This window comes from Budorcas taxicolor, chromosome 13 (assembly GCF_023091745.1).
Source record: "Budorcas taxicolor isolate Tak-1 chromosome 13, Takin1.1, whole genome shotgun sequence".
In the NCBI taxonomy this organism is placed as follows: domain Eukaryota; kingdom Metazoa; phylum Chordata; class Mammalia; order Artiodactyla; family Bovidae; genus Budorcas; species Budorcas taxicolor.
The window spans coordinates 10758525-10830613 of record NC_068922.1 but is presented as its reverse complement, the minus strand read 5'-3'; the positions used below and the strand labels follow the sequence as shown (position 1 = coordinate 10830613).

The 72089-nt window shown below is 42.7% G+C and overlaps 2 protein-coding genes across 2 annotated transcripts; both read right to left on the bottom strand.

Moving 5' to 3' along the window:
• Positions 1–30170: 30170 nt before the first annotated feature.
• On the bottom strand, positions 30171–32697 carry OTOR (otoraplin). The gene is made up of 4 exons (XM_052651315.1): positions 32583–32697; positions 32077–32216; positions 31048–31158; positions 30171–30194 (listed from the first exon to the last, which is right to left on the bottom strand). Exons 1-4 carry the CDS (start codon positions 32695–32697, stop codon positions 30171–30173), a joined length of 390 nt encoding a protein of 129 aa, XP_052507275.1.
• Positions 32698–43866: 11169 nt separating this feature from the next.
• On the bottom strand, positions 43867–57651 carry SNRPB2 (small nuclear ribonucleoprotein polypeptide B2). Its single transcript, XM_052651052.1, has 7 exons — positions 57599–57651; positions 54343–54432; positions 53797–53969; positions 47128–47268; positions 46461–46511; positions 44745–44833; positions 43867–44270 (listed from the first exon to the last, which is right to left on the bottom strand). The coding sequence occupies exons 2-7, from the start codon at positions 54404–54406 to the stop codon at positions 44111–44113; spliced, it is 678 nt and encodes a 225-aa protein (XP_052507012.1). The 5' UTR covers positions 54407–54432; positions 57599–57651; the 3' UTR covers positions 43867–44110.
• Between the last annotated feature and the right edge of the window lie 14438 nt (positions 57652–72089).

Below are 72089 nucleotides of genomic sequence, written 5' to 3'. Positions count from 1 at the left end.
TCAGAGTAATCAGATAAGTTAAAAGCGTGACTTTGGCACATTATTAATTCAATGCCTTAGTTGGGGGTAGGGCTCATCTCCATTTTTTTTTTTTCTTTTGTACAGGAGAATACATAGAGTTGTTTTATTTTTCTCATCTATTGTTCAAACTCAGTCAAAGCAACTCTTACACAAAAGAGCAAACAAACAATTTTTAAAACCTATGACTGAAGAAAGAAAACTCACAGCATCTCAAAATTCAGTTTTCTCCTTTGGAGATAAACATTTAAAACTTTTTTTTTCTTTTTTGCTCAGGGTTTATACTACCTACTGTCTTCCCTGGTGGCTCAAATTTTGATCCCTGGGTTAAGACCCCCTGGAGAAGGGAACAGCTAGCCACTCTGGTATTCTTTCTGGCCTGGAGATTCCAGGGACAGAGAAGCCTGGCAGGCTACAGTCCAAGTGTTCACAAACAGTTGGACATGACTGAGCAACTTTCACACACACACACACAACCTATGAGACAAAATCACACACATCAAAACTTTCTACATTTTAGTAAACAACATAACGGAAAGGTCTGTCTCAAAAGAAACATCTGAGAGTGCTGATTAAAGCATATGTGGGAGCACATGTATTTGTTATTAAAAAGATCCTGAAGCAGCCATGCTGGAAATCTAAGTGCCCAGCGACTGCGGAAAGCAGAGAAGATCACACATATTCAACGACAACGAAGAGATTAGAGGGAACACGTGTTTATGTCCCATCTCACAGTGAGTGCTTTCTTCCCATTCTATAGAAATACAACTTATATTTAACCCAACAGAGTTAAAGGGGGAAAAAAAAGACGCAAAACCCTAGCTGATTATTCTTCTTAAGTAACTTCCTTGGTGCTTATTCTGGCTTAGAAGACCACGCAGTACATGGCTAAATGAGTTTCCCAGTCCATATGAAGACTGACGGAGAACAATTAGATATTAGAATTGACTGAAGGACAAAAGCCATGAAAACAGTTTCCTGAATTCCTGTTATTGAGATAATAATCGATTTCTACACAATTACCTCTTTGGATGACCCCGCTTTATGCGTTAGTGGAAAATCAAAATGGACCACATCATCAAGAAAGAGAAAAACCAAAACAAGAGTAAATGAGCCTGCATCTCTTTTGGAAGTTGAATTTTCTCTTTTTCCAGAGCCAGCAACTCTACTTGTAACATGTCTATTTCATTCTTAGACCTCTGCATACCCTTCTCTAATTCTTCATTTACATACACTTCAGATGCGCTGTGACTATTAGGTGGAGAAGAATTCCCATTTTCTAATTCGGGTTCCATGCTTTTATTGTCACTAGCGCTGCAATTATCTGCATGCAGTGGCTTCTGGAACCAGTCCTGTATTGCTTTATTTTTCAGATCAGTATTTTAACCAGTGCAGGACCACCGTGAATTTTTATTTGAATTATGTGTTTCATCTTACCAGAGCGGACAAGCCACAGACTAGAATGACATGCCTGTCCCATGGCTAATTTCCGATTAGTGGGATCTTGCCTCACATTTTGTGACACTTGCATATCAATCTCTTGGTCTTTCACTTCAAATGTAACTACCAGCTCCCCTACTTTTTAATTTTCTGTATCATTACAAAAACTCTCAATTTTCATAAACACATGTTCAATGTCTAGTTGATAATTTGCAAAGTCTACTTTATTTTCAGGGAAACAGAGCTTGAAGATGACCAACAAGTCTATCCAAGGGACCCAGAGTTTATAGACCACAGAAAAACATTTTTGAGAACTGGGTTCTTTATGTTCAGGAAATGCTTGAAATACTAGAGAGACAGATACTCCAAATGCACATTCTTCCTCACAATCTGGAATATGATTTGTGAGATTAGGAGGCAGTTCCTTTTGGTTTGCTCCTTCTCTAGGGCTATCATGCAGTGGGTCTTCCTCAGGACAAACGGTAATTTGGTATTCCTCACAAATTTCACCGAACGTCTGCTGTAACTCATTTGTGATGGGTTTTAACTTACCTTTCCACTCTAATTTGCCTTGTTCGATACACATTTTCTCATACAGTACTACACCAGAAATTGAAATTTACAGTTTTACATACCTGTGCATGGTTATTCTCGTCTCCATCAGGTTTTCTTGTTCTTCCTCTGATATCATTTCCAAATCTAGTTCATTTGACAAATCTGCACGTTTAGTTGAAGTTACTTAGAATGCTTAGAAAAAAGACATAATCTTCATTTAAAACATAGATCTAAAGCATTGTATCAAATGACAGATTAAGTCAATCTTGATCTTCAGCTGAATATTTACTTTTTTAAGAACTACTTACAATGACCTAAAAGCTTCAACAAACCATTCAGGAAATACCAGATGTCACCAGGTTACAGGCACACAAACAGCTCAAAGATTCAGTCACAGATTGATCCAAACATTAGTGAACAGAACAATCAGAAACCAAACAAAATTTCAAAATGCAGGACAGACATATAAAGTCACAATACATTCTCTTCTCTACTTCATAACAGGACCTTTTTAACAACACGTCAAGCTTCAGCAGCAACATTATTCGTGGTTTACAAAATTCCTCTTACTTTTTAGCTTTTATCAGTTCCTTCATCTGAAATGCTTCCTTCTACTGTTCCAACAAATTACTTTTCATCTTTTAAGGCTCAACCTGCTTTGTGAAGTTGTCTTTGATTACTTCTATCTTTCCCCTGATAAAGAGGTATGCCTTTCCTTGTAGCTACCTTAGTACTTTAAAGATTTTTCTAGTATATCTTTCTAGATTTTCCTAGTGATAGATATAGATCTGAACTGTAAATTATTTCTTTACATGTCTATCCTGTTGGCTCCTAGACTCAGAGGATGTGCTCTTAAAAGTCACCTCAGTATACATAGTGTTTTTTTTTAAATTTACTTTTTCACTGAAGCATCTGCTTTACAGAATTTTGTTGTTTTCTGTCAAACCTCAACATGAATCAGCCATAGGTGTACATATATCCCCCCTTTTGAACCTCCTTCTCATCTCCCTCCCCATCCCACCCCTCTAGGTTGATACAAAGCCCCAGTGTCTCTTATTCAATAATTATTTCTCGGGTTTCTGCTCAGGACTAGACACTGGAGTTTAATGAAAAATGTAGAAAAGGTGTCAGGGATGGCTTTTCTAGACATAATGCCTGAGTTATACAGTTCAAGGGAACAGAGGGCAGGAGAGGGAGAGCATTTCAGGCTGTAGCAAGATGGGGAAAGAAGCACACACACCGCAGGGTAGATATCTGTCCAAAGTGGAGGGATGGGACTAACGAAGATCACGGCATCTGGTCCCATCACTTCATGGCAAAGAGATGGGGAAACAGTGAGAACAGAGACAGACTTTATTTTCTTGGGCTCCAAAATCAGTGCAGATGGTGACTGCAGTCATGAAATTAAAGGACGCCTACTCCTTGGAAGAAAAGATATGACAAACTTAGCGTTTTAAAAAGCAGAGACGTGACTTTGCTGACAAAGGTCCGTCTAGTCAAAGCAAAGGCTTTTCCAGTAGTCAGGTATGGATGTGAGAGTTGGACCAAAAAGAAGACTGAGCACCGAAGAACTGATGCTTTTCAACTGTGCTGTTTGAAAAGGCTCATGACAGTCCCTTGTACTGCAAGGAGATCCAACCAGTCAATCCTAAACAAAATCAGTTCTGAACATTCATTGGAAAGACTGGTGCTGGCACTGAAGCTCCAGTACTTTGCCCACCAGATTCGAAGAGCTGACTCATTAGAAAAGACCCTGATGCTGGGAAATATTGAAGTCGGGAGCAGAAGGGAATGACAGAGGATGAGATGGTTGGATGGCATCACCGATTCCATGAGCGTGAGTTGAGCAAGCGCTGAGAGATGGTGAAGGACAGGGAAGCCTGGTGTGCTGCGGTCCATGGGGCTGTGTAGAATCAGACATGACTGAGCGACTGAACAACAACAGGGGCAAGTGACGAGGGCGTCAGCAGCAGTTCAGAATTCTAGAGCAAAGGACTGAAAGGGCTAGAGATAGAGGGTCAGGCAAAGTCAGATTATGAGAGTATCAGTGGCGCTTCAAGAGGTCTAGACATTAATGTGACTCAGAGTGCCTCATGGTCATGTGTACTTTTGAGACTGGTGACTCAAAACACCACGGCAGGGAGGAATCTGAAGGGCATACGAATAACTGGAGGAAGACAAATCTGAAGGCATTAATAGTGGGAATAAAAAGGTGACACAAGCCTGAACTGAGGGAGTGTTTACAGAAATATTTAGGATATAAAACTTTCAGGGTACAGTATAGAATAAATCTTTAAGAAACCAATAAGTGTACAAATCCAGGGACCCTGAAGGAGCAGGTACTGCTTGTTATTTTATAAAACGTATTGACTGAGAAGAAAATGATCACCATGAACTGACTGAAGTGGCTTCTATCTATTTTGTAGTTTTCCTGTCTCACATCGTCCAGTGTTGAAGGGACTCGTGTAGGTGTTTTATTTGAATTTGTTTTTCCTGGACCTACCAGGCTCATGGAGAAACAAGAGCAAACGGTTCAGTTGTATAGGTTAAAAGGAAAAAAAAGACAAACACGTTGAGTTTAGAGCTTGTAGTCACTATTCTAGCAGATAACTGAGAATCCTCTGTAAATGCAAAGGTGAGGATAGAAAAGAAAAAAGTACAGGAGTGAAAAAAGAAACAGTGGATGATTTCTTACCATAGCCCTGACTGTATGACTGATTAAAGGTGCTTAATCAATTAGTATTTATGGACAACACCTCATTAGACCTTGTTACTCAATAGATTGGGCATCCTAGTAGAATCATAATTGACTTTCTATATAGTGCTTTTAAATAATACATCTTCCTGGACTTCCTTGGTGGTCTGGTCCAATGGTTAAGACTCTGTGTGGTTAAGACTCTCCGATGCAGGGTGCATGGGTTCAGTCCCTGGTCAGGGAACTAAGATTCCCACATCCCATGGGGCAACTAAGCCGAAGTGCCACAACTACTAAGCCTGCATTCTCTGGAGCCCTCAAGCCGCAATGAAGGATCTTCTGTGCCACAACAAAGATGAATAAATATTAAAAAAAAAAAAAAAAGAGGCTTTCCCTGTGGTTTAAAGGTTTTCTCCAAATGGAGGTATTGCTTGGTTAATAGGCGCAAGATAGAAACAACCAGAAGGGAATCTCAGGCTCCTGAGACATCTGCTATTATCGTCAGGTATACCCACCTACCCTGCCTGGTAAGCTTAAATGAGCCATCCCTGCTGCCTTCTGTGGCCAACCCGTTAACTGTTTACTAGATACCTGCCCCTAGTTAGGGACACCTTCCCAGCAGTTCTTTCCTTTTGTCTTTTGTATCCCATCTGTTGGATCCACCCCTCAGTCACAGTTGTTCAGTTGCTCAGCTATTGCTGACTATTTGCCCAACCCCAATGGACTACAGCATGCCAGGCTTCCCTGTCCTTTACCATCTCCCAGGGTTTGCTCAAACTCATGTCCATCAAGTTGGTTATGCCATCCAACCATCTCGTCCTCTGTCATCCCCTTTTCCTGCCTTCAGTCTTTCCCAGCATCAGGGTCTTTTCTAATGAGTCAGCTTTTCATGTCAGGTGGCCAAAGTATTGGAGCTTCAGCATCAGTCCTTCCAATGAATATTCTGAACTGAGTTCCTTTCGGATTGACTGGTTTGATCTCTTTGTGGTCCAAGGGACTCTTAAGAGTCTTCTCCAACATCACAGTTCAAAAGCATCGGTTCTTTGGTTCTCAGCTTTATTTACAGACTTGGTGACTAGCTCACTTTGTGAGAATGAGTCATTATTTGGGAAGAGCAGAGTACGGCCCTTGGTTTGTGGAGGTGGTGATCTCTGGACATTCCTTTCTGGCTAATGCATAATGGACCCATTTGTATGTGTGGTTTTCTTTCTGCCTAGGTTTACAGGTGAAGCATAGGGCTTCTTGTTTGAGGACTGTTAACAAGATGACAGCCCCCAAATGGAATTGCTTATGTCAACTAAAAAATTATTTGCAACCTAAAAGTTGAGAGTTATGTTTTAATTGGCTTGAAATTTTTAGGACTTCAAGCCTGGAAGGCGGCATCTCAAGTAACCCCCAGAGACCTGCTCTGAGGAGACGAGGGGGGAATTAGGACACATAGGAGTTTTGCAACAAAGAGCAGGTAGTGTTGCTGAAAGTGGGGGTCTGGCTGCTCACTGCTCAAAAGCCAATGAAGAGGCAGGTTTGGTGGAAAGAAAAGGTTGCTTTATTTTGGATGCTGGCAAGCAGGAGTAAGGGGGACAGGAGGGTGGACTCCTGTCCAAAGGCCAACTCACCCCCCGCCAGCCCCCGCCCACTAACAGTGGCAAGAGGTTTAATACACGAAGGGACAGGGTTACATGCAGAAGTGGCACAGTCAGCTCTGACAGTCAGCTTGAAATCATCGGTGGTCTGATCAGTGTCGTCTTGATTGTTTTATGTACAATTAGTCTTTGGTTCCAGGGTTAGTTTGCTCCCATTTCCTTGAGGCCAGTTCTTGGGATTGCGGAAGCTTCGGTCATGGCTACAGCCTGGTCATCCACTTGGTGGAGGTTTCTGTATCTATAAGGCAGCTCACACGATATGGCTCAGAATATTATCTGTAGCCTTTTGTTAGGGGACCCACTGACTGAAACCACCTCCCATGGCCAGGCACCGTAATGACCACTTGCACGAGTTATCTTAAACAAGAGGTCCTGGTAAGGAATGCAAAACTAACAAGCTACCACCAACCGGAACAGTTTGGGAAAAGCCAAAAGGAGAGAGGAGACTTAAGTCCATACATCCTACCAACACCCCAGAATCCTTATCGCTGAAATCCATCCTAGCTGAGTGACACATGCACCACCAGGAAGGATGCTGAGTCAGAGTGATCGGCCAGAGACAACCCAGAAACTAACCCCGCTACGGTAAAACCTCAGACTACAAGCCACACGCAGAGCAGTTCTCCTGGGTTCCCTTGCCCTGCTGTTCTCCACCCGTGCACCCCTTCTCAATAGAGTCTCTTGCTTTGTCAGCCTGTGTGTCCCTTCAGACAGTTCATTTCTGAGTATTAGACAGGAGCCCACTTTTTTTGTGGGGGGTCTGGAAGGAGTCACTGTTTTCCTGTAACAGTTGGAAGAGAAAGCCTGTCCATCTCTGTCTGACTGCTTCTTCCTTGACGTCTGTCTGCTTCCTCTTGCCATGTTGCTCCAGTTCCTTTTTCCTGCTCAGATCAGCCCAGAGAAGAGCAGCAGGTTGAAGCACATGCAAACATATAACTGGGGGAAGAAAATCAATGAGACAACAGAGTTGAGAAATGTAATAGCATTCTCCATGTAGGCTGAGAACCCCCTACTCTAGCTACTTTCCCTCCACCGATTCTTGTAGACCAATGCTATCCAACAGAACTTTATGCAATGCTGGAAATAATTCTACTGTCCAGGGTGCTGTCCAGTGCAATAGCACGAACTCCGTGTGGCTATTGAGTACAAGCAATGTAGTTAGTGCTACTGAGGAGCTGAAAAAATTTTAATTAATTTACATTTAAGTAGCTGCCCGTGGCTGGTAGTTACCATATTACACAGCACAGTCGCCTGGTAGGGGTGGGATGACCACTACCACATAGCCTCCTCTTATATTGGTTCTTCAGGACGTGTCTGGAGGCTCTTGTTAAGTAGTCTTTAGACTTCAGATTTGCTTTTGTTTTTATTTTATCTCAGAGATAAGAAATAAAACTTGCAGTTACCATCCTGGTATCCAACAGATGGATATGAATACTTGTTCATTCTTGAATCTCAGGCAATTCTCAACTTGCACAGTGGTCTCCTTACCCCTTGCAATGAATAAATACTCTTGAAGCTTCCTTTCTCAGTTATGCCCTCTTTCATTCCTTCTTTACTGAGTTCCCTTGAGCATACCCGTGTTGCATTGTCTCTTGTCCTTTAAAACGTCTCATCTTGACCTCATTTGCCTCCATTTCTCTCCTCTTTATAGTAAAATTACTCCCAAAGAGTGGTCTATTTCCCTCCACCTGCTCAGTTTCCGTTTGTCCTTGACCCTACTCTGACTGTGCTTTGACTCCCCCTAGAATCATACTAAAACCTCATGTTACCAAACCCAGTGATCAGGCCCCGAGTCTCACCATCCTCACAGCAGTGCTAGACACGGCTGATCACACTGTCCTTGAAATATGTTTTCCCTTTGTTTCTAGTTCACTATCCATTCATTGAACGACTATTTATTGAACATTACTTGATAAAACTGGGAAAGACTTTGACGTGGAAGGGGAGGTTCTAGAGTGTCCTTCCAGAAATTCCTTCTGAGTTGTCTCTGCCTATCATTGATTTTTAACTAGTTTATAACTCGGTAATTCATGGGAAACTGATACCAATGCAGGGCTTCCCAGGTGGCTCAGTGGTAAAGAACCCGCCTGCTAATGCAGGAACCGTAAGAAACTTGGATTTGACCCCCGGGTCAGGAAGATCCCCTGGAGCAGGAAATGGCAACCCACTCCAGGATCCTTGCCTGGAAAATCCCATGGACAAAGGAGCCTGGCGTGCTACAGTTCACAGGGTCGCGAAGAGTTGGACACTACTTAGTAAGTAAACAACAAATAGTTGTTTTAGTTTCAGGAGTATTACATAATGAACTTAACATTTGTATACATCGTGAAATGATCACCACAATATGCCTAATATTCGTCCATCCCTATATAAATTAGTACAATATTAGTGACCATATTCCTTATGCTGTATAATACATTCTCATGGCTTATTTATTTTATAATTGGAAGTTTCTGCCTCTTAATACCCTTTATCTATTTCCCCCCACACCCCATTCCCTTGGGTTCTTTTCTTTCCCCACCATTATTTTCTTTCTTTCTTCTTTGGCTGCACTCTGCCCAGGGATCAAATCTTGGTCTACAGCAGTGAAAGCATGGAATCTTAACCTCTGAACTGCCAGGGAATTCCCCCACCATTATTTTCTTAGTGCCTAAAGAGTGCCTGGCACACACAGCAGGTGCTCAATCAATGTTGTGCTCCAGAAACTACCTTGGAGCCACTAACTTAATAAAGGGCATCAGTGAAAAACTCACACCTAACATCATGCTTCATGGTGGATAAGACTGCATGCTTTCCCCCTAAGGTCAGGAAAAAGACAAATATATCTACTCTCACCACTTCTATTTAACATGTACTGGAAGTTCTAGCCAGTGCAATTTGGCAAGAAAAACAAATAAAAGGCATATACAGATTAGAAAAAAGTAAAATTCTCTCTTTTTGCAGAAGATATAATCTTATATATAGAAAAAATTTCTTAAAAATTCACGAAAAAACTATTTGAACTAATAAATGAGTTTGGCAAGTTGCAGGACATATGATCAACATATAATATCAATTTTTTTTTTTTACTTTCAATGAACAAATAAAAAATTTATGAGAATGATTCCATTTATAGTAGCATCAAAAAGAACAGATACTTCGGAATAAATTTAACCCAGGAATTGCAAGAACTTTACATTGAAATTATGAGATTTTTGTCTAAAGGAATTAAAGAAAAACTGCATAAATGGGAAAACTCAGGGTCAAGAATTGAAAAATATTTAATATTCTTAAGATGGCAGTTCTCCAAAAACTGATCTATAGATTCAATTGAACTCCTTAAAAATTCTGACTGCCTTTTCTTTTTCTTTGCAGAAATAAACTAACCTGAAATTTTATATGAAATTATAAGATAACCCAAATGGAAAAATAATCTTGAAAAAAGAAGAACAAAGTTGGAGGACTCAGACTTCCTGATTTCAAAATTCACTATAAAGATGTTAATCAAAACTGTGTTGCTGGCATAAAGACAGATATACAGATCAATGGAGTAAAACTGAGAGTTCAGAAATAAAACCCATCCATCTATGTTCAATTGACTTCCAATAAAAGTGCCAAGATTATTCAATGGGGGGAACAATATTATTTTCAACAAGTGTTCCCAGGGCAACTGAATACCCACATGCAAAAGAATAAATTTGGACTTCTAGCTCACACTAAAAGTGGGAGGAGATTGCACTGGAAACCCAATTTGTGTTAAGAATACACAGATCATGGGCTTCACTGGGGGCTCAGTGGTAAAGAATCTGCCTGCTAATACAGGGTACACAGTCAATCCCTGGTCTAGGAAGATCCCACGTGCCACAGAGCAGTTAAGCCTGGGCACCACAGCTATTAAGCCTGTGCTCAAGACCCTGGGAACCGCCACTACTGAGCCCTTGAGCCACAACTGCTGAAGCCCGTGGCCCCCAGAGCTTGTGCTCTGCAACAAGAGAAGCCGCCCCCCCCCCCCCCAACACACACACTGAGAGGCCTGCACACCGCAACCACAGAATAGCACCCAATCCCTACAACTAGAGAGAAGCCCAAGCAGAAAGGAAGAACCAGCACAGCCAAAAATAAATAAATAAATAAAATGTATTTATTTGTTTGTTTGTTTGTTTATACAAAAATACACAGATCATGACCTGCTGAACAAGGAGGCACAAAGTGGGTTGGCAAGTAACTCCCTCAGCATCCAGGTACCCATTCTGAGGACATGAAAACCCCAGGATCATTTTGATTGAAAGCACAGTTTCAACATACTCACATAAAGGAAGTAAAGTTCCAAGATTTATTGCTTCCAAATCCCAGAAATGGGGGCAGGGACACAATGAGCTAGGGGAAGGCAGGCTCCCCCTTGAGCCAGAATTAGAGGGCAGGGTAGCCAGCACTGGTTACTTACAAACTGGTTGTGATGGAAGTAACAGACTTTTCTCTGGCTCAACTCTAAGTGGTTATTTTAAATAATTTTCCCGGAAGAAGGAAAGTGGGAAGTTGAAATATTACTTCATATGCTGCTGCTGCTGCTGCTAAGTCGCTTCAGTGGTGTCCGACTCTGTACGACCCCATAGATGGCCTCCTACCAGACTCCCTCGTCCCTGGGATTCTCCAGGCAAGAACACTGGAGTGGGTTGCCATTTCCTTCTCCAACGCATGAAAGTGAAAAGTAAAAGTGAAGTCGCTCAGTCGTGTCGGACTCTTAGCGACTCCATGGACTGCAGCCCACCAGGCTCCTCCGTCCATGGGATTTTCCAGGCAAGAGTACTGGAGTGGGGTGCCATTGCCTTCTCCAACTTCATATGTAAATACAAAAATAATAGCAATAGTAAGTATTGGAAAGGATGAGGAGAAGTTGGAATACTAGTAGATTGCTGGTGAGAAGGTTAAATGATACACCTTTTGACTGTTCCTCAAAAAGTTATAGTATTACTATAAAACCCAACAATTCCACTATGTTTGTACCTAAGAGAAATGAAAACATGTTCCACACAAAACGTGCACGTGAATGTTAACACCATCATTATTCATAATAGCCCCAAAGTGGAAACAAACTAAATGTCTATTAACTAATGCACAGATAGACAAAATGTGGTCTATCTGCATAATGGGATCTCATGCAACCAGTAAAAGAAATCAAATACTTACATACACTATAATACTGATGAACCTTGAAAATATCAAGTGAAAAAAGCAGACCAAAAAGACGCTACATAATTATGCAATTTCATTGATAGAAAATGTGCAGAATAGGCAAGTCCATAGAGACACAGAGCAGATCAGTGCTTGCCAAAGGCTAGGGGCAGGGCAGAATGGGGAGGCACTGCTTAATTGGTACAGGGTACCTTTCTGGCTGATATCCTCTGGGACTAGATAGTAATTATGGTTGTACAACATTGTGAACATACTAAGAAAAAAAAGTGCGCACTCTAAAATGATTATTAACACTGGATTTTAAACGGTACAAATTTTTACTTCAATTTGAAAAGAAGAGAAAGCAAGTGAATATGGCATAGAGAAGAAAACAGGTACGGAGACTGGCGTATGGACCTGCCTCCACAACTACGCTGAGATTAGATGGAGGACGGAGGAGGGGCACGGGCGCCACAGGTTTACGACAGGAACCTTCATTTTCAGTGGTCTGTACGCTGCTACGATTTAGGAACTTGCTACTGTAGGAAAGAGAACACAGATCTAGGGAATCAGTTGGTGGTCTCTGTCAAATAGCCCTTCACTGCTTTACCTTCAATTTTTTCTCGGTAGAGCCACCAACAAGGAAACTAAACCCAGGATCATTAGAAGGCTAAGGCTGGCATTTCTGCCAATCATTCCAGTAAGGAAATACCTCGCGACAAGTTGAGGCTTTGTTAAGACCCCGAACTTTGCCTTCGTGGGTCCATTTGGATCAGCTCATGTTTTTGATAAACCCTGTCTCTTGGAGTACATTCTCTATCGTGAGAGAGATCTGAGCAACTCTTGTAAGCATTACCACTCAGGGCAGCGGAAGAAGGAGGGCTCGCTATTGCGGTATTACAACCTTCTCTTTAAAATAAAAAATAAAAAAAGAAAGATTTACTTATTTATTTGCTGGCTGTGGTGGGTGTTCGTTGCCGTGTGAAGGCTTCCTCTAGTTGCAGCGAGCAGGGGCTCCTCTTCCTTGCAGTGTGTGGGTTTCTCATTGTAGAGGCTTCCCTTGTTGTGGAACACAAGCTCTAGGCATTTGGGCTTCAGTAGCTGCAGGGCATGGGCTCAGTAGTTGTGCGTCTCCGGCTCTAGAGTACTGGCTCAGTGGTGATGGCGCACAGGCTTGGTTGCCTGTGGCATGTGGCATCCTCCCGGACCAGGGATCGAACCAGTGTCCCTTGCATTGCAAGGCAGATTCTTAACTACTGGACCACCAGGGCAGTCCCAACAGCCCACTCTTAAACTTTGTGGTTCAAAACAACGTTTTGTTTGCCCGTAAGCCTGCAGTTGGGAAAGTGCTTGCTGAGGACAGCACATCTCTGCATTTGAGCCCCTAGATCAGCTCCAAGGCTGAGGGCTGGAATTTCCTGAAGCCTTGCTCATTCACATGGCTGCTGCTGCTGATATTGATGATGGGTGGGCAAGGCTGGGTTTGTGGCCTTTGCATGTGACTGGTAACAGGATTCCCAGGTCAAGGACCCAAATGGGCCAGTGAAAGCAATGTTGCTCTTTATGACCTATTCTTGGAAGTCACATAGCATCCTTCCACCACCTGGATGCAAAATGAAGGAGGAAAAGAGACCCACCCCTCAATGGAGGAGAATCTGTGTCCATTGAAACAAGAGTATGTGGAGCGGGTGGGACACGATAATGGAACCATGTTTGGAAAATACAATCCTTAACTGAGAGTATGAGAGTTAGATTATTCCTACCAACTGCCCACATAGTGTGGTGTGTGTGTGTGTGTGTGTGTGTGTGTGTGTGTGTGTGTGTGTGTATACTGTGTTTTTCCTTTAACCTCATATCCGTGGCTCCCTGCTGTCTGGAATCTGACCTTGCAAAAAGCCCCTTATCTCTCCATATTTTGGGCCATGGGACAGCTTGGGAGAGAGTGTCAGGCTTTATTTAGCACTTTTTAATGAAATCTGAAGAGCTCCCAGGGTTATAAATCATGTGCAGAAAGTTTGGACTTTGTACTTAATGGCAAAGCTAAGACGAAATGCCTTCCTCTTGGGTTTCCAGCACCTTATTAACTGGCTTAGAAATATTATCACTCAGCAGTTTCCAAAGTTTTCTTTCTAATAACCCTTTCATCCTGTTAGCACATTTAATGGATCTCTTCCCTTTTTTTTTTTTGGAATAAAGAAACCTAAGTTATCTTTCTCTGATCACCCTGAAGTACTTATTCCAAGATTCTTTATAATTCTTTATTCCCATCAAGCAGCCTGCTCAGTCCCCTTCCTTTTGCCCACATGCCAAAGCTGTCACAAAGCTCAAGCGAGCTTGCATCACATACATGGCAGGGTCCTAGCAATGCTATTTATTTGTTTATTTTCGTTTTGGCTGCACTGGGTCTTCATTGTTTTTGTGCGGGCTTTCTCTAGCTGCAGTGAGCAGGGGCTAATCTTCGTTAAGGTGTGCAGGCTTCTCATTGCGAAGCACAGGCTTTAGGTGAGAGGGCTTCAGTAGGCACAGCATTTGCGGGCTCAGCAGTTGTGGCGCAGGGGCTTAGTTGCTGCATGCCGTGTGGCATCTCCCTGGACCAGGGATAAAACCTGTGTCCCCTGCACTAGCAGGTGGATTCTTGCCCACTGCACCACCGGGAAAGTCCCCAGTGCTTATTAGTTAGAAATTAATCGGGCTGCAAACAACCAAACTCCCAGGAGCTTATCGAATAGTGATTTGTCTGTTTCACATAAAAAGTCCACAGATGATTCCTGCTTCTAGCAGTGATAGACTGGCTTATTGCTCACCAACACTCTCACCAAAAACAACCAGAAAAGCTGCAGAAAATAAATGAAACATGTCTGAGCTATCAGAGAGCCAGTGAGGCAGTGAGGACTTAAAGAGCCAGATCCCAGAGAGAAGGGAAGTGCAGAGAGGGGAGTCCCACTGAACTGGTGCCTCAACCCTCAAAATGGAGCAGAGTCCTGAGGACAGATGCGGTCTGGGCATTAAATTTGTAACTGTTAGAGGTCCTGGTGATGCCAGGGGAGGATGCCCATGAAAGGACATTCAAAGAGCTTCAGGGTAGCGACTACATACCAACCACTAAAACGGTATTTCAGGCTTCCCCGATGGCTCAGCGACAAAGAATCCTCCTGCAAGGCAGGAGACGCAGAGGGCTCAGGTTCGATCCCTGGGTCTGGAAGATCCCCTGGAGGAGGGCCTGGCAGCCCACTCCAGTATTCTGGCCTGGAGAATCCCATGGACCGAGGAGCCCAGTGGGCTATAGTCCACGGGGTCACAAAGAGCTGGACATGACTGAGCACAGCACAGCACAAAGCAGTGTTTCAACAATTTAACTAGTACAGTGAGTCGAGGGAAAATTAACTGCCCACCACAAATCTCAGAGAGGCAAAGCCGTTTGTTAAATCCGGGTATGTCAGAACATCATTTTTATAACAGGTAACAAGTCCAACAAGTTTCTGCGTGGCTTTGATTAAATCAGGTGAAGATGAGAAAAGGTGCTGGAACTTTCTGTTGCAGAGAGTGTGGTCAGAGGCTCAGGAAAGCGCCAAACGGCATCCCTGCCTCTTCATTCACTTGGTCCTTGGACAAATGTGTATTGTGACTGCTTCAAGGCTTGCTGATGTATTATACTTGACACTAAGAAAACTGAAGGGTTTCTCACACCTGGGTGTCTTCCCTTGTAAGCTGCTAGCCATTCCTTCCTCGGGCAGCAAAGCACCTGTGCTAGTGTACCTGTGAAATGTCAGGTTTCTGGCCCATAACAGGTGTAAGAGCAGCAGCTCTCATCCCCAGTCCAGCTGTCCCCTGGGGAAATGGGACCCAGGTCTGGCAACCTGAACCCAGGAACAGGTGCCTTGAAGGAGCAGGGCACTTAACTGGGTGGTTTTGGGAAGGGGGCCTTGGGAGCTTTTCTCCTGTTTAAATTTGAGGCTGGGCCGAGGACCAATCTAACTGCACTCCTTTGATTACACTTTTATCTTTGAGAATAATTGTATTTCTAAAACAGACACATGCACTTTTGAGACTGAAAGAAGAAACAGATCTCCACTTAAAACCAGTCTTCTCCCCCTCCTTTTTTTTTTTTTAAATACCTGTTTCAAGCTGTTTTTAGCTTTCTCATTATATTTTGGTTTGCCCTTTAAGTAAAGACCTTTCTTAACCTAGGAGCCATTTTATTCAGCTTCCCAACCTGAGAAAATGTTCCCTGCCTGTGGAGTACTACGGCGTTAAGCCAATGTTTGCCTAACCTTTACTTCAAGCATAATCTTACCTTTTAATAAAACACACTCCAAAGGCTGCGCTACACGTTTTTTGTAGCTCAGAGTCGTGTTCATACCAGGAAGAGGAGGAATTAAAGAACTATCTTGTTTGAATAGTAAGTCCCACCATGATGAATCTGAAAGTGATGCGGGTCTGGAAGTCAAATAGTATTCCGTCTTCCCTGCAGGGATGGGAGCTTCTGGGGAGTTCTGACCATGGACAGCTTGGAACACTTGCCCTTCTGAAGTGGGAAAAGCTTGGGACAAACTTGAGCTGTTGGGAGGGGAAGCTATTTCAGCTTCTCTCTATTTAGGAGTGGGCTGGGCTGGAACCTGAAGGGAAGAATCCCAACCTTCTACTTCCCTGTCTTCTGCCATCTCTCCTTGAGTGGAGAAGAAACTGTAAAAATTACTGTCAGATGCCAAGACACTCGCTGCGCCAAGCCCTACTCCTGCATGAGGACCACTGGGCTTATAAGACGTGTGGCTCTGCCAGCCCCTTCTTTTTCACCTCCTGCATCTTTGCACACCAGGCTTTCTTACATTCAGTTTTGCTTCCAGCTTCTCTGGAGAAGGTCTACCTGTTAAGAATGGAAAACTAATTGTCTATCCTTTTTGTCTTGGTTTTGGTTTCCTGAGAAATAGACCGAGAAACAAGGATAGGAGTAGAAGTAATTTCTTAGAGAGGTGATTCCAGGGACCAAGATAGGGGAGTGGGAAAGTGACAGGGGAGAAGAGACAGCCACGAAGTGTGTGTTATCAAGGCAGTCATCCCTGTAGGCACCTGGACCTCAGTTTCACTCGGAACCTCTGGTAGATACAGCTAGGAGTACTTCCAAGGGTGAAGTACTGTTAAACAATACACCAACGCCTTCAGTCACTGGCTAAGGGATCCTTCCATGGGCCTGCGTGCTAATTCGATTCAGTCATTTCCAATTCTTTACGACCCTATGGACTATAGCCCACCAGGTTCCCCTGTCCATGGGATTCTCCAGGCAAGAATACTGGAGTGGGTTCCCATGCCCTCGTCCAGGGGATCTGCCCAACCCAGGGACTGAACCTGCATCTCCCGCATTGCAGGCAGATTCTTTACCACTGAACCACCAGGGAAGCCCAAGGGATCCTTCTAGGGGGTGTCAAGCCTCTGGTACACCCAGACTGCCTGGAAGTGTAGAGCAAATTCAGCTGACTGAAAAGGCCATCGTGCCAAGAGATGCAGGTGTCATAGAGCAGGTGTCTTCTCCCTGTCTCTTGTTGTGACTTCTTCTTCGAAGTTAACAGGGCTCCACCATTTGTCCACACAGTCAGTTGAATCCTGTGCCACAGACTCAGGCGACCAGGACTTGAGGAAGCAAGAATGTGGAAACCTGGTTGCCCATCTGAGCCTCACTCTTCAACCCTGCCCAGGTGCAGGAGCCCTGTGTGAGGAGATGGGGGCATCACTGGATGCTTGAAAGTAAAAAAGTGATAGTGTTAGTGTCTCAGTCGTGTCAGACTCTTCAACTCCGTGGACTGCAGCCCACCAGGCTCCTCCGTCCATGGGGTTTTCCAGGCAAGAATACTGGAGTGGGTTGCCATTTCCTTCTCCAGTCTTTGGATGCTTGCCCAGTGGTTAACTGAGCTGATATTTTGCCACTCACTTTGCTCTTTCACCTTGTGGATGCCCCTCCCTTGGCAGGAATCTCAGGAGGGGAGAAGGCGCGAGAGTATAGGATTTGGAGGACCCAAACCCCAATTCCAGCTCCTAGTGTGTATCTTAGCCTCCTTTTGCTTTCCTTCTTTTCTTTTTTGTTTGCAATTAAAGTTTCATTGAAGACTATCCAGTGGCAAGAATACCTTGTGTATTATATTATGATTTAGAGCGCTCCTTCTTTTCAGATTGTCAATTTTAAAAATTGTAATACTCTGTCACATGAAAGCAGGAGTTTTACAGAGAAGGGCAGGACTGATTCCCTTCTTTTAAATGTAAATTCAATAGCAACTTAAAAAAAAATCACACCAGCCCCTTCAAGCCATGAGCCAAGACAAGCAGAGGTTAAGTTTGGATTTCGTTCTAAAGTATACATTTGTATATGCTTCCACTATGAGATAAAGTAACCAGTTTCAAATTCAGCTGCTGCTGCTGCTGCTGCTGCTAAGTCGCTTCAGTCCTGTCCGACTCTGCGACCCCATAGACGGCAGCCCACCAGGCTCCCCCTTCCCTGGGATTCTCCAGGCAAGAATTCTCCAATGCATGAAAGTGAAAAGTGAAAATAGGTCTCCAGTTGCATATCTTTTTTTAAACAAACCCACAATTCTAACAGATGAGAGCTGCATGGTGCACCTTTCTCCCCTTCTCAGCTTGGAAAGTCCGTTGCACATTTAGTTATTAATGTTTAAGTAAATTCTTCCTCTAAGGAATGAGAAATGTCAACATTAAGCTAAATGTGCACTGTTTAAATTTTAATTGTATCCACAAGTGTACAGAGACTCTGTAAATATAATTGTGTGCCTAGGAAGCTCTCCCCAGAAAGATTAAAACAGGCTGACAACAGCAAAGGAGGGGAAATAAAGGGGAAAAGAGATCCATGTCAGGTAAAGGCAGCTGGCGCAATTGAAATTGACAGTGCATATATTACCAGGGGGTAAGGGAGTGCTGTTTTTGCTTGAAAAACAAAAGAACATTGTAATCATCTTCTGGAAGAAGCTGTAAAGCTAGGAGGGCATGATAGCTGTTTGAAAAGCAATCAAGCAGTCTCCTAGTCCTCCAGGAGTGAAAATAAATGCTGGAAGAAATGCGGATAGCCTGCAGCCCTCCTCGTGCATCAGCCCTTCACTAGCCCTGAGCCCTCCCCGAGCTGATGGAGCCGTTTGGCAGAATGTTACACGGGGAGCTGGGGCGCGCATAGCTAGCTGCATGAAGCGGAAGGACTGTGTTTAAAATCGTGGAGAAAGGAATCTGCTGATGGTCATCTGTAACAGGTGCATTGCAAAACAGAGGTTCTCTGTGCTGTGTCCTGTCGCTGGAAGGCGCGGGGTATGCTTGTAGGGATAAGCCCACACAGACCTATTTCTCAGGTATCCAGCTCTACCTAACGGTTGCTTAGAAAACAAACACACCCCCGGCTGAACTCGGACCAGATCATAGCTTAGGATTTCCTAGGATTTCTTATTCTTTCAACGTCCATTTACTGATTAATATCACCCCTTACAGTAGACTTTCTTAACCAGGACGCTATTGCCCTTTGGCTCTGGCTCATTTTCCGCGGGGGCTTTCTTGCATCTAATAGGATGTTTAGCAGCATTGCTGGCCTCTACCCACTAGAGGCCAGTAGTGTCCCCATCCACTTGTGACAATCAAAAATGTCTCTGGATACAAATGAATTTACAGAGACAGACTCACATAGTTCCCAAATGGAGAAGGGGGTGGGGGAAGGATAAATTACGAGTTTGGGATTAGCAGATACAAACTACTCTATATAAAATAGATAAAATGTATAGCACAGGGAATTTTGCTCAATTTTCTGTGGCCACCTGGGTGGGAGGGGACTTTGGGGGAGAATGGATACATGTATATGTATGGCTGAGTCCTTCGCTGTTTACCTGAAACTATCACAACTTTAATTGGCTATTCCCCAATACAAAATATAAAGTTTGGAAAAAATATGCTACTCGATAGCACACAGAACTACACTCAATGTCTTAGAATGACCTATTAATGTAATGGAAAAGAATCTGAAAAATTACATATATATATATATAAACTGAATCATTTTGCTCTACACCTGAAAACTAACACAGCATTGTAAATCAACTGTGCTTCAGTAAAAAGAAAAATGTCTCCAGACATTGCCAAGTGTCTCCAAGATTGGGGTATGGGGTCAAAATGCACTAGTAGAGAACTGCCCTGTTAGCTCAAGTAGAAAGCTAGACTTTCTTTTCGTTAATCATATTCCTGTGTAATGTTGTGGACAGCTTGTTACTTGAAGCCAGGTTGTCTAACTGCATTCCCCACCCCCACACTTTATTTAAAAAGTGATCTTGGACATCGAATCCTATGCCTTCAGCCATCCCCATGACACACCTGCAGGGGGCTGGGTGTCATGTTGACTGTTTTCTAGAGAAGCATCTACTCTCTGAGCTCAAGGTACTATTTCTGCTTTCCTATAAATGAATTAAATCAACTAAAATAATCTATAAACTCTGCAGGGCTCCATATCTAAGGCAAACATACAAAATGAGTCAAAGTGAAAAGTCAGCTTTTCCCTAAAATGTGACTTTTTAAATTAGTTGAATTGATTACAAGGTCAGCAATAATGGCGTATTAACACCACCCTGATCCATGCCAGTCCATTCTGAAGGAGATCAGCCCTGGGATTTCTTTGGAAGGAATGATGTTAAAGCTGAAGCTCCAGTACTCTGGCCACCTCATGCGAAGAGTTGACTCATTGGAAAAGACTCTGATGTTGGGAGGGATTGGGGGCAGGAGGAGAAGGGGACGACAGAGGATGAGATGGCTGGATGGCATCACGGACTCGATGGACATTGAGTCTGAGTGAACTCCCGGAGTTGGTGATGGACAGGGAGGCCTGGCGTGCTGCGATTCATGGGGTCGCAAAGAGTCGGACACGACTGAGCGACTGAACTGAACTGAACTGATCCATACCATGTGATGGGCAGATTTTAAGAGTGTTGGTGATGGAGGAGAGGGTGGAATGTGTAGTTGAGTCCATTCCAGGAGGTGACCCAGATATTATTGACTCTGAATGCGGTGAAGGACACTCACCCTGACTTGCAGACTCAAGTTTAGAAATTTCTCTCTGAATGCCAGATCCCACGTCCACCACTAGATGTCACCCTGGTCCCACCAAAGTTTCTCGCTAACGCATATCATAGTTTCAGGGTCCATGGAAGCTGTGGAGAAGGAAATCAAAGGCCTGATTAGCTGCCTCTTGCCCACAAAGGGCGGAGAAGGCAATGGCACCCCACACCAGTACTCTTGCCTGGAAAATCCCATGGATGGAGGAGCCTGGTGGGCTACAGTCCATGGGGTCGCTGGAGTCGGACACAAATGAGTGACTTCACTTTCACTTTTCACTTTTATGCATTGGAGAAGGAAATGGCAACCCACTCCAGTGTTCTTGCCTGGAGAATCCCAGGGACGGGGGAGCCTGGTGGGCTGCCGTCTATGGGGTCGCACAGAGTCGGGCACGACTGAAGCGACTTAGCAGCAGCAGCAGCAGCGGCGGCCGCCCGCAGAGGCTGCGGTAGGTACAGGACGCTGGGAGGGTGAAGTGAAATGCAGCACACGGTGCAGAGCCGGGCTGCAGCAGATTAAGTCGGGGCTCCCCCCAAACGCCCTGAAAGTCCCTGTGAGCGCGCCATGTGCCTCAGCACCTAAATGCAGAGAGACCCAGAACTGCCTCGAGGTGATATCCCCCTACTGCAACCTTTACTTAAGACCAATGGGCCAGAAGAACACTCAGCTTCTCGACTGGGTTCCTATGGCCCCTAAGGCACCACTTTCTGCACCTGCGCCCCAGGTGGGACGAGGCGGAAGCCAGGGCTACAAGGCGTTGCCGGGTTTGCTGCTTGTTGAACCCCTGCCGTGTCCGGCTGCCCCTGTCTCCCTCACCTGCTTCTCCTGGGAGTCATTCTTCCTTCAGTCACTGTCCATGAACCCTCATCTCAGGGTCAGCTTCTGGGGAACCTCCTCTAAGATACTGGTTTACAGTTGATATGCAAAATAATAGTTGGTTCCTTTCCCCCACGATCATCTGTCTGTCTGCTTCAGGTTACAGTGGGGTTTGGAAACTCGAGTACCCAGGGTGCTCCCAGCACGCCCTCCCTGCCTTTTTGTGCAGCATTGCCAGCCTATCGGGGTGACCCACTCTGTGCCTGCTGTCCCCCGAGCCCGGCTGAGGCTGGTTCTGGGAACCAGTGTGTCTCTTGTAGTCGTTGGGAGTCAAGGCTCAGGCTTTTGTCTGAAGATCTGTTTGTGCTGGCATTGCTACTAGTAACTTCCGGCTCAGGGAAAGATCCAGAAGCCGAGTATACAATCCTTAAATCATTTTGGAGGCAAGAGGGATGAGAGGGAGGAGAAACAGTAGGAGAATATTAATGATGGCTGAGTGGCTGCGGGTCCAGGGACCACGACTCAGGTTTCTGCCTTGGGTTTGTGGAAATCTGAAAGCTGGCATGGGATTGTTTTAAAAAGTGATTTTATTTCATTCAGTTTATTGGCCGAACCACAGGGCATGTGGGATCTTAGTTCCCTTACCAGGGGTTGAACCCATATCCCTGGCATTGGAAGCGTGGAATTTTAACCACTAAACTGCAAGGGAAGTCCATGTGTTTTTTCCCCAGCTTGACATAGGATGGCTCAAGCAAATTAACATTCCCATCTCAACTGGTTCATTTGGCCAGAATAAACTCACGTGCTGCAGCAAATAGGGAGAAGGAAGAGGGAAGGTAAGATGAGATGGGCGAGGGGAGAAGGAGGGAGAGATTTAACAGCTCAAGCTCATTTTTTATCTCCCTAACATACTGACTTAGTGTAGCGTACTCTTGAGAAAAATGATTAAAACAATTGCTCACAGGTGACAGAAAAGTCATTTCCATTTAGAAAAATATTTAAATCATGGTTTGGGGAGCATTCCCTGTCTTTGTTAATAATGGGTTAGAGGGTAGGTTATATAAAGTGTGTGGATCAATAGATCATTTTTCTGATTAAATTACCGCTACACTGTGGTTTTTGTAGGTGATACATCTGAGAAGACACCATACCGTGGAAAGGCCTTTAAGTCATAAAAATTGTATTTCAAGGGTACAACATGGAATAGTATTAGTTTGTGTGATTTCCCTTTCTCTTTGCCACCCCCCACCAGCATTCAGATGTATAAGGCTGCTTGTCGAAGAAATGAGATTTTTTTTTTCCTCCTAGTGCTTGCTCCTATGTCTTCTCTCCATACGGAGCTAAAATACCCACTCCCTCCAGAGATGTGTTTACATGTGACATGAATGAAGCTTCCTATTTCCCTGTACGGAACTGGGGGCACGGCCAATAAACTTGAGAAGCAATAAATGCCCCACACTTACCAAGGGTCAGGAGCCCATGAGGCTAAGAGTGCTGACACCTTCAATTTACCTCTTTTCTAAGCGTATGAAATATGCTGCTGCTGCTGCTAAGTCACTTCAGTCGTGTCCAACTCTGTGCAACCCCATAGACAGCAGGCCACCAGGCTCCACCATCCCTGGGATTCTCCAGGCAAGAACACTGGAGTGGGTTGCCATTTTCTTCTCCAGTGCATGAAAGTGAAAAGTGAAAGGGAAGTCGCTCAGTCGTGTCCGACTCTTCGCAACCTCATGGACTGCAGCCCACCAGACTCCTCTGTCCATGGGATTTTCCAGGCAAGAGTATTGGAGTGGGTTGCCCCATTGCCTTCTCCTGAAATATGCTAGGATTTTCTAAAACTTGACTGTGCAAAAACCACTGCTGAATTTAGCCACACTGTGAACATTGAATGAAATCAACTGTGACTCAAGTATTTTTTGCACAAACTGTGTCTTTACCAAAACCATCAGGGCAGGGAAGGAGGTGGGGACCCTAATAATCTGGGTTTTCTGGTAGAAGTTGACTGGAGGCTTGATTATCCTGACAATCACATCAGTTACTCTGTTTCACTTTGCCATTTCACATAGCAAGTCAGAAAGAAAACCATTCCTAGGACTGGTGGGGAAAGGGTTTTAAGACTTCACAGCTGGGAATTGAAAAACTGGGTCTCTATTCTTAATATCTGATGGAGATTCTGATTTACCTCTTGCAGGTTTGCAGAGAGCAAAACAGCTTGCCCAACCACCGGCCCCTTGAACAAGAGATACAACTTTTAACAAAAAGGAATGCTATTACAGCAGGAATGTGCTGCCCAAAGGCAGGGAGAGATGAGCTCATGGTGTTTTCAGCAGGTAATCAAAGCGGGGCCTTAAATCGCCCTTTCTTGCCATTCGCTGAATGTTTGTTCCAGGGAAATAGCCAAGAAAGGGAATTTTAAAGCCTGTTCTCTGAAAATGAGGTGGCTCACAAATCTATGGGCTCATTAATTAGGTCAGTCTTTAATAGTTTCTGCAGGACGGCAAGGGATTTACTCTGAAAGACCTCTAGCCACTTCTTTATTAGTCATCCCAAGGATATGTCACAACTGCAAGCACTCAGGAGTGGCTGAAATCAAGCAAAGTCGTTCTTGGCTGAACATCAGATAGCAGGGAGAGTCTGATGGCCTCCTGCCATTGGCAATATCCTTTGAGGCTGCGGGAGGGTGAGAGCGGGAAGAACTCTAAGAAACAGGGCATTGAGGCTTATAAGGGAACAGTATCTCCCTGGTGCCCAGGGGTTTTTAAACATCTCTTTAACAGAGCACCAGAAACATTTCCCCGGTAATGAAGGTAGGAAAGAGGTGCCATCCCAGACGTTAAATGTAACATTTGTCAAGCTTGTGTATATGTGTGTCTGCATCTTCCTGCTAAGTATTTACAGAATGCCTTGCAAACCACTGGCAAAAAACTATGGAGAAAGACGGAAGTGTTCTGGAAATAAAAGATGTGCAAGATATACTTTTGATTCACTTAGAAAAATCTGTAGTTCTTCCAAGGTTTCAAAATGTTTTATGCTTTTTTTAAAAAAATAAGTATTTATTTGGCTGTGTCCAGCCTTAGCTGCGGCATGTGGGACCTTTGTTTCAGCATGCAGGCTCTTTCGTGGGGCCCACAGACTCTCTAGTGTGGCGCAGGGGCTCATTGTTCTGGCCTACAGGCTTAGTTGCTCCTCAGCATGTGGGATCTCAGCTCCCAGACCAAGGATGAAAGCCATGTCCCCTGCATCGTAAGGCAGATTCTTAACACCTGGACCACCAGGGAAGTCCCTCAAAAAGATTTTAAAAGCCTCTCATTTTGAAGTTAATTTTATTAACGTCTATTACATGCCTACTGTGTACTGTGCACTGTGCTGGGTGATTTTACAAACAGTATCACATTTAATTTAATCCCCTTAATCATCCCCACAGTTAGTTATTGTTATCTTCAAAGGCATTATTATTCCCACATGTAGCTGAGTAAAATGGGAAGCAAGAGTTTAAAGGACATGAACTTGGTGACAAACAACAGAAGTCTGAGCCAGCGTCCCACATGATAAGGAAGAGTCTCGAGGGGTCTGAAATCTACAACGATTCCATTGCAGAAGTTCCACTGACTTTGACATAACACGAGGCCAAAATGCATAAACAGCCATGTGCAGCCTGTTTAGATTACTTGTATTTACTGTATTTACCGTAACAAAGATGTATCACATGTAACATTATGCATCCTACTAATCTATCCAGAATAACCTCTTCCTTAATATGCATTCTGACCCATGCGTGCCTTTTTAGAAAGTGAGTGGAAACCACAGACCTCAGTCTCCCTGTGGGTCCCTGTTATGATCTGAGAAGGAGTTCTCTCTCCCCAGTGACCCTTGGGCTGTCATGTGGTTTGGATCTTATACAAGGCTTTCAACAGAATGAGGGTCAGAATGTCTGGCTATGGACTTGAACTTCCCACCTCTAGAAAGCAGAGGGACAGCATACAGCCCTGCAAATACAGAGACTGCCCTCAAGCTGTGGACCCAAGGGATCACGCTCTGGTGGGGGGCACCCTTCCCCCACCATGAGGTGGATTTCCCAAGAGTTGCTGCTGTTTACACCCCTGCTACGATGGAGATACACAAATGAGACAACCCTAATATGATTAGTCTACACGCTGACACTTATCTGACTGTAGGTCTCATGGGTGAGCAAATTATACATGTTGATCTTTCTAAGGTGTGGTGACCCTTCCATGCTGATGCTGACGAACGGCTGTGACCAGAACTGGGACCTCGAATCTAAATTATACATGCAATATGTAAAAGAACATTTATGTAAAAGTAAATATGGCAGAGTTAAATAAACAAAAAATAGCCTTGAAAAAAAATTATACACACATATTTCACACCATGTCCCTGAAATGACTTGGGACTGTCAGACAATTTTAGGTGATTTAAAAAATAGTAATAAAACTACATAAAAGTATGCAATCTGGAAAGTGTTCCAAATATCTTTGCTATGGACATTCCAGATGGTCTGATGGGGAAATGCAGTGTCTGATCAGTGAAGCATCTGGTAGGTTACAGCACAAGTGTACGAGTGAAGGGCATTGTCCACGAAAATCCTCTCAGGTCAGCTGATAGTGACTGCCACTTAGGGGTCCTGCCATTTGCAGACCCTGTGCACACATTGTATTTAAACCTTGCCACAACTCAGCCACAAAGTTTTCATTAATCCCTTTTATTATTTATTTTGTATTTGGTTTTGAAAACCTTTTCATTTTATATTCGAGTATATGCAGGTCAGGAAGCAACAGTTAGAACTGGACGTGGAACAACAGACTGGTTCCAAATAGGAAAAGGAGTACGTCAAGGCTGTATATTGTCACCCTGCTTATTTAACTTATATGCAGAGTACATCATGAAAAACGCTGGGCTGGAAGAAGCACAAGCTGGAATCAAGATTGCCGGGAGAAAGATCAATAACCTCAGATATGCAGGTGACACCACCCTTATGGCAGAAAGTGAAGAGGAACTGAAAAGCCTCTTGATGAAAGGGAAAGAGGAGAGTGAAAAACTTGGCTTAAAGCTCAACATTCAGAAAACGAAGATCATGGCATCCGGTCCCATCACTTCATGGGAAATAGATGGGGAAACAGTAGAAACAGTGTCAGATTTTATTTTTGGGGGCTCCAAAATCACTGCAGATGGTGATTGCAGCCATGAAATTAAAAGACACTTACTCCTTGGAAGGAAAGTTATGACCAACCTAGATAGCATATTGAAAAGCAGAGAGATTACTTTGCCAACAAAGGTCCGCCTAGTCAAGGCTATGGTTTTTCCAGTGGTCATGTATGGATGTGAGGGTTGGACTATGAAGAAAGCTGAGCACCGAAGAATTGATGCTTTTGAACTGTGGTGTTGGAGAAGACTCTTGAGAGTCCCTTGGACTGCAAGGAGATCCAACCAGTCCATCTTAAAGGAGATCAGTCCTGGGTGTTCATTGGAAGGATTGATGCTAAAGCTGAAACTCCAATACTTTGGCCACCTCATGCGAACAGCTGACTCATGGAAAAGACCCTGATGCTGGAAGGGATTAGGGGCAGGAGGAGAAGGGGATGACAGAGGATGAGATGGCTAGATGGCATCACCAACTCTATGGACATGAGTTTGGGTAAACTCCGGGAGTTGGTGATGGACAGGGAGGCCTGGTGTGCTGCAATTCATGGGGTCGCAAAGAGTTGGGCATGACTGAGCGACTGAACTGAACTGATAGCCAGTTAACAAGGTTGTGATAGTTTCAGATGGACAGCCATGGGACTCAGCCATCCATATACATGTACCCGTTCTTCCTCATACTCCCCTCCCATCCAGGCTGCCACATAACATTGAGCAGAGTCCTCTGTGTACAGTAGGACCTTGTTGGTCCTCCATTTTAAATACAGTGGGGTTTACATATTGATCCCAAACTCCTTAACTACCCTTTCCTCCCATCCTTCTGCACTGGCAACCCTAAGTTTGTTCTCTAAGTCTGCATTTTTTATTTTATTTTTGCCACACCACATGGCATGTGGGATCTTAGCTCCCCAACCAGCAATTGAACTCATTGATCCTGCCTTGGAAACACAGTGTCTTAACCATTAGACTGCCAGTAATTGCCACTAGGCTGTCCGTAACCCCTTTTGTAGTCAAGAAAAAGGAGGTTCCTCAAGGTTAGGACCTTATTCAAGCACATGCATAGCTAGGAAATGGCAGCACCAAGCTGTGCAGCCCACAGTCTTCCTGGGTGCCCTGGGCTCTGCTTTCATCACCCAGCTTTTCTGAGCCACCAATTCCACACATCCTTTAAAAAAGATTTCAAGTTTTTGCCTGCCAGCACCCCACATGCTCTGACTCTCCTCACCTTCACGGGCTTTCTGTACTGGCCTCATCCTGAAGTGGTATCCACTTTTTTGGAGAAAAATTAACTTTATATTTTCAATTAAAATTTTTTTTTAAAATTTATTTGGCTGCACTGGGTCTTAGCTGTGGCATGAGGAATCTTTTTTAGTTGAGATCTATGCGATTTATGTGAGCTCAGTTCCCTAAGCAGGGCTCAAACCTGGGCCTCTTGCATTAGGAGCATGGAGTCTTAGCCACTGGACCACCAGGGAATTTCCTCACTTGCACTGGTACCCATTGCCCTGCCCTAGGCCATCTCCCACTCTCCCTAAGTGGGCTCGTGGGACCGACTTGTCTGTGCTACCCATGTCCAAATCTCATCCTATTTTCTTATCCTTCTATAAATCTTATGAATTAAATGTGTATGCTTTTTTCCTATTTACCTGTCCTACAACAGTTTAAACTCTTAGGTCCAGCCACAGAGTCGAGGAGAGTAGAAGCAAGTTTTTCCCTTCCTAGGATGTGTCCGTGTATCCCCGAGGGTCTTGTTAAGATGCAGGTTTTGATTCAGAAGATCTGCGGTGGGCCCTGAGACTCCACTTTCTAACCAGCTCCCAGATGAGGCCCTACCCCTACTGGTCCAGGGATGACTTTTTGCTTTCTCAGAGCCTCGATGGTTTTTGAAGCTCCTGCAAGAGTCTTCGTTCTTTCCTAGCAGGTGAGCCCCCAGGAGATTTGAATCAGTCAATGAGCTCTGAATTTCTGGATGAGACCAGTCCTGAGGGTAGGAGCAGATCTGGGCCAGGAGGGAGCCTACAGCTGGAAGCCCTGTACCTGAGGAGTGAGGCTGGATGCCTGCGCCTGGGCAGATGGGGGTTCTGGGTAGACTGAGGGCACAGTGGGGGTGCTGGATGTCTTGAGAGGTGATGGGGTATCTGGAATCAGGGGAGGCCAGCAAGTAACAGGCAGATAGAAACAGAGGTTGGGTAAATGCCTCTTACCTTAAAATTGTGTGGAGAGATCTAGATGGGAATAAAATGAGAGAAAACAAAGAAGAAAAAGGTAGGTTTGGATTTGAGGGGCTTTTCCCTGGGGGGATACCATTTTATTTGACTGACGTCCATAAGAGTTTGGCAAAAACATATTCACGCAAAGTCACAGTGGACACAGCTGTAAAATGACCCTGGGGTCCAAGTCTCCAACCTGTCCTAAAAATCCTCCTCTCTATGCTTGTGGAATGATCAGACTCCAGAAAACGGGAACAAATCTCATTCTCAACGCTCACCTCCCAGACTTTCTATTCCTCAAGCTGAAAGTGTTTTTAAACATTCTTAACTCAGAAATTGTGAAAATTTTGAGTGTAGCACAGGCATTTTAATTACATGTAAACAAACAAACAAAAGCTCATGACTACATCAAAAGAATTACATTAGTAACACACAACCAAAGCTGATTTCCAGTTAACTGTGGAAAAACTTGTGAGTCCATCAGGATCGCCAAACCTGTATCCCCTCACCAGATCTCTTAACATATTACCCTCGACTTAGGGAAGAGGATATTCAAAGTTGAAATAACAATGGACAAAATAACCCACAGACTTTTAAAAAATTTTTTGATTTGAAGCTTGAATAATATCCAGTAATAGCGCATAATAAGGGGAAATTATTATATTACAAATATTTCATAAAGTACCCCACCACTTAGACTAATTTAAAAATTAAAAGTTTAAATTTAAAATTATTTAAACTCTGTTAAAATGAAAATTTATTGAAATTAAAATTTTACATTATTTAAAATTTGGGGAGAGGTAAATTTATTGTTTAGAAAATAAAGTTATCCAACTGAAATAATTTGTGAGACTTTTTTTAAAAAGAAATTTAGAAGCATAGTCCAAACAGTTTTTTCTCCTCCAGCAGCTTCACACCCCAAAGGCATCAACTATTATGTCTATTGGGGTACATTATAATACTGCAGTTAGCCAGAGAGACTAGTAGAAGACATCATGTCCAAAAAAGAGAATCATGACCTTAAGTTTATTCAAGGATCCAAAGAGCTGGGAAGAATTACTATTTAGAAATAACTATAAATGAACCATCTTCTATTTGATCCCTTTGTAAGAGAAGGCTTTAGGCTGAAAAAATAATCCTCTGCTTTCAACTCACCCATCTGAGGCAAACACCATCCAGTTCCAGGTAGTCTGGAAGATCAGACCAGGAGAACACTCCCCCTCCCATTTCCTTTCCTTCTTCCTCCTTCACCCTCTCCCCTCCCCTCCCCTTTATCTGCCATCTCCAGGCCCAAGTCAAACCCCTGAAACAAAAGTCAGAAAATAAGGACAGGTATTTTGGTTTTTGTTTTTTTTTTTCTTTATTTCTGAAGTTTGCTTTCTATCGGCAAATTTGTCCAACTTCTTACTCGCAGAAGAAGTCAATATCCTAGGGGAAAAAAAAGCGAAAAAAGACTGAGCTGAGCATGCAGGACCAAAAAAAATAGATGTAGATCCTTTATTTAAAATCATACGTAATCAAAGGGAAATTTGGAGTTAAAATAAGTAAAGCTTGAACCCCGAGAGTATGACACAAGTTTTACTTTCACTCAAAAACTACTTAAAATGAAAATTCTCAAATACACTTTTAATTTATGATTCTTTGACACATTCAAGTTCAATGCTAAGACATGATGACAAATGAGTTGCATTTGTGTAGGTTGGTCAATGTTTTAGTTTTTTTGCATAGCGGTTAGCTCCAGAAGAATTATTTAAAAATAATCACCTTGCAAAATCACTCAAAAAGGATCTTTTATTTCTGTTCTGGTTATACAAGACCCCAGGGCATTAGGAAAAGTACAATTCTTTTTCATACATAAGTAGAGTATCTCTATCACAAAAACAGGCATTCAAATTTTTTCCAGAATGTTTTGATTTTATTAAACAAAGAATAAATACAGGTGCTGATATTTTTCTCAGACCAAGTGTTTAGTTGATAAGTGAGCCTGTCAGTAAGACTCAGTTAATACTATTTTGGCTTCTTCCTTTGTGACGTGGAGTCATTTCCAGGATAACTTACAACTAAAACACTTTCTCTAGTGACAGAGAGAGTTCACTAACCTTTCAACATTGATAGTAGGTATAAATGCTCTCCCAAGTCTCGTTGTCTAGAGATGCCACCCTTGGAAGTGAGGAGCTTTACTCGACGCAGTTTGTAAGTTGCCTGATGCATCTTTGTACACCTGCCTACATCTACATTCTGAGTACTTCTCTCCCCTCTCCCCAGCCCCAGAGATGCTTACCGTGGTAGGAACTTCCTTGGTGGCTTCTTGGTACACATGTTGTTCCTGGACCAAGTTGCTGGGAAAATAACCCACGGTTCCCATTTCATCCTCAGACTGATTGGCATAGACCTGAGTGTCCAGAAATGTAACAGAGAGGGGAAAGCGAACGTGATACTCTTTTAGAAACCCTCAGGCATCCTCTTTGTTGTCCATGGGAATCATATAACTACCAATGCCTTGCTTCTCAGTCTGGATTCTGGGGGGTACAAACCCAAATCTGAAGTTCACTCACAGCAACTAAGTCAACCCACAGAAACTGCGTGTCTGTTCTTTTGTGGCCCACTCTTACTGGCCTGCCACTTGAGCATCTCAGTGTGCAATCTGTGAGCTGCCCAGAAATCTTTTTTGGAACCCATAAATGAAGTCTGTATCTTTTTTTTTTAAGTAAATAGACAGTTATTTTAAAGAACTTTTAAAGGACTCTCCCCATTTTTAAAAATTCAAGTGAACAGATTCTTGAGTGCATTTCAGATTTAATTCTTCATTACTTGAGAATGCATCTCTGGAGCTGGAGCTGCAGTGGAGGACAGTAAATCAGTTCAGCTTCATCCCTCCTCAGGGCCCACCCCTGTGTGTTCTAACTGAAGAAAGCAGATTCTTTGGAGTGAAAGAGGGTGCTAAAGTTTCCTTAAAAATATTGAAATGTAGCCTGACTGCCAGCACACATGCCTTTTACTTGGCAAATCCACTCAAGTATTTTTGAATAAGATTCAGACTCTTTGGGATGTTCACACCCCCATGTGTTCGACTAGATTTTCTTGCCAAAACAGCAGATAAACCTACGTTGGGTTTTGTGATGAAGTTTTCCTTGTTTCTTTAAAATGCAATGAAAGCAAATATACATGAAGTTTTGCATAGCCACAGTTCCTCTATTGTTCTTAACAGCTAGTTTTAAATATTAAAAGGCATCGAAGATAGGTAACAGAGGAAAAGTTAAGGGCAACATATGTCAAGATAGTTTATGTATTTTAAATAATCTCGTCTTACGCTGCCAGCCCAGAATTCTCCAGCTTCATTTTCTTTTACCAGCTTTGAGTAAACATAGATCCGCTGCCCTTTTTTAACGTTAATGAATCTACAGTCTGGAGCATTGTAATCTTCTTGAGCTCTGGCCAGAGAAATAGTATCTGGAAGAAAAAACCATGAAATAGTATCCAGAAGAAGAAAGCATTGACTCCTGGGTTTTATAACAGTAAAAACCGCAGAGCATATCAGAAGACTAGGAAATCACAGTGACTAACACCTCCCGGTTTATAGCTCACATTCAATTCCAGGAGATAACTAAGGTTATTAAAGCAGCATCCAACAGAATCTTAGCCAAGTGAATTCTTCATGCTGAGACACAAAAGGCACAGACCGGGAGAAACGACGCTAATCGCATGCACATTAGAGAAGATTCACTTCCAAATACAATTAGATTCTACGCTATTAGTGGATATCTTTTTTGCAATTATATAATAGAAAGGTAATAAAAGGCATTAAAAAGTCCTTACAGACACACTCATCATCTGCACACAGCTTCTTGGAGGCAAGTCTGTCCATAAATATTCCATGCACGGCACATACGGCCACAAGACCTGGGAGGAAAAGGAACAACAGTCTTGCCATCTTCCTCTTTTGCTGTTTTTGCTTTCGCCCTTTGAGTGGAAGTGGAGACTGACTTCAGTGCTTCCTGTCTTTTATGTGAAAGCCAGACATCTGGGCGAGTCCCCTGCAGCCAATGGGGAGGTGGCTACCTGTGCCTCGGCCTTCATAGCAGTGACTGGGCTCTAGGGGTTATTTAGCATCGGATTTTCTAAAGAGACGCAAACGCTGTGTCTTTTTTTACACACAAATGCTCTCCAAAATAGTCCACTATTTTAAAAACACTTTATTTTATACTGAAGGATAGCTGATTAACAATGCTGTGATAACTTCAGGTGGACAACAAAGGGACTCAGTCAGACATATGCATGTATCCATTCTCCCCCAAACTCCTCTCCCATCCAGGCTGCCACGTAACATTGAGCAGAGTTCTCTGCGCTGTATACAGTACGTCCTTGTAGGTTATCCATTTTGAATTCATTCTCGAAGTCTGTAGAGCTATATCTTTTTTGTAAATAAGCTCATTTGTACAATTTCTTTTTAGATCCTTCATGTAAGTGATGTCATACAATATTTCTCCTTCTCTGTCTGACATACTTTACTCAGTATGACAATCCTCCACCCTTGTTAGAGTCACTTTTGCTGTGGTTTATTACATCAGGAAGACATTGTTGAAAGAACTATGAGAATTTTGAGTCATTTGAAAAATGTTTTTAGTTCAAACACCATATTCTTTCAATGTATGAGAAGATGTACTAATCGTAGAAAACTGTTGAAAATGTGATATCTATATCCTTAATACAAATACTTTCGATTAAACATCTAATAACACCTGGATTTATATAATAGATAAGTAGAGAATGCTTACATTGACAAATCATTCCTGATGGGATCCTTCGGAGCCATGTGTATCGGGTCAGACATGGATTGTAATATGTTTAAGACCCTAGCAATGCGGGGAGATGAGGTAGGTGGTTTGGAGAAATGGAACTGGCTTTTTTCTGCTTCCTGTCTTGGAGATTTTTGAAATTCTGTCTCCAATGTGCATGGCTAATAGAGAAGGGAGTAAAGCTGGAGGTTTGTGTTTCTCCTTGAAGCTCCCATCCCTGCCTGGCCTACTTCCAGGCATCTTTCCTATGGGAAGAGGGGCACTGCTACAAGTCATCAAAGCTGAAGCACTAATACCTGGCTCCATCTATTCAACAACTACTTCCTGAGCACCTATGTGCCAGGCACTGCTGTAGGCACTAGCGACAGCGTGAATTTAGAAAGACCCGGGCCCTAGGGTTTACTGTCGGGAGAAAGACACACTCGGCTGGTGCTTGTTAGATAGTGTTTGGGGCCACTTCTCTCTCTTAAAGTGCCCTCTCCCCCATTATTTCCAGGGTTGTTTTTTTTTTTTTTTTTTTGGCTGCACCATACAGTTTGTGCCATCTTAGTTCCCCAATCAGAGATTAAATCTGCACCCTCCGCAATGAAAGCCTCGAATCTCTAACCACTGGACTGGCAGGGAATTCCCTAGAAGTCATCTTTGAAAGCAGAATGCCAGTGCGGTTTTTCTTTCTATAATCTGGAGGCCTGAGAGGATCTCGGGGAAAATGAAAGCATCAATCAAACCCTCTTAATTCTGATCCGGCAGCTGTTTCACACAGATTGTAACAGTCTCCAGCCAGCCCTCGACACAGGTGAGTTAAAAAGACAATTGCTATGTAAGAGGCACTTTCTGAAATGAGGACTGCACAAACTCAGCCAGGCCCCCTCAAAGCAGGGTGAAACGTTGAAAAAAGCCACGCCTGAGCAGTCACAACTAAGCCAACTAAGCTGAGGCTTGGAAGCCATCGTGGGCCGTTCAAAGGCCAAGAACTAAGAAAAGAGAGACCCCAGCCTCCCGAGGGCCACCTGAGCAGGCCTGGGATGTCCTAGGGTTCTGCAGCAGGAAGAGATGGGGTGGAAACTAGAAGCTTCTCTGTAAAAGTTTACTCACAAATAGGAATTCAAACTTACAACAACTCAGCAAGCTATTGTGCCTGGTAGCGCACCATTCGGGGTCTGGTTGGGGTGGGGGTAGTGTGGGGCCGGTGGTCCAGAGATGGACTGTGTCCTGAGCTTCCTTCCCTCCTTTTTCTAGATTTTCAGATGGACTCTCTGAACCTTTAATCCCCCAAAGACATTTTTTTTCTTTAGTTCCTAAATTAGCTTCTCAGTCTGGGGTTCTCAAAAATGGGGGCTATAGCTCCTTTAGGATGCAAAAACAGGCTTGGACAAGTGGATGGGATGGAGGCAGCCTCCTTGTCGTGATGTTCAAGGCCCTGCAGGATCTGCCCATCTCCCTACGCCCTCTGGAATCATCTTCTGTCACTGTCCTTCCCTGGCTCTGTTCCTGCCACACCAGCCTCTCTGTGTTTTTTTGAAGCTCATGTCTACTTCATGCCTTTTGGGCTTATTGCCTTTTCCACCAGTTACTGGCCTTCAGGCCTCTGATGGTCAAGATGGCTCGACAGACAGACCAGTTGTTTATCAGAGACACTCTTGCACTCCTCCAACCCAATCTGTCCATCACACGAAACCACGGACCCTGTCCTAGTACATGTTTCACTACTTGACATGGCTTGTTCACTTTCTTGGTGGCTGTTTGTCCCCTGAAGCCACAATGAAAACTCCACAAGGTGGGGACATTTTCCATCTTGTCCATTGCTCTACCTTTAGCACCCAGAAAAATGCTTGGTATTCATAAATTGGTATTCATTGAAAGCATGCATGAACCCCCCAGAATTATATGCTTAGGTGTGTACATGCATGTACACTCTTTTTTTTTCCCCCTGGGAAAGTCCCTAGGTTTTATCAGAGCTAAAGAGAGGCTCAGGCTTCCCTGGTTGCTCAGTGGTAAAGAATCTGCCTTCAGTGCAGGAGATGTGGGGGACCTAGTTTCGATCCCTGGGTTGGGAAGATCCCCTGGAGGAGGGCACAGAAACCTACTCCAGTATTCTTTCCTAGAGAACCCTACGGGCAGAGGAGCCTGGCGGGCTGCAGGCCATAGGGTGGTAAAGAGTGGGACACCACTGAAGAGACTTCACACACACACACACACACACACACACACACACACACACACAGAGGTTCATTACACCCTTCAAATTAAGACTCATTAACTAAATGATCAGGGCAGAGATGCTGGGGTCTTGCCACCAAAACATGGTGTCCAGACTAGCAACTTCAGCATCATTTTATAAAGTCTCTCAGACCCTACCCCAGACCTGCTAAATTGCAAACTACTTTTTCCATGATACAGAAGTGATTTGTATGGACATTAAAGTTTGAGAAGTGCTGCTTGAGGGCAATCAAATACGGCACAGATTTTTAGCCAGGATTTCACATTCACTATTATGTCTTTGCTGGATTCATTTTCAAGAGACAAAATGCCTATTAAATACCCTAACAGAAAATACTTTAACTAATAAGAACCTACTGTATAGCACAGGAAACTCAATACTCTGTAATGAGCTATATGGGAAAAGAATCGAAAAGAATGGATATACGTAACACTGATTTACTTCGCTGTACAGCAGAAACTAACACAACATTGTACATCAGGCATACTCTAATAAAAATTAATTTAAAAAACTTATGTCCACACAGAAACCTGCTTAGAAATACTTTAAGACTTTTAAAAAATTTGGCTGCGTTCAGTGTTAGCTGCAGCAGGCAGGATATTTGATCTTCATGGCAGCATGTGGGATCTTTAGTTGTGCACGCAAACTCCGAGTTGCAGCATGTGGGAACTAGTTCCCTGACCAATAACCAAGCCCAGGGTCCCTGCACTGGGAGTGTGGAGTCACTGGATCACCAGAGAAGTCTCAAGCCTTTACGTTTACAATGGAGATAGCAGGGGGAGGAGAGGGTGGTACCAACTAAGACAGCAGCACTGAAATATACACACTGCCACGTGTAACGTAGACAGCTAATGGGAAGCCGCTGCATAGCACCGCGAGCTCAGCCTGGGGCTGTGTGACGACCTAGAGGGGTGGGATGGGGGCGGCGGGAGGGAGGTCCAAGAAGGAGGGGCCACATGGATACTTATGGCTGATTCATGCTGTTCTATGGCGAAAAACCAACACGGCATTGTTGGGTTTTTTAAATTAATTTTTTGGAGGCTAATTACTTTACAATATTATAGTGGTTTTGCCATACATTGACATGACATGAATCCTCCACGGGTGTACACGTGTTCCCCATCCTGAACCCCCCTCCCAAGTCTCTCCCCATCCCATCCCTCTGGGTCATCCCAGTGCACCAGCCCTGAGCACCCTGTATCATGCATCGAACCTGGACTGGTGATTCGTTTCACATATGATAATATACAGGTTTCAATGCCATTCTCCCAAACCATCCCACCCTTGCCCTCTCCCACAGATTCCAAAAGACTGTTCTATACATCTGTGTCTCTTTTGCTGTCTCACATACAAGCTTACCGTTACTATCTTTCTAAATTCCATATATATGTGTTAGTATACTGTACTGGTGTTTTTCTTTCTGGCTTACTTCACTCTGTATAATAGGCTCCAGTTTCATCCACCTCATTAGAACTGATTCAAATGTATTCTTTTTAATGGCTGAGTAATTCTCCATTGTGTATATGTTCCACAGCTTTCTTATCCATTCGTCTGCTGATGGACATCTAGGTTGCTTCCATGTCCTGGCTATTATAAACAGTGCTGTGATGAACACTGGGGTACACGTGTCTCTTTCAATTCTGGTTTTCTCCATGTGTATGCCCAGCAGTGGGATTGCTGGGTCATAAGGCAGTTCTATTTCCAGTTTTTTAAGGAATCTCCACACTGTTCTCCATAGTGGCTGTACTAGTTTGCATTCCCACCAACAGTGTAGGAGGGTTCCCTTTTCTCCACACCCTCTCCAGCATTTATCGCTTGCAGATTTTTGGATCGCAGCCATTCTGACTGGTGTGAAATGGTACCTCATTGTGGTTTTGATTTGCATTTCTCTGATAGTGAGTGATGTTGAGCATCTTTTCATGTGTTCCAACACGACATTGTAAAGCAATTATCCTCCAATTTAAAAAAATGGAGATGTGAGCCTCTCACAATAGTTTCCATTTTGACACTATCTTCTATTTATCAGTAGACTGCATTTAAATCTAATCATATAACCTACTTCATAAAGGTAGATATCTGCTTTGTTAATTCTTAACTTTGACTCACGTTAGAATTACACAGTGAGCTTGAGAAGTATTGGCGACTGGGTTTCACTCCTGGAGATTAGGATTTAGTTGATGTGGTTGTAGGTTATTGTTGTTGTTAAGTCATGTCGGACTCTTTTGGGACTCCATGGACTGTTGCCCGCGGGCTCCTCTGTCCATGGGATTTCCCAGGCAAGAATACTGGAGTGGGTTGCCACTTCCTTCTCTAGGAGATCTTCCCAGACCCAGGGATTGAACCCGAACCTCCTATATTGGCAGGTGGATTCTTTACTGCTGAGCCACCTGGGAAACCCAGTTGTAGGTTAGGTCTGAGTATTTGCAAATATCTTCCAGATGATTCTAATATGCAGCCAAAATTGAAAGTTAAATTCAAGTTGAAAACCACTATATTTAATGGTGACAACATCTGCTCTCTTCAGACATTCTGTACACCTCCCATGGATGGGAAAGGTAGGAACGGTCAGAAGATCCTGGTTTGATTGAATCATCTTCAAAATATAGCTAATAAATACAGGGAGATTAATGGGCCTGGAGGAGAAAAATAAATTACAAGTAAGGAGATGGGGAAGGCGAGAATAAACCCGGTGCCATGGGGTTGCAGTCAGAGGTACTGTTGCAAATTCATTACTTTTTAATATAATTGAATAGATATATCCATAGACATATAGTTGTGATATCTATAAAATTAGGATCCTGAAAGGCTTAGGACAGGCTGAAGAATTGACAGGAGACTAAAGAGACATGACAACTATGCTCAACACGTGATCCTGGATTTGATTCTTGGGTCATGATTGGGACATCAGTAAGTCGGATGGATGCTATTTCTTGATGTTGCTGGTCATCTTAGAGTTATGTGAAACAGTGGTCTTGTACAGAAAATACACCCTAAGAGACTAAGGGGTGATGAGCAGCGAGGTCCACACACTCTCAGATGGTTCTGCTAGTGTGTGGGAGGGCTCCCCGACTAAGCCACAGTGGCAGAATGATTAGTTTGAATTAAAGTTACTTAAAACACAACCAGCAAGAGTGACACTCTGACCTTCATTTTTGTCCCCCAGAAAGCAGAAAATAAATCTCTCATGAGAAAGGTGTACCCCTTGCCTCCAAGGGTAAGACACCCTTTTCACCAAGGAGAGGGAATTCGGGTCAAGAAATTTGTATAAACCTTATTACTTCTTGAATTTACTACCAGGGACAAACTTCTTAGATTCCTCTCTAATTGAGCACACAAGACCCAAGTTTCTTTGTCCTGTCAATTCATCTCTATTGTTTCTTTCTCTAAAGGGTATAAAAGTTGCCTGCTTCGAATGTTTTTATAGCTTAAGTTACAAAGGTAATCAGTTCAGTTCAGTCGGTCAGTCGTGTCCAACTATTTGCAACCCCATGAATTGCAGGCCTCCCTGTCCATCACCAACTCCCAGAGTTCACTCGGAGTCACGTCCATCGTATCAGTGATGCCATCCAGCCATCTCATCCTCTGTCGTCCCCTTCTCCTCCGGCCTCCAATTCTTCCCAGCATCAGAGTCTTTTCCAGTGAGTCAACTCTTTGCATGAGGTGGCCAAAGTACTGGAGTTTCAGCTTTGGAATCATTCCTTCCAAACAAATCCCAGGGTTGATCTCCTTTAGAATGGACTGATTGGATCTCCTTGCAGTCCAAGGGACTCTCAAGCGTCTTTTCCAACACCACAGTTCAAAAGCATCAATTCTTCGGCGCTCAGCCTTCTTCACAGTCCAACTCTCACATCCATACATGACCACAGGAAAAACCGTAGCCTTGAATAGATGGACCTTAGTCAGCAAAGTAATGTCTCTGCTTTTCAATATGCTATCTAGGTTGGTCATAACTTTCCTTCCAAGGAGTAAGCGTCTTTTAATTTCATGGCTGTAGTCACCATCTGCAGTGATTTTGGAGCCCCCAAAAATAAAGTCTGGCACTGTTTCCACTGTTTCTTCATCTATTTCCCATGAAGTGATGGGACCAGATGCCATGACCTTTGTTTTCTGAATGTTGAGCTTTAAGCCAACTTTTTCACTCTCCTCTTCCACTTTCATCAAGAAGCTTTTTAGTTCCTCTTCACTTTCTGCCATAAGGGTAGTGTCATCTGCATATCTGAGGTTACTGACATTTCTCCTGGCAATCTTGATTCCAGCTTGTGTTTCTTCCAGTCCAGCGTTTCTCATGATGTACTCTGAATATAAGTTAAATAAGCAGGGTGACAATATACAGCCTTGACGTACTCCTTTTCCTATTTGAAACCAGTCTGTTGTTCCATGTCCAGTTCTAACTGTTGCTTCCTGACCTGCATACAGATTTCTCAAGAGGCAGGTCAGCTGGTCTGGTATTCCCATCTCTCTCAGAATTTTCCACAGTTTATTGTGATCCACACAGTCAAAGGCTTTGGCATAGTCAAGAAAGCAGAAATAGATGTTTTTCTGGAACTCTCTTGCTTTTTCCATGATCCAATGGATGTTGGCAATTTGATCTCTGGTTCCTCTGCCTTTTCTAAAACCAGCTTGAACATCAGGAAGTTCATGGTTCGTGTATTGCTGAAGCCTGGCTTGGAGAATTTTGAGCATTACTTTACTAGCATGTGAGATGAGTACAATTGTGCGGTAGTTTAGCATTCTTTGGCATTGCCTTTCTTTGGGATTGGAATGAAAACTGACCTTTTTCAGTCCTGTGGCCACTGCTGAGTTTTCCAAATTTGCTGGCATATTGAGTGCAGCACTTTCACAGCATCATCTTTTAGGACTGGAAACAGCTCAACTGGAATTCCATCACCTCCACTAGCTTTGTTCATAGTGATGCTTTCTAAGGCCCCCTTGACTTCACATTCCAGGATGTCTGGCTCTAGATGAGTGATCACACCACTGTGATTATCTGGGTTGTGAAGATCTTTTTTGTGCAGTTCTTCTGTGTATTCTTGCCACCTCTTCTTAATATATTCTGCTTTGTTAGGTCATACCATTTCTGTCCTTTATCGAGCCCATCTTTGCATGAAATGTTCCCTTGGTATCTCTAATTTTCTTGAAGAGATCTCTAGTTTTTCCCATTCTGTTCTTTTCCTCTATTTCTTTGCATTGATCGCTGAAGGTTTTCTATCTCTTCTTGCTATTCTTTGGAACTCTGCATTCAAATGCTTGTATCTTTCCTTTTCTCCTTTGTTTTTCGGCTCTCTTCTTTTCACAGCTATTTGTAAGGCCTCCCCAGACAGCCATTTTGCTTTTTTGCATTTCTTTTTCTTGGGGATGGTCTTGATCCTTGTCTCCTGTACAATGTCACGAACCTCATTCCATAGTGTAATATTAAGACATATATACAATTTGTTGAAAAACCAAGAAGAGAAATTCCCATGGATCATCTGTAAAGTAATACAATTATTTCTGAAGCTGACTTAAAAAGTTGCCAAAATTAAATTTTGCATTTGCCACTAATTTAAGACAAATACTGTAATTTATAAAAAACATATTGAAAAAGTGAAAAAGAAAAAAGTTTGTTTGGCCACTATTTAGGTTCTCATTTCTATGGGACCTCTGTGCACACGAATTAACATTTGTATTTTCTGTTAATCTGTTTTGTGTCAATTTTATTATTAGTCCAGCTGGAAGAATTCAGGAGGGGTGGTGGGGAAATTTCCCCTACTTGACAGTTCAAAAACATTTACGGGAGTTCTGTGTACTTTTTCAGCTACTTTCACATAAATTGGATTTTTTTTGAAAATAAACAGGTTTCAAAAGTAATCAGACGTCACTTCTCTGCTTGAACTCTTCTCACAGAACTTACGTCCCACACAGACTTCCATGCGAATGTTCAGAGTCACTTTATTCACAATGCTCCCAAACCTGAAAGAACTCAAAATGTCCATCCACTTGCGGAACAAACTGCTGATCCACACAATAGAGATACACCTCAAAAGCATTCTAGTGGACTCCCTTGGAGATGCAGCAGATGGGAATCCACCTGCTAATTCGGGGGCACAGGTTTGGCCCCTGGTCTGGGAGGACTCCACACGCAGAGGAGCGTCTAAGCCCATGTGCCTAGAGCCTGTGCCCCATAGCAAGAGAAGGCACCGCAATGGAAGCCTGGTGCACCGCAGTGAAGAGGAGCCCTCGCCACAACCAGAGGAAGCCTGTGCGGCAACGAAGATCCGGCACAGCTAAAAATAAAAACAGCAATAATAGCAACAAAAACACATTCTACGAACTTCCCTGGTGGTTCAGGGGTTAAGACTTCACACTTCCACTGCAGGGGGTGGGGTTCAATCCTTGGTTAGGCAACTAGGATCCCATATGCTGCCAGGTGAGGCCCCCAAAATAAATAAGAGCATTCTAGACAGGGCACAGTTGCAGCAATAGAAAGCAGATGGGTGGTTGCCTAGGGTTGGGATGGGGACACTGACTGCAAAGGAACACAAGGGAGCCCTTTCTCTGAGGCGTGACGGAATGCTCTGTACCTTATGACCTTCGCACAACTGTATACAACTGCCAAAACTCACCAAATACTAAAATGGGTGAATGCTACCACTGTAAGGAACTCAGTTTACAAAATCCTCTAATACTTCCCCATTTCGGAGTGCAAGCATGCCCTTAAAATGGCCTACACAATCCCTTTTTCCATCCACCCTCTCCCTCCCTCCGACACCAACCAATGTGGCCAACTTCCTCGTAAACAGCCACTCAAGAGCAGAGCCAGTCTGTATTCTCAGACTAAGTACAGTCACTGAGACCAAGCAGTGAGAAAATGTACTAGCAACTGGGACTGCTGTCAACATACAAGAGCAGTCTTTTTTTCTAGTAGCTCACTGTTAATATACGGACGTACATGAACTTGACAACTAAAAAGTTATAACAGACTCTGCAAGTGGTGAAGTTTAAGGAATAAAAACTATTTTGCTTTTTCCTTACATATACATGTGGTAAAAATCTACAAAAGCCTAAAAAGTGGTCTTAACATAAATATATTCCACAAATACATTAAAAAAATCTAAGTGATAAGGAAAAGTCTTGTTTCAGAAAATATTACAACAGGAACACAAAAAGTGATCAATAGTGTCACTTTACCATGTGCTATACATAAAAAATTGTCTGCTTCTAAAGACACCCATGGTTTTGCTAGCAGAGGACTGAACTGATAGCCCTAAGTAGATATCAAACACTACAGAAAATGAACTTTGGAAATACCTGAGTATTGGTGTTTAAGAAGCACAATGAGGCAGCAAGATAAGGATTGGCAACCATTGGGTTAGACTGCTAGTCTTCAAAAAGATTAAACATCTTTCCTTTGGAGGTCATTCAATCAAGAGGTATTAACTAAGCAGGTATTCCTTAGGAAACACCCTATCTCAAGAGGGTAGAGTATAAGATGTGAAGTCTGAAGACAATATTCCCTTCTTCTCTGTTTTCCCAGAAAACATTTAATATAGTTACTCTTAAATGGTCTTTATTCAAGTAAAAAATGAATGAAAAGATTTGTGAAATGCCTACTACTGGCTCATTTATTTGACTCGGAAGATGAAATTCAGATCCTGCCCAGGTCTCGTTTTCTTCTAATATGCAGGATGATTATTACTATTATTAGTACAAGTAAAAGTATTAGTATTAGTACAAGTACTAGTAAAAAAGGGACTTCCCTGGTGGTGCAGCGGCTAAGACTGTGCTCCCGAAGCAGCAGGGCCCGGGTTTGATTCATTCTCAGGGAACTAGATCCTACCTGCCACAACCAAAGATCCCACATGCTGCAGCTAAGACTCAGTGCAGCCAAATAAATACATGAATGAATAACACACAAAAATAAGCCCCGGGATGGCAGTTCATATGCATAAAAAATAACACAGAAAATCTAATCAAGTGCTTGATCTAATTCTTTCACTTTTATTAAAGTGTCTCCGCCATTAGCTGCTCCAGGATGACACTAGAAAAGCATCCCATGACAGTTTTATATACCTTAAGATGTGTCCTAGCCTAGCACCAGCATTTGGTGATAGGGCAGTGGGTCAATAAATGAAATACTAGATAAGGAATACTAATAAAAATTTTATTGTACAAAATTAAGGCCTTCACAGTTCACTAAGGCTAAACAGAGACTACGTAACCTTTTAAATCCTTTACAAAAAGCTCACATACACTTCCCCTTTCCCAGCTATTAAAATGAACTGATCAAATGTTATCAAAACGAAAGCTATAAATAACACTGAGTCCTTTAAAGACAGCTATCCCAAATGTTATTTTTTGGCATAGGTGATCTTCATGGCATGGGACGGAGTGATCTTAAATCCCTGCAGAGCATCCCTAGCAGCTCCAGCCTGTCCATCATTTTCAAATTCAACAAAAGCGATGTCATGCCTCCCAGGTACCAAACGTACTTCCTTGAAACCAGGGAACCTATAACGAATGAAAACAATGCTTATATATGTAAACAATTTATATATATACAAATATAGAAATGACATCAAATACAAAATGTCTATTCTGTATTTGTTAAGCAACATCATGATATATGTCCAGGAAAATGATCACATCCCACCAAGAATCCTGAGTGGGATGAAAGAGCCTGAAATATAATTAATACCATGAAAAGAACTGTAGGAATCATGTAAGCCAATTCTATTTCTGTCACTTCATCAAAGCTTTGTCTTCTAGTTTACTTATCAATTAGAATTAATAATTCAAACGTTAGAGGTAATTCAACTTATTTGCTTAATCTGCATACTGGTCTCAATTCATGATTAATCCTGGAGCAAATCAATGAAGCCGTAAGGAATTATTGTATGGTATACAAATGGATTCAACCCAGGGAAGTGCTATCTGTCCTGTCAGGAGGCTCTCAGAACACAGACTGTTTATGAAAGCACTTACTGATTAAACAGCATGGAGAGCATCATCTCATTAGTCTCTTCTGGTAGATTATTAAGGAATAAGATGTAGTTTGGAGGGTAATCAGGAACCTATTAAAAAGAAAAGGCCAAGTCAACTTAGAAGTATAAAAAGCATACCAAGTCACTTTGGCTCTTACATTTAAATCTAAATTTCAGAGTATTACATTCCACAGTGTAAGGCTTATGAAATCTTACCACATCAAGCTCTAAAGGTGAAAAACAGTGACACCAGAGAAGTAAACAAAACCTAACAGTAATTAAGATTGACATTCAAGTCACTTAGGAAATATTTGGAAGATTATAAATCTTATCAACAGTTTTTAAGTATTTAAGTATTTAATTAACAGTATTTAAAATAATATTTAATATTTAAGTTTTAAGCATCTGGAGGCAGCTGGAATATCTGGATTATATAACTGGTCTTAACAAAACCAGAGATGGCATTGGTGTCACCCGTCCTCAGCTGCTTAACCCTCAGATACTCAATCCTACTGCATACTACCTCCCAATGTGTGAGAAAACTAAAAAAAGAAAAAAAAAAAAGATTTCCACTTAGTGCTACAACTACGGAGCCCATGCTCTGCAACAAGAGAAGCCACTGCAATGAGAAGCCCGCACACCGCAGCTAGAGTGTAGCCCCCACTCACACAACTAGAGAAAGTTTGTGCATAGCAACGAAGACCCAACGTAGCCAAAAATAAATAAATTGAAAAAGAGAAAGTTTCCATGTAGAACCCATATTTGGCGATTTTTACTGTTTTTCCCAAGTAAATGAGAGTAAATTTCATGGGAGAAAAAAGATGAAATGTAAAGAACTTAGCGCTTAGAGAATTATGTGCTGGACTATAGTTGCTGACAGACTTCAAAGTAGTAGAAAATGCAAGAAACTTAAAATCAGAGGAGGAAAACCTCAGTGGTGCAAGGAATTCCCTGGATGTAAGGATCCTGTCAGACCCTAGTACCTAAGGGACCAAGTGGGAAACCATTAGTGTATAACTCAAGATTTCTGAGGCCTTTATTGGGAAGATTTAGTAGAGTTTCCTGATAAATCTATATTGTGCTAAGTTGCTTCAGTTGTGTCTGACTCTTTGCAACCACATGGACTATAGCCGCCAGGGTCTTCGGCCCATGGAATTCTCCAGGCAAGAAAACTGGAGCGGTTGGCCATTTCCTCCTCCAGGGGATCTTCCCAATCCTGGTAAGAACACATGTCTCCTGCAGCTCCTGCACTGCCGGTGGATTCTATACCGTGGAGTCACTGGGTAAAGATCTGCATCAGGAGACTTAAACATATATGTATTGAGGAAATAAGAACAAAGGTAACTATAGAACAACTTTGCTCTTTGAGAAAAGATGGGTTAGTGCTTTAGCCAAAGGGAATGGATTCCAAGCAACAAGCCCGAAAAGCTCTGGGCCACATCATGTGAAGAAAACAACCATTCTGCTTCTTATTTTTATAGAACTTAGAATATATTGCTTAATCCTGTCATTGATCATTGTGGGAAGCAAGGAATAAAGTCAGGTTTTGTTTTCTTCTTAAAGAAAAAGAAAATGTTTTGAGGAAGGAGGTTCCACATTATTGTGGCTTATAGATGGAATCATTTTCAGTTTTTGGAGACATGAGGGTTGTTGTACATTACTGCTATTGTTTTGTAATTTTATTTTAAAGTAAGTATCACATGGGAAAAAATATTACCTGAGGATTTGGTGTTGCATTTCCTTGGGTATTAGCTGAATTTGGTGTTCCCTAAAGGAAAAAGAGTGAGAAACAGTTAAAACTTCCAATCCCTCTGAAAAAGTAGCAAGTGTTTAAAATTACTGCACTAAAAATAAGATTAACATAGATTTTTTTATTCCATTTTATTTTGAGAATTTACATCTTAAAACTCTGACTCAAACATTTATGTATTTGTAACTTGTCAAATATTTTTGAAAGGTCTGTATCATAAAAGTCAACCTCTAAGTTTCAAAATTATGGAGAAATACATAGGAGAAAAACCAAGGACCAGCCTTTCTCACTTTTCTTTTTTTAAAACAACTAGAAAAAAAACTCAAGCATTATACTTATTAAAACTGATTCCTAATTACTTTCAATCCCAAAGTAACTAGTTTTTGGATGATAATTTCACCTTTATCTGGAATTTTTAAATTAGATTTTTGAATTTATGAACTGTTCAAAGAAGACTGATTTCAGTGGAATACTAAATAAAGATAAAATCTATAGTATTATTTATACACAGAACTTGAAAAATAAGCCAACAGATACTAACATATTTTGGATAATGATGGAGGAAGGAGGATGGATGCAAATTCAAATAAAACTGTCTGATATACAGCAAAATAGGAACTTCTGCCCATCTTACCTGACCAGGCTTTTTGTTCACAGTTGCTGCAGCCTGTTCCACAGGTTTGGCTTTCTTCTTTTCTTTTTTCTTTTCTTTGTCAGCAAAAGTGCCACGCATTTTAGATATTATATCAGAATCTGTTTTGGCATACTGGATTCGCTGTTTTAATTATTTTTTAAAAAGTTATTTTTCATCTACACTTGTCATTAATATTTCAAATTTCATTACACAAATATGAGCTAATTTTAAACACATCCTGAAGGAAATCTGTCAAGTATGCTGAGTGCCAACAGAAAATAAATTGTGGCCCTGATTTGCAACTGAGACAAGGTTAGATTCAACTGTGTTTATTTGAAGAACCATAGATTTTCATATGGGATAAACAGGACTTGGAAAAATCTGTACCACTGATCCTCTCCATTAAAAGACAGAAAAGAGTACACTGGAAAGCTGTCTATACCTTACAGGAATGTTCGACAGGTCAAGCTGTGCATGGAGTTTGTTACTTCTCAAGTTAAAGTACTGAAGACTGAGAATGACTTTTCTTTGAATCTGGAATATTACTTTTAAACGAAATAATGAATAGTGGCATCAACTTAAATTTTAAAAGCTTTGAAAGGAAATAAGATGGCATCATAGCTGTGCAACCAGGCCACTTGCATGAATAATACGCCACGCGCAGCATAAAACTTTTCTTTCCTGGGGTCCAGAAAGCTGAAACTACCTCTCTGATCATATTGAAACACCAGATCTACCAATTCCTCTCTATGGTTGTCTTCTATGGCAAGAATTAGAAAAAGTGACATTTTACAATATACAGGTTTGCTAATGTACAGCTCAGGGAACTCTACTCAGTACTCTGTGACTTAAAATGGGAGGGAAATCCAAAAAAGAGGGGATGTAGGTATACATAGGGCTGATTCACTTTGCTGTATAGTAGAAACTAACACAACACTGCAGAGCAACTATACTCCAACAGAAATTAATTTTTAAAAATAATGAAGGTTTGAAAACAAAGAATTCGTTAAAACCAAGAGCAGCTCTTTCCTCTCTTTGATGTTAACTAGAGATGACTATATGGGGGAAACAAGAGGAGGGCAAGCCTCTCACAACATCTCCATCCCTTCAGTCAGTCAGTTCAGTTGCTCAGTTGGGTCCAATTCTTTGAACTCCGTGGACCGCAGCACACCAGGCCTCCCTGTCCATCACCAACTACTGGAACTTACTCAAACTCATGTCTGTTGAGTCAGTGATGCCATCCAACCATCTTATCTTCTGTCGTCCCCTTCAACCTTTCCCAGCATCAGGGTCTTTTCCAGTGAGTCAGTTCTTTGCATCAGGTGGACAAAATATTGGAGTTTCAGCTTCAGCATCAGTCCTTCCAATGAATTTTCAGGACTGATTTCCTTTAGGATGGACTGGTTGGATCTTGCAGTGCAAGGGACTCTCAAGTCTTCTCCAACATCACAGTTTAAAAGCATCAATTCTTCAGCACTCAGCTTTCTTTATAGTCCAACTCTCACATCCATACATGACTACTGGAAAAACCATAGCTTTGACTAGATGGACCTTTGTTGGCAGAGTAATGTCTCTGCTTTTTAATATGCTATCTAGGTTGGTCATAACTTTTCTTCCAAGGAGCAAGTGTCTTTTAATTTCATGGCTGCAGTTACCATCTGCAGTGATTTTGGTGCCCCCCAAAATAAAGTCTGTCACTGTTTCCACTGTTTCCCTATCTATTTGCCATGAAGTGATGGGAGCGGGTGCCATGATCTTAACTTTTCAATGTTCAGTTTTAAGCTAGCTTTTTTGCTCTCCTCTTTCGCTTTCATCAAGAGGTTCTTTAGTTCTTCTTCACTTTCTGCCATAAGGGTGGTGTCATCTGCGTATCTGAGGTTATTGATACTTCTCCCGGCAATACTGATTCCAGCTTGTGCTTCTTCCAGCCCAGCGTTTCTCATGATGTACTCTGCATATAAGCTAAATAAGCAGGGTGACAATATACAGCCTTGACGTACTCCTTTTCCTATTTGGAACCAGTCTGTTATTTCATGTCCAGTTCTAACTGTTGCGTCCTGACCTGCATATAGGTTTCTCAAAAGGCAGATCAGGAGGTCTGGTATTCCCATCTCTTTAAGACTTTCCCAGTTTGCTGTGATCCACACAGTCAAAGGCTTTCGCGTAGTCAATAAAATAAAAGTAGATTTTTTTTGTAACTCTCTGGCTTTTTTGATGATCCAAAAGATGTTGGCAATTTGATCTCTGGTTCCTCTGCTTTTTCTAAATCCAGCTTGAACATCTGGAAGTTCACGGTTCATGTACTGTTGAAGCCTGGCTTGGAGAATTTTGAGCAGTACTTTGCTAGTGTGTGAGATGAGTGCAACTGTGTAGTAGTTTGAGCATTCTTTGGCAGTGCCTTTCTTTGGGATTGGAATGAAAACTGACCTTTTCCAGTCCTGTGGCCACTGCTGAGTTTTCCAAATTTGCTGGCATATTGAGTGCAGCACTTTCACAGAATCGTCTTTTAGGACTGGAAATAGCTCAACTGAAATTCTATCACTTCTACTAGCTTTGTTTATAGTAATGCTTCCTAAGGCCCACTTGCCTTCACATTGCAGGATGGTCTGGCTCTAGGTGAGTGATCACACCATCATGATTATCTGGGTCATGAAGATCTTTTTTGTACAGTTCTTCTGTGTAGTCTTGCCACCTCTTCTTAATATCTTGATTCTGTTAGGTCCATACCACTTCTGTCCTTTACTGTGCCCATCTTTGTATGAAATGTTCCCTTGGTATGGCTAACTTTCTTGAAAAGATCTCTAGTCTTTCCCATTCTATTGTTTTCTTCTATTTCTTTGCAATGATCACCGAGGAAGGCTTTCTTATCTCTTCTTGCTATTCTTTGAAACTCTGCATTCAAATGGGTATCTCTTTCCTTTTTTCCTCTGCCTTTCACTTCTCTTCTTTTCACAGCTATTTGTGAGGCCTCCTCAACCATCTTGCCTTTTTGCATTTCTTTTTCTTGGGGATGGTCTTGATCCCTGTCTCCTGTACAATGTCACGAACCTCCATCCATACTTCTTCAGGCACTTTATCAGATCTAATCCCTAATCTATTTCTCACTTCCACTGTATAATCATAAGGGATTTGATTTAGGTCATACCTGGATGGTCCAGTGGTTTTCCGTACTTTCTTCAATTGAAGTCTGAATTTGGCCGTAAGGAGTTCATGATCTGAGTCACAGTCAGCTCCTGGTCTTGTTTTTCCTGACTCTATAGAGCTTGTCCATCTTTGGCTGCAAAGACTATAATTAATCTGATTTCGGTACTGACCATATGGTGATGTCCATGTGTAGAGTCTTCTCTTGTGTTGTTGGAAGAGGGTGTTTGCTATAACCAGTGCGTTCTCTTGGCAAAATTCTATTAGCCTTTGCCCCGCTTCATTCTGCACAAGGCCAAATTTGCTTGTTACTCCAGGTGTTTCTTGACTTCCTATTTTTGCATTCCAGTCCCCTATAATGAAAAGGACATCTTTTGGGGGTGTTAGTTCTAGAAGGTCTTGTAGGTCTTCACAGAACCATTCAACTTCAGCTTCTTCAGCTTTACTGGTTAGGGCATTACAATGGTCATCTGAGTTAAATTCACCCACTCCAGTCCATTTTAGTTTGTTGATTCCTAAAATGTTGATGTTCACTCTTGCCATCTCCTGTTTGACCACTTCCAATTTGCCTTAATTCATGGACGTAATATTCCAGGTTCCTATGCAATACTGCTGTTTATACCATCGGACTTTACTTCCATCACCAGTCACATCCGCCACTGGGTTCTGTTTTTGCTTTGGCTCTCTCTCTTCACTCTTTGTGGAGTTATTTTTCCACTAGTCTCCAGCAGTATCCTGGGCACCTACCAACCTGGGGAGTTCATCTTTCAGTGTCCTATCTTTTTGCCTTTTCATACTCCATCCCTTAGGCTTCTTCTGATTGCAGGACTTCCTCCAAGTGGACTTAACCCTGCCAGCAACTTTGTTAGTCTTGCACATCATCATCTAACCAAAAGGAGCAGATCTGGGCTAACTCTGACTTGGTCCAGGGATTTTCTCCCAACTCCCCTGGGTCTTCAACCTTCTTCTGACCTGAGAAGATCTTGGGTGATCTTGTGCTTATCCCTATGGCCTGTGAAAAACTCTCACCTCAGGCCTCGCTCTTAGCTGGCTGGTCTAGAGCAGCAGTTCTCGAGTTGAGGAGAATCTGCCCACCAGCACACAGCTGGCACTGCTGGCTGGAGACACTGCATCGTCACGCTAAGTGGGCAGAGGCCAGACATGCTGTTAAACACTCTCCAATGAACCAGGAAGCCCGAACAATAAAAAAAAAGTTATTCAGTTCAAAATGTCAATAGTGCCAGTGTTGAAAAATAGTAGACTAAATACTGATGAGAGATAAAAATTCACCCAGAGCTTAGAGAAGGCACAAGATTTACATTTATACCAGAGGTTTCAAGACAGACACCCTTAGGAAGATGGTTTCACTTTACTGAGGTATTTTTGGAATTAAAGAATCAAATGTCCTTGAATCACAGAGAATAATTTTGTTCTGAGTTCCAAGTCATAGACAATTTTGCTCATTTCTGATCTGGTATGTTGGCGTTAAAATAAAAGAGCAACTGAAACCACCTAAGCAAATATAAGCAAGGTAGCTCAAGGAACACTCTTCCCCTCCCCCAGGATGCTGGAGACCTGGCGGTACCTCCTACTTTCCTGAAGGCAGAGAAGAGACCTCCTGAAACACCTCCAACACGAGATCAGTCTAATGGGCTTGTCCCTTTGATTTTTAGTAACTAGCTGGCAAGGTGAAGCCGGTGCCAAATGCAGCAAACAATTTCCAGCTTTCCTGGCCTTCAATCCCAGGCATATGCAAAACGTGTCATCCCAACTTAACAAACAGTCCTAAAACCCTGTATGGGAATAAATGGCTTCTCCATACTAACGTAATTTCAGATTTAAACTAAAACCCAGTCTTATGCTACTACCAGCTGAGATCTCAATTATGCTGGTTCTTCATGCTACTGAGAAAGATAAACTGGTTTCCGGAAATGCCAATTTACTGTAAGTTGGGGTAGGTAGGTAGGTACTACCCCTTCTCAGTTTTTCTGGAATACGACTTTTCAAACATACGATGGTGGGAAACAGTCAGGTGGGAAATGATGGGAAAAGGAGCACTGGATAGAGGATGGGCAGAAAATGTGTGGCAGTTTAACAGACAAAAAGTGCTCAGTCCTGAATTAAACAGTGCAATACCGAGGTCCGTGGAGTGCTGACTATGCCAACACTGCCTGGTATTCTGCGTTAGGTCTTCTTAGGACACAGACAAACCCTTCCATCTGCACACCTTCTGTGGCTGCTTCTTCAACTATAAAAGCAGTTTAAGGAGCTGCAAAAGAGATCATCTGGCTCGTAAAGCCTAAAATATTTACTATCTGGCCCTTTACAGATCAGATGCCTATCCTAATTGAGGGGAAAAAAACATCACAATATTGGATGTCAGCAGATTACCTTTCAAGTCCTGACGATGCCACTGGTTACAGTAACATAAGATTTCTGTGCCTGATTTTTAATTTGTAAAAAGAGATCACAGTGGTATTCTGCACTACAGATTATGGGCCAAATCCAGCCCATGGCCTGTTTTTGTATGGCCTATGAGTTAAGAACTTTTTTCTTTCTTTTTACCATTTTTAAAGGGTTATTTAAAACACACACACACACACACACACACACACACACAGGAATGTGCAATACAAACTCTGTGGTCCACAAAGCTTGTATTATCTGGTCCTTTATAAAAGAGTTTTTGCTTGCCTGTAAATTTGACCAAAAAATATTCAGTCTGCTTCTTCTTCTTTTTTTTTAAATAGGTGGTGAAATGGAACATGCACAAAAAGCCAGTTAATGGCAGAACCAGAATGAGAACATGGGACCTTGAAACTCTCGGCCTCGGCTCTTTCCCCAACACCCCTTCCCATCACATTCCAGTTCCAGAAGAAAAGCACTAAAATCCATACCCAAGGGAGACTGTACCCATTCAAACACCAAGAGACCTCTGGATTATACACTCTGTCTCCAGCCTGATCCAATCCTCTACCACCTCTGACTTATACCAATGCCTCCTGAGTTCCCTGCTTCCCTTCCCACAATTCAACTTTGACCCAACAGCTAAACGTGAAATCTCAGGTCTCTCCTGAGTTTAAAACTGTCCTTAGATCAGCGCTTTGACTGCATAGTGTCTAAAGTTCAGTATTTCACTATGGTATTTTTTGAAATTTCGGACTGGATTTCCTCTTTGACTCACCATTTTTGTTTTGTGTTGTTTTACAAGTTTACAAACAGAGGTTTCTTTTTAATCTTCTGAGTAATTAATTTATAGTTCTTAGTTCTTTTGAGAGGACAGTATTGCCTATACTGCCATTGTTCTTAAAATATTCTACATCTTCTTTGCTTTTGCCCATCTGAAGTATCATAACTCAAAAAGTGAATATTACAAACTCTACTACTGTGTTTCTATAAAAATAAATACATAAATGAACCCCAGCCCACTACACAGAAGGCAGAAAGCAACAGCCACACTGTCAAGGGTATATTTACAAATCTACCATACCATTAATAGTGATTAAAGCCAAAATAAGATTGATTTACCATTGGTTTGCCATAAAATGGAAATCCTTGTAACTGTCTCAAGGCATTTGTAGATGAGCCCAGTTCCTTAAATATAACAAAGGCTTGTCCCCTCATCTTCATGGTCTTCAAAGCAACGATATCTACCACGTGGCCAAACTGAGAAAACAGGGCATACAGGGATCTCTTCAATTCTGCACAAAATTAGAGGGGAAACAAGGCATCTGTGGATGAAACTATGACTGAAATTCTTCTTAAAATGACATTGCACTGAATGCACTCCGCTCATTTATTTATACAAAGTTACATATTTTAATAACATACTATTCCCAATGGCTGTTTAATTTTAAGAGTTTCTGAAATGGTTTCATCTGAGTGAAAACAGATTCAACACATCTTCAGCCCCTACTTATTTTTAATCTTTAAAAAGCCTTAAAGTCTTTACACAATAAGGGATAAACCATTATTTCACGCAGTGAGAAAGATGACTAGATGGGAACTTTTGAAGCTGTATAATTTTTAAGATGGTAGTAAATAAACACACTAGTTTTTTAAAAAAACACTTACCTTCCTTTTTAATTTTGTCATTCATATTGTTGATATAAATTGTATGATTTGGTCTGATATCCATGTTTTGTGTTAAACTGTTCCAATAGCCTAAGAAGACAATAAATATTCTGTTACTAAACGGAGGATTCGTTCACGTCATAGGGTGGCATTAAGGACATAGAACAAAGGTACTGACTTTTCAATTCTTTCAGCCCCAAATGTCAGTTTGAAAACTGAAAATATCAGTTTGGGGGTAGTCTTTAAAACCTCTCCAAAACTTGCGAGCCCTCCTTTTGAAAGAAAAGAACAGTTCTCAGGTCGAAAACTTGGTGCTGCACCATTATCTAGTCAATTTTTAATAATATTCCTTTATTCCATACTTTTATTTTTATAACCTATTTCTTCCATGACAAGTGAGACTGTTTTTTTCCATCTGCCTAATGAAACTTTTCCTTTTAAACAATATTTAAAAATTGAATAGATTTGGTGAAAAATGAAAAAACAAGCTAACAAATGCATGTTCAGTAAAAATCATGATACAGAACATTAATGAAATTTGCTAAGAATCCTTGCATGGGTACTCTCATAAAGGACTTCCATATTATTGCTTAATTTACACACACCATCACCAACAGTCCTGATTCCAAAGTCAAATGGAACCGACTTGAAACGCTGGTATAGTACAGCATGATGGTTAAAAACTCAGTTATCTAGTGCCAGTGGATTTGAATTCAAATCTTTCTATGCTTCTTACTAGCTGCTTGACTGATGGCAAATTCCTTAATTTCACAGGTTCATATCTGTAAAATGGGGATGGTGATTTGCTAATAGAGCTCAGAAGACTAAATGAGATAAAATTCTTTGCAGCTTTAGAATGAGCAGTAAGCACTTACAACAGCTGTCACTGCTGTTTATCACAGAATAAAGCACGGATTCCCAGGTGGCTCAGTGGTAAAGCATCGGCCTGTCAACGCAGGAGACGCGGGCCTGAACCATGGGTCATGAAGATCCCCTGAAGGAAATGGCAACCCACTCCAGTATTCTTGCCTGGGAAATCCCATGGATAGAGGAGCCTGGCGGAATACAGTCCATGGGGTCGCAAAGAGTGGAACATGATTTGGCGACGAAACAAGAAGTTAATGCAAGTTCTTTCCCACGGTTACATAGGTGATACGCAGGAGGCCTGAAAATTCAACCCTTGTTTTCTGTCTCTTGCACTTTTATTTCACACCCACCACACTATTTCATTTTTCCCACTCTTTTAGTCGCGAATTGGGACCTTGCTTTATTCCCTGATAACCCACATATACCTTCATTTCACGAACATTTACACTCATAGTACTTGCATAGCGTAGGATGTCTGACAAGCAAAACGCCTACAGACAAGGACTGTTCTTCTGTAGGTTAATAGGTGAAAGGTAACGCAATCCCAAAGAAAGGCAATGCCAAAGAATGCTCAAACTACCGCACAATTGCACTCCTCTCACATGCTAGTAAAATAATGCTCAAAATTCTCCAAGCCAGGCTTCAGCAATACGTGAACCATGAACTCCCTGATGTTCAAGCTGGTTTTAGAAAAGGCAGAGGAACCAGAGATCAAAGTGCCAACATCCGCTGGATCATGGAAAAAGCAAGAGAGTTCCAGAAAAACATCTATTTCTGCTTTCTTGACTATGCCAAAGCCTTTGACTGTGTGGATCACAACAAACTGTGGAAAATTCTGAAAGAGATGGGAATACCAGACCACCTGACCTGCCTCTTGAGAAATCTGCATGCAGGTCAGGAAGCAACGGTTAGAACTGGACATGGAACAACAGACTGGTTTCAGATAGGAAAAGGAGTGCGTCAAGGCTGTATATTGTCACCCTGCTTATTTAACTTATATGCAGAGTACATCATGAGAAACACTGGACTGGAAGAAGCACAAGCTGGAATCAAGATTGCCGGGAGAAATATCAATAACCTCAGATATGCAGATGACACCACCCTTATGGCAGAAAGTGAAGAGGAACTAAAAAGCCTCTTGGTGAAAGTGAAAGAGGAGAGTGAAAAAGTTGGCCTAAAGCTCAACATTCAGAAAACGAAGATCATGGCATCCAGTCCCATCACTTCATGGGAAATAGATGGGGAAACAGTGGAAACAGTGTCAGACTATTTTTCTGGGCTCCAAAATCACTGCAGATGGTGACTGCAGCCATCAAATTAAAAGACACTTACTCCTTGGAAGAAAAGTTATGACCCACCTAGACAGCATATTCCAAAGCAGAGACATTACTTTGCCAACAAAGGCCCGTCTAGTCAAGGCTATGGTTTTTCCAGTGGTCATGTATGGATGTGAGAGTTGGACTGTGAAGAAGGCCAAGCGCCGAAGAATTGATGCTTTTGAACTGTGGTGTTGGAGAAGACTCTTGAGAGTCCCTTGGACTGCAAGGAGATCCAACCAGTCCATTCTGAAGGAGATCAGCCCTGGGATTTCTTTGGAAGGAATGATGCTAAAGCTGAAACTTCAGTACTTTGGCCACCTCATGAGAAGAGCTGACTCACTGGAAAAGACTCTGATGCTGGGAGGGATTGGGGGCAGGAGGAGAAGGGGACGACCGAGAATGAGATGGCTGGATGGCATCAAGGACTCGATGGACGTGAGTCTGAGTGAACTCCGGGAGATGGTGATGAACAGGGAGGCCTGGCGTGCTGCGATTCATGGAGTCGCAAAGAGTCGGACACGACTGAGCGACTGAACTGAACTGAACGTCTCTCAGAGGTTTGAGACCCCTAAACTGAATCTTGGTGGACTGGTGACTCGAAGACGATGAAGGGAAGGAAGTGACAGGGATCAAACTGAGCAGGGGCGCCGGGAGTCGCCTTCCGGATTCAAAAGGGGAGCCTCTGGGAGGCCCCTGAGAACGCACGGCGCGCGGTAATCGCCTCGCATACGCGAAGGTTATCCGTAACTTCACACGCGCGAGGGTGCCGGCTCTCCAGACGCAGCGACGTCCGCCCACGGGCTCCGCCCGAAGCCCCAGGAAGCGGCCACGCCATGCCCGGCCCCTAAGTGTCCCCCCTAAGGCAAGCTCTAAGTCCAGGGGCCTCGCCAGACCCGAGCGTCAGTTTCCAGGCCTTCCTCGGCGACCCACCACGAACCCTCGGCTGCATACATTCCGGCCCCAGCGCAGCGGACCGCTTGTTCTCGGCTCCCGCAGGGGAAGGTTTGCCTAAGCTGCAACCCGCAGCCAGAAGAGAGAAGAGAGCGAAGAAAAAAACCCCGCCAACTCACCGAACAGGTCCTCCACGTCCCGTAACAGCCACAAGCCAGAAGCCGGAAGCCGAACCAGCCACCGGAAATGACGCTACCACGCACGTCAATCGAAAGCCGATCAGTCAAGAAGCCGAGCCCAGAGTGGATCGATGTCCGTCGGTCTAGACCACAGTAAGTAATCGCTCTGAGCATGCGCACACCTGGTGGATGGGGAGAACAGGTGTGAAGGGGAAACGGGGTAAGGGAAATAGGCCTGGGGGAATTCTGTGGGTTTAACTCGAATTCTGGGGGAGCGCAGTAAGAGTATAAGGACAGACGGTGATCAGTTCCGTCACCATGAGTTAGCGCTGTTCAACCTAGAACATCCTGATAAACACATCTGTGGGCTTCCCTAGTGGTTCAGACGGTAAAGAATTAGCCTGCAATGCGGGAGACCTGGGTTCGATCCCTGGGTTGGGAAGATTCCCTGGAGGAGAGGGCATGACAACCCACCCCGGTATTCTTGCCTGTGAAATCCCGTGGACAGAGGAGCATGGTGGCCTGCACTCCATGGGGTGGTCCAGTTGGACATGACTGGACACGACAAACACACCGGTAAGTTGAAAGCACTGTAAGATGCAACTGAGGACACATGTAATAACACCTAACCTACCCAGCATCACACATTTAATCCAGACCTATCACAAAGGTGCTCAGAACACTCACAGTAGCCTTTTTGTTGTTGAGTCACTCAGTCGTGTCCAACTCTTTGCAGCCCCATGGACTGCAGCACGCCAGCCTTCCCTGTCCTGCAGCATCTCCTGGAGCTTGCTCAAACTCATGTCCATTGAGTTGGTGATGCCATCCAACCATCTCATCCTCTGTCATCCCCTTCTCCTCCTGCCTTCAATCTTTCCCAGCATCAGGGCCTTTCCTAACGAATCAGTACTTCACATCAGGTGACCACTGTATTGGAACTTCAGCTTCAGCATCAGTCCTTCCAATGGATATTCAGGATTGATGCCCTTTAAGATTGACTGGTTGGATCTCCTTGCAGTCCAAGGGACTTGCAAGTGTCTTCTCCAACAACACAGTTCAAAAGCATCAATTCTTTGGTGCTCAGCCTTCTTTATGGTCCAACTCTCACATCCGTACGTGACTACTGAAAAAACCATAATTTGACTAGAGGGACCTTTGTTGGCAAAGTAATGTCTCTGCTTTTAATATCCTGTCTAGGTTGGTCATAGCTTTTCTTCAAGGAGCAAGCTTCTTTTAATTTCACGGCTTCAGTCACCATAGGCAGTGATTTTAGAGCCCAAGAAAATAGTCTCTCACTGTTTCCATTGTTTCTCAAAATGTTTGCCATGAAATGATGGTACTGGATTCCAAGTCCTTCATTTTCTGAATGTTGAGTTTTAAGCCAGCTTTTTTATTCTCCTCTTTGACTTTCGTCATGAGGCTCATTAGTTCTTCGCTTTCATCCACAAGAGTGGTGTCATCTGCATATCTGAGGTTATTGATATTTCCCCCGACAATCTTGATTCCAGCTTGTGCTCTATCCAGGCTGGCATTTGGTATGATGTACTCTGCATATAAGTTAAATAAGCAGGGTGACAATATAGAGCCTTGATGTATTTCTTGCCCAATTTTGAACCAGTCCATTGTTCCATGTCCGGTTCTAACTGTTCCTTCTTGACCTGCATACGGATTTTTCAGGAGGCAGGTCAGGTGGTCTGATATTCCCATCTCTAAGTATTTTCCATAGTTTGTTGTGATCCACATAGTCAAAGGCTTGAACATAGTCAATGAAGCTGAAGTAGATGTTTTTCTGTAATTCTCTTCCTTTTTCTATGATCCAGTGAATGTTGGTAATTTGATCTCTGGTTCCTCTGCCTTTTCTAAATCCAGCTTGAACATCTGAAAGTTTTTGTTTCATGTACTGTTGAAGCCTGGCTTGGAGAATTTTGAGCATTACTTTGCTAGTGTGTGAGATGAGTGCAGTAGTTTGAACATTCTTTGGCATTGCCTTTCGTAGGGATTGGAAGGAAAACTGACCTTTGCCAGTCCCGTGGCCACTGCTGAGGTTTCCAAATTTGCTGGCATATTGAGTGCACCACTTCAGCAGCAGCATCTTTTAGGATTTGAAATAGCTCAGCTGGAATTCCATCACCTCCACTACCTTATAGTTGGGCAAAAATCCATACAAAGCCAATTTTATAATAAACATAATTAAACATCACGTGGAATTTGTTGAATACTACACTGAAAGTGAAAAACACAACAGCAGTCTGGGTACAGAATGTAGTTCACCCTCATGGTCACATGACTGACTGTATTGCAGGAAAATGGAAGGATGGTCATAACTCAGGTCTCCAGGAAGTCCCTGGGAGGGGCCACCAAGTAAGCATCCTTGGCTTCATGCAGGAAACATTTCAAGAGTCATGGTGGTAAAGTGAAAGCAGGTTTATTGAGAGGCAGGTTTACTGAGAGAGATAGACATTCCATAGGCAGAATACAGTCCATCTCAGTTGGTGAGAGTGGGGCTGTGGCGAGGGGCGTTAGTTTTTTATGAGCTAGATAATTTCATAGGCTAATAAATGGGAGGAATAATCCAACTATTTTAGGGAAGGAGGTGTTTCTGGGACTTGGGGTACTGCTCACTTTTTTAGTCTGCATTGCAGCTGTCATAATGCCTGTGGGCATGTTATTTAGCATATTCTAATGTATGACCTAAATCAAATCCCTTATGATTATACAGTGGAAGTGAGAAATAGATTTAAGGGCCTAGATCTGATAGATAGAGTGCCTGATGAACTATGGAATGAGGTTCGTGACATTGTACAGGAGACAGGGATCGAGACCATCCCCATGGAAAAGAAATGCAAAAAAGCAAAATGACTGTCTGGGGAGGCCTTACAAATAGCTGTGAAAAGAAGAGAGGCGAAAAGCAAAGGAGAAAAGGAAAGATATAGGCATCTAAATGCAGAGTTCCAAAGAATAGCAAGAAGAGATAAGAAGGCCTTCTTCAGTGATCAATGCAAAGAAATAGAGGAAAACAACAGATTGGGAAAGACTAGAGATCTCTTCAAGAAAATTAGAGATACCAAGGGAACATTTCATGCAAAGATGGGCTCCATAAAGGACAGAAATGGTATGGACCTAACAGAAGCAGAAGATATTAAGAAGAGGTGGCAAGAATACATGGAAGAACTATACAAAAAAGATCTTCATGACCCAGATAGTCATGATGATGTGATCACTAATCCAGAACCAGACATCTTGGAATGTGAAGTCAAGTGGGCCTTAGAAGCCATCACTACGGACAAAGCTAGTGGAGGTGATGGAATTCCAGTTGAGCCGTTTCAAATCCTGAAAGATGATGCTGTGAAAATGCTGCACTCAATATGCCAGCAAATTTGGAAAACTCAGCAGTGGCCACAGGACTGGAAAAGGTCAGCTTTCATTCCAATTCCAAAGAAAGGCAATGCCAAAGAATGCTCAAACTACGGCACAATTGCACTCCTCTCACATGCTAGTAAAGTAATGCTCAAAATTCTCCAAGCCAGGCTTCAGCAATACGTGAACCATGAACTCCCTGATGTTCAAGCTGGTTTTAGAAAAGGCAGAGGAACCAGAGATCAAAGTGCCAACATCCGCTGGATCATGGAAAAAGCAAGAGAGTTCCAGAAAAACATCTATTTCTGCTTTCTTGACTATGCCAAAGCCTTTGACTGTGTGGATCACAACAAACTGTGGAAAATTCTGAAAGAGATGGGAATACCAGACCAGCTGACCTGCCTCTTGAGAAATCTGTATGCAGGTCAGGAAGCAACGGTTAGAACTGGACATGGAACAACAGACTGGTTCCAAATAGGAAAAGGAGTACGTCAAGGCTGTATATTGTCACCCTGCTTATTTAAATTCTATGCAGAGTACATCATGAGAAACGCTGGACTGGAAGAAACACAAGCTGGAATCAAGATTGCCGGGAGAAATATCAATAACCTCAGATATGCAGATGACACCACCCTTATGGCAGAAAGTCAAGAGGAGCTAAAAGCCTCTTGATGAAAGTGAAAGAGGGGAGTGAAAAAGTTGGCTTAAAGCTCAATATTCAGAAAACGAAGATCATGGCATCCAGTCCCATCACTTCATGGGAAATAGATGGGGAAACAGTGGAAACAGTGTCAGACTTTATTTTTCTGGGCTCCAAAATCACTGCAGATGGTGACTGCAGCCATGAAATTAAAAGACGCTTACTCCTTGGAAGAAAAGTTATGACCAACCTAGATAGCATATTGAAAAGCAGAGACATTACTTTGCCGACTAAGGTCCATCTAGTCAAGGCTATGGTTTTTCCAGTGGTCATGTATGGATGTGAGAGTTGGACTGTGAAGAAGGCTGAGCACCGAAGAATTGATGCTTTTGAAGTGCGGTGTTGGAGAAGACTCTGGAGAGTCCCTTGGACTGCAAGGAGATCCAACCAGTCCATTCTGAAGGAGATCAGCCCTGGGATTTCTTTGGAAGGAATGATGCTAAAGCTGAAACTCCAGTACTTTGGCCACCTCATGAGAAGAGTTGACTCATTGGAAAAAACTCTGATGCAGGGAGGGATTGGGGGCAGGAGGAGAAGGGGACGACCGAGAATGAGATGGTTGGATGGCATCATGGACTGGATGGACTTGAGCCTGAGTGAACTCTGGGAGATGGTGATGGACAGGGAGGCCTGGCGTGCTGTGATTCATGGGGTCGCAAAGAGTCGGAAACGACTGAGCGACTGAACTGAACTGAATCGAATGTATCACAATGAGCATATAATAAGGCCCAGGGTCTAGCAGGAGCTTCCCAGGTGGTGCAGTGGTAAAGAACCCCCCGCTAATGCAGGTGATGTAAGAGATGTGGGTTCAATCCCCGGGTCAGGAAAATCCTCTGGAGGAGGAAATGGCAATCCACTCCAGTATTCTTGCCTGGAGAGTCCCATGGACAGAGGAGCCTGGTGGCCTACAGACCATGGAGTTGCAAAGAGTGGGACACGACTAAATAAGTCATAACAGCAAGGTCTACTAGATGTTGACTCTTCTGCCATCTTGAGTCTCATAGTTTCTAGCCAGTTTTCGTCGTGTCTTTTGTGGCTACCTCATTGTTTTCATGGCTGTGCCCTGCCCCTTCCTTCCTTCTAAGCTGGGAGCTGTGGTTTGCTGCCCAGCATTAGGACACAGTACCTACTGCATGTTGTCAGCACCGGAAAAGCTCAAAACTCGAGATCTGAACTTTGGTTTTCATTGAATGTGTGCCACTTTCCCATCTGCATTAAGTAAAAAAATCGTAAGTTGGATGATCATAATTTGGGGACCTTCTGATTGAAACAGAACTGGACCCTATTTTCCTTACCCCTAACCTGGCTGTCCTGGGTCTTCCAGAGGAGTGCTGTGGCCATAATAGTGTATGAGCCTGGTGCTGCTTATGGCTAGCTAACCCAAGTAGGGGATTTGGGGGATGTTCCTAGCAGCTGCCAAAATCATTTGTTTTGAGGATCCTCCCTGTTTCTCCCCTCAGCCCTGGCTGCCAACTTACGCTTTTCCTTGGTGACATGGAACTTTGCATTTGGGATGAGCTGACAAGCTCCAAGACCAGGTAAGTTCACCGGTGTGCACACAGGCTCCCTTCCCATCTGTGAGTTCTAGCAATGTTTGGGCATTCTTGCCAACTGGTTCTAATGTCTATCTGCCATTGATGAGTGTTCATAAGTGCCAGTGCTATTTGAGAATTCTTGCCAGTTGGTTCTGATGTGTGTCTGATGTTGAGGACTATTTGTGAACACTGACTGCTATTTTGGCACTTTTGCCAATTGGTTCTGAATGATGTCTGTCTGCCACTGAGGACCATTTGTGAGCATGAGGTGCCAGTTGGGCATTCTTGCCAATTTGTTTTGACTTCTCTCTACTGCTGAGCACCGTATGTGAGCAGTGAGTGTCATTTGGGTATTTTGCCAGTTGGTTCTGAGATCAGGCTACCAGTGAGGACCATCTGTGTCGGGCAAGTGTTCGTTTGGGACTCCGTACCAGTGACCCTCAGAGAGGGCTTATGATACACCTGTTGTTTGGTCTGTGAGTGTATATTCCACTTGTATGATTGGTACTCTTGTTGCTTTATGTAAAATGGGACGTTTAGGTTCAATTCATTAAGAAAAATTTTAGCTATGAAATTATGGCTACAAAAAAGAAAGATGATTTTTTTTGGACAATGTATGGCAGCAGTATTCTTTAGACTCTCGAGAAAATTGGTTAAGATAAAACTCTTGAAATTCAAAAAAAATCAGTTCTTTTGGCATATGCAGTTAGGGAAAGCTAGCTTGATAAAAAGTTTTTTTAGACCCTGAGAAATTAAAATATGAATAGGAGAAACTTTGAAGTTAATGCTTATCATGTCCTTGAAATACAAACAAAGTCCACTTTGCCTGGATCTTCAGCCCTGTACTTTGCCTGGATCTTCAGCCATTATATCTACTATTGTGGGCAAGAATCCCTTAGAAGAAATGGAGTGGCCATTATAGTCAGTAAGAGTCCAAAAGGCAGTATTTGGATGCAATCTAAAAAATGACAGAATGATCTCTGTTCATTTCCAAGGCAAACCATTAAATATCACAGTAATCCAAGTCTATGCCCCAATTAGAAATGCTGAAGAAGCTGAAGTTGAATGGTTCTGTGAAGAATTACAAGACCTTCTAGAACTAACACCCAAAAAAGATGTCCTCTTCATTATAGGGGACTGGAATGCAAAAGTAGGAAGTAAAGAGCTACCTGAAGTAATAGGCAAATTTGGCCTTGGAGTACAGAATGAAGCGGGGCAAAGGCTAACAGAGCTTTGCCAAGAGAATGCACTGGTCACAGCAAACACCCTCTTCCAACAACACGAGAAGACTACACATGGACATCACCAGATGGTCAACACTGAAATCAGATTGATTATATTCTTTCCAGCCAAAGATGGACAAGCTCTATACAGTCAGCAAAAACAAAAACAGGAGCTGACTGTGGCTCAGATCATGAACTCCTTACTGCCAAATTCAGACTTAAATTGAAGAAAGTAAGGAAAACCACCAGATCATTCAGGTATGACCTAAATCAAATCCCTTATGATTGTACAGTGAAGTGAGAAATAGATTCAAGGCATTAGATCTGATAGAGTGCCTGAAGAACTGTGGACGGAAGTTCATGACATTGTACAGGAGGTAGGGATCAAGACCATCCCCAAGAAAAAGAAATGCAAAAACGCAAAATGGTTGAGGAGGCCTCACAAATAGCTGTAAAAAGAAAAGAAGTGAAAGGCAGAGGAGAAAAGAAAAGAGATACCCATTTGAATGCAGAGTTTCAAAGAATAGCAAGGAGAGATAAGAAAGCCTTCCTCAGCGATCAATGCAAAGAATTAGAAGAAAACAATAGAATGGGAAAGACTAGAGAGCTCTTCGAGAAAATTAGAGATACCACAGGAATATTACATGCAAAGATGAGCACTATAAAGGAAAGGAATGATATGGACCTAACAGAAGTAGAAGATATTAAGAAGTGGCAAGACTACACAGAACTGTACAAAAAAGATCTTCATGACTCAGATAATTATGATGATATGATCACTCACCTAGAGCCAGACGTCCTGGAATGTGAAGACAAGTGGGCCTTAGGAAGCATCACTACGAACAAAGCTAGAGGAGGTGATGGAATTCCAGTTAAGCTATTTCAAATCCTAAAAGATGATGCTGTTGAAGTGCTGCACTCCATATGCCAGCAAATCTGGAAACTCAGCAGTGGCCACAGGACTGGAAAAGGTCAGTTTTCATTTCAATCCCTAAGAAAGGCAGTGCCAAAGAATGCTCAAACTACCGCACAATTGCACTCATCTCACACGCTAGCAAAGTACCACTCAAAATTCTCCAAGCCAGGCTTCAACAGTACGTGAACCATGAACTTCCAGATGTTCAAGCTGATTTAGGAAAGGCAGAAGGATAAGGAATCAAAATGCCAACATCTGCTGGATCATCAAAAAGCAAGAGAGTTCCAGAAAAGCATCTATTTCTGCTTTATTGACTATGCCAAAGCCTTTGACTGTGTGGATCACAACAAACTGTGGAAAATTCTTAAAGAGATGGGAATATCAGACCACCTGAGCTGCCTCCTGAGAAATCTGTATGCAGATCAAGGAGCAACAGTTAGAACTGGACATGGAACAACAGACTGGTTCCACATCGGAGAAAGAGTATGTCAAGGCTGTATATTGTCACCCTGCTTATTTAACTTATATGCAGAGCACATCATGAGAAACGCTGGGCTGGAGGAAGCACAAGCTGGAATCAAGATTGCTGGGAGAAATATCAGTAACCTGAGATATGCAGATGACACCACCCTTATGGCAGAAAGGAAATAACTAAAGAGCCTCTTGATGAAAGTGAAAGAGGACAGTGAAATAGCTGGCTTAAAACTCAACATTCAGAAAACTAAGACCCTGGCATCCAGTCCTATCACTTCAGGGCAAAAAATGGGGAAACAGTGGAAAGTGACAGACTTTATTTTTGGGGCTCCAAAATCATTGCAGATGGTGACTGCAGCCATGAAATTAAAAGACACTAACTCCTTGGAAGGAAAATTATGACAAACCTAGACAGCATATTAAAAAGTAGAGACATTACTTTACCAACAAAGGTCCATCTAGTCAAAGCTATGGTTTTTCCAGTAGTCATGTGTGGTTGTGAGAGTTGGACTATAAAGAAAGCTGAGCACTGAAGAATTGATGCTTTTGAACTGTGATGTTGGAGAAGACTCTTGAGAGTCCCTTGGACTGCAAGGAGATCCAACCAGTCCATCCTAAAGGAGATCAATCCTGGGTGTTCATTGGAAGGACTGATGCTGAAGCTGAAACTCCAATACTTTGACTAACTGATGCAAGGAACTGACTCATTGGAAAAGACCCTGATGCTGGGAGAGATTGAAGGCGGGAGGAGAAGGGTACAACAGAGGATGAGATGGTTGGATGGCATCACCGACAGTATGGACATTAGTTTGAGTGGTCTCTGGGGGTTGGTGATGGACAGGGAAGCCTGGCATGCCGCCGTCCATGGGGTTTCAAAGAGTCAGACACGACTGTGTGATTGAACTGAACTGAACTTAGCCCTGGGTTAATTGTAAAACCTCAAGTCAAGATGGGAAAAAAGGAGGGGAAGCCTTTTAAAATTGAGAATGTAAATTTGACTAGTCTGACTATTATCCATAAACTGGTGAGTTTAATTGCAATGCCTAATTCACGAAATATAAAAAAAAATGAGACCTCTGTCTGTATGTCTCAATATGTGTTTTTGTCTTCGGACAATATTGCTGAGGTTAATTTGTGAAGCAGCTCTATTTTATTGGCCTTAAAAAATTATAAGCATTTACAAATCAAAATAAATCTAAATTTACCTACTTTGGTCTTCTTGTAAGACTAAGAGGGAAACTAAAGATATTTTGGTTTATTAAACCAAATGCGTGTTGTACCACTGAAGAAAAATTTCGCTATGAAAAAACTGTATTTTTTTTGAGGTTACGGAATATGTTCTTCGTTTGCCAATCAGAAAATGCTGGTGTAACATTTCAATCTCTTGTTTCTTGGATTTTTTGGTTAAATTATTCAGGATTTAAAAATTGTGATATATAAAATGATAAGAGAAACATTTCAGTGTGTAAAGCAAATAGGATATGTGTTGTTGGCAAAAAAAAAGGTATAAAAATGGAATTATTTTTCTTGAGGAAAGATGATGATAATAATTTTATTCTACAGTTGTTTGTTTCTGGATGAGGAAATACAAGACAAATTTGTTTGGATCCAGAAAATAATAAAAGGTTCATGAAAAAGGGACTTTGAAAAAAGAATTTTGTATGTTGTCAGGATTAAGATTAGACTGAATTTAATTAGGTATATGAATTTTGCTATTAACAGTAAACTGATACAAGGCTGAACTGTTAAGAAAGCAAAATTATCTGGGAATATTAATCCATTTAGGTAACAGAGACTTCCAATGGAAAATAATTGTTTTTGTTTCTAATCTTACTTTAGACCCTAATGTTCAGGATGGAAAGGTTGTCCAGTGTGTTGTCACAGAGTGTAACTACTCACAATGTGTAGCACTGCTGGTGTTAAGTTTACTGCTTAAAGCACATGTACAATGTTTGTGTGACGGTTGGGTATAGATAAAATGTGTGGCCTATAGAGCATTTCCCTATTAACATAGGATATCTAACATGGTATCTTTTTAGTTTTCCCCCAACGTGGACAGCTAGGCAAGTATATAAACAAAAAGGAGCCCTTGCACCAAGGGATGTGGACGGGCCCAGAGCAGGCCAAAGAGCCGCTCTGGTGATGCTGGAAAAATGCATTGATTATCAGTGCTTGCCATGAAAGGAGCTACAATTAAAAGGGGAAAAGGACGGAAGAAATTTTCACATTTTGAGGTATGGGCAAGTCATCCTGGCCTATACGTGATTTATTAAACTTTAGGCTAACCAAAACAGCCTGTTTATGGCCTATTAAATATACATCGTACATCTGCTTTAACCACTAAGAGAAAAATATGACCAGAGAAAAATACAAAGGTACATTTTGATGATTATCCTCATTGTAATATGTCTAGTAATTTTCAAATGTTTGTCCAAGTACCATGGAAGTTTATTCCCTTTCTTTTCTCTTATTAAGGAGTATCAGAGAAAAGGAGGTTTGAAACAGAGCAGGACTCTATGTTCCCCCCTCCCCCCTGCCTGCTCCACCATGTCCTCTGCTTGCCTTTTGACTGTGGGAAACTTTAGTCAAAAGATAAATTTAATCAGAGAAGTGAGAAATGTGGAAACACAGGAAAACAAAGGAGACTAAATAATAATAATGTAGTTATTAAGCATAGTGAAAGACCTGTGGTTCCTTCTCAAGGGCTGTAGATAATATTCTGAGCCACATCCTGTGAGCTGTCTTAAATATACTAAAACACCAGGCGGAGAAGTTAACTACATGATGACTAGACTGTACCCAGGACATGAGTTGCCACAATTCTGAGAACTGGCCAGAAAAAAATGGGAACAAACCAACCCTGGGACTGAAGATTAACTGTAGCTAAAGAACCAAGATGATGCTGGTCAGACCACTGATGACCAATTTGATGATGACTGTTAGACATGCCTGTGCTATTTCTGCATGTAACCCCCCTCCCCAGTTCTGTCTATAAAAGCGCTTACCCCACTGGTTGCTGTGGGGTGGGGTGGGGAGAATCAGCCTCTGTTGCCAGCATCTGAAACAAAGCAAACTTTCCTTTCCACCAACCTGGCCTGTTTTTTGGCTTTTGAGTGGCGAGCAGCTGGACCACACACACACTTTCAGTAACATGATTAGTTTTACAAGGGGCAGCTCCTTATAATCTCTGCCCAGTTTCTCACCTAATAAGGCAACCACCTCCAGTAATAAACAAACACTGATAAAAGTCATCTACCTAAACTTACTGAAAAAAAAATTAATTTCCCTATCACCCTTCCCATCTTTTCTCTCCACAAAATGGGTAGATTATTCTAGGGTCAAGTTGGTTTGGTTTTTTTTTTTGAGTTGTTGTTTTTTAATGGCAAGCTGAATGAGCAAAACACATGTGTGTTCATTCATCCACTTATCGCATGTGTGTAAAGCATCATCTAGAATACGAAATGGTTGTTGAGAGCCAAGAAAAATCAAATCTTTTATCTTCTCCTTAACTAATCTCTGAGAGCCTCAGTGTTCTATTTGTAAACTAGGGATCATGACAGCACCTCCTTCTGGAGTTTTTTATTATGTGAACAAAATGTAAAGTGATAAGCACATTGCCAGGCACCAAATAAATAGTTCATGAGTGTTATTTCTAAATGCTGGCTGTAACTCAGATATATGGATAAAGAGGCCAAATACATTTGTTTCATAAGCTGGAGTTTTTATTTTAAAACGTCACCTGGGAACTTCCCTGGTGGTCCAGGTGGTCTGTGCTCCCAATTCAGGGGGTGCAGTTTCAATCCCTAGTCAGGGAACTAGATCCCACTAAGACTTCACATGCTGCAACTCAAATATACCGAGTACCACAACTAAAGTTCCTACGTGCTGCAACTGAAAAGTGTGGAAAAAAGATCCTGCATGCAGCAAGGAAGAACGGAGATCCTGTGTGCCACAACTAAGAGATGGCCCAGCTACATAAATAAATATTATTTAAACATTACCAAAAAGTGCAACAACTTAAAAATAATTTAAGTCTCTTGAGGGTAGGGATTTTCCTCTGCTTTTGTAGTTAGAGCCTAGGGCCCTAAGCAGCACCTCTGCCTGGCTGTTGCTGTGGCAACCTTACCCTGCACCCCATTACTAGACAATGGTTACTGTGAGAGCACCAACGGTTGCGCAGTCATGGTCTGCGTGACAATGGGCCCTTCCCCCAAGCGAGTAGCTGTCAATAAGCAACCGGTAGTGGTCCTGCTCAGCCATTGGTTGGCGCTGCAGCAGGCCCCTCCCACAAGCAACCAACTGTCAATGAGCAACCGTCAGTGGGCCTATTCAGCCAACCCGTGGACCAAGTGGTGGTTGTCAGGAGAAGAGCGAGGTGAGAGGCAAATTTCAGCCTTCTACCTGGAGCCCTGTGGCTTACCTGGCCTCGGGCCAGCGGGTGAGCTGGCGGGGAGCTGGGGGGCCCAGGGAACAGGCTGGGGCTGTGTCCTTCAGAGCTCCAGAGCACTCGCCAAGGCTGCCCCCTGGGGGACCAGGCCTTGAGGCAGTGGTGACCCTCTCCCCCGTCCCCGTCTCTGTGACCTAATGGCAGCAGCCATCTGCATAGGACACAGTCTGTGGGACTTGCCCCCCGCTGTACAGCAGCCTGAGGAGCTTGCAGGGCCAGTGGGGTCCTGGGTCCCTGGGTCCCTCAGTGATGATAGCTGAGCAGGGTCTGTGGTCCAGGCCCTGAGGGAGCCACCAATGAGCTCTGCCTCCTCTTAGGGAGAAACTGGACCTTGGAGGGTGACGTGGGACCTGTCCCTTTCTTGTCAGAACAGAGAATAACATTTGTTTGGTGGCGGTTTGTAGGGACCTCCTTACCTGACTACGAGCTGACCTCAAGAACAAAGGCTCTGGGACTTCCTTGGCAGTCTAGTGCTTAAGATTTTGCCTCTCTATCCTGAGGTTTCCCTGGTGGCTCAGACAGTAAAGCATCTGTCTGCAGTACAGGAGACCTGGGTTCTATCCCTGGATTGGGAAGATCCCCTGGAGAAGGAAATGGCAGCCCACTCCAGTACTCTTGCTTGGAAAATTCCATGGACAGAGGAGCCTGGTGGGCTACAGTCCATGGGGTCGAAAAGAGTTGGACATGACTGAGCAACTTCACTCTCTATGCAGAAGGTAGGGGTTGAACCCCTGGTCAGGGAGCTAAAATCCCACATGCCTCCTGGTCAAAAAACCAAAACATAAAACAGAAATAATATTGTAACAAATTCAATAAAGACAAAAAAATGGTTCTTTCAAAAACAACAACGAACAAAGGCTCTGACACTAAAAAATTTGCAGCAACTAACCACGCCCCTCCCTCACCTTTCCTAGGAAGGGGCTTTGCTCAGAGGTTCCAGGGAGTTTGGAGTTTTTAAGGCATGAGTCACCCATCTCCTTTCGGGACCCTCGATAAACCTTTCTCTGTTCCAAACGCCATCATTTTGGTATTGTTGTGACTCACTGCGTGTTGGGCACATGGACTGGTGTTTCCATAACCCCTTCACTCAAGTACCTTAAGTAATTAGAAAAGTGGCTGATATGTATTGAATAAGTGAATGAAGTTTCATTAGGCAACACTGAACAAAGGAAGATGTGCAACAAGTGTAGGAAATAATGTTATAAAGTCACAGAAAAGCATTGTTTTATTATTTAGATGTAAAAATTTAAAAGAATGTAATATCCTCAGTGAAGGAGTTATGAGAAGAATAAAAAGAATATCCTTAACTCATTAAAAGAGAATATAAACTAAATAAACCCACTTCTGAATAGCAAAAGACAAGTTGTCCTGCACATTAATTTTGGCATCTGAGCAATTAATTAATTCTGTTTGATGATAATGAGGACGGTGAAACTTTATTATGTAAGTGGTTCTGGCTAAGAGCTCATTATAACTTGAAAAAGAGTAAGATAAGGCTTTGCAAAGACACTCTACCAGGGCAGAAAATACCACAGGAAATGCAGAGACCTGTGGAGCCCTATACCAAAGTCATAAGTGTGAGAGTCCTAAACCAGGGTCACAGGACGAAAATCTCTGGAACTGAACAAGCCCCCTAGCAACTGTTGCAGTGAACCTCCAGATCTAAACTGGCCACTTCCCTGACCCCCATATAAGGTAAAACACCAACCCTATTCAGTTCAGTTCAGACTCTTTGCGACCCCATGAATCACAGCACGCCAGGCCTCCCTATTCATCACCATCTCCCGGAGTTCACTCACATGTCCCTCGAGTCAGTGATGCCATCCAGCCATCTCATCC

Coding starts and splice junctions, on each gene's coding strand:
- SNRPB2 (XM_052651052.1), bottom strand. CDS start 54,406: ATGGATATCAGACCAAATCATACAATTTATATCAACAATATGAATGAC. Junction 53,970..54,342: donor TGACAAAATTAAAAAGGAAG/GTAAGTGTTTTT, acceptor AATTTTGTGCAG/AATTGAAGAGATCCCTGTAT. Junction 44,271..44,744: donor CTCTCCATGCTGTTTAATCA/GTAAGTGCTTTC, acceptor CATTCGTTATAG/GTTCCCTGGTTTCAAGGAAG.
- OTOR (XM_052651315.1), bottom strand. CDS start 32,697: ATGGCAAGACTGTTGTTCCTTTTCCTCCCAGGTCTTGTGGCCGTATGT. Junction 32,217..32,582: donor TGCAGATGATGAGTGTGTCT/GTAAGGACTTTT, acceptor TTTTTCTTCCAG/ATACTATTTCTCTGGCCAGA. Junction 31,159..32,076: donor GAGAATTCTGGGCTGGCAGC/GTAAGACGAGAT, acceptor CTGGACACTCAG/GTCTATGCCAATCAGTCTGA.